The following is a 62,780-nucleotide window of genomic DNA, read 5'->3' as shown; positions in this document are numbered from 1 at the left end:
AGGCAGAGGCTGCACCAGCTCTGGGCCGAGCCTGGGTGTGATGGTGTGAGATCCAAAGCCCTGTCAGAAGGGGCTGACTACAGAGAAACCGTGAAGAACCATGTTCTTCATGGCTTTGCTTTTACTTCTCACACCTGTGCTCCTCACACCTGTACTCCTTTTGCCTTCTAAGCACAGCCCACACCCTCTCTCCTTTTCCAGTGCACCATATTCTTAGTGGCCTCTTTTTAAGAAAAGGGAAGACACCCCAAGTGCCACAGGGGATACAAAAGGGTTTTCATGAACCTCCAGCCCTTCACTGCCACAAAAAAAATGGTTTTTGTCAATAGTAGGAGAAAATAACCTGGTGGTAATAATTGCCCTCGTTTGTCAGTCTGGGCTGATGACTTTCCCGTTTCATTTCCTCCTGTGTAATGTTACAGGGGACATATATGAGATATTCAGCAAGGACTGAGGCAGGGAAGTCTGCAGGAGTGTTTAGTGGGAGGTCAGGAATTTTTAAGAGGTATTATTACAAGGCGGTGTGGTTTGGGTCATGTTTCTTGTAGACATCTTGTCAGGAAACTTTTTGAATAATAAATTATAATCTTTTTATATATTGTACAAGCTTATTAACCTTAATCTTCAAACATAAAACTGAATTTTGAAAATATAATCAGAAAAGCTCAGAAGCTAAACAAACAACATAGAAACACAAAAAAGAAGAGAAATAAAACATATGCTGGCCAGAGTTTTAGAGACAGTAGCCACAGCACAGCAGATATTAATTAGCAGCTACCTGCAGTGGCAGTGGCCTGGGATGAAATGTTTTGATGTGTGTAAATGTTTCTATAAAACAGTTGAAGCTTTCTTAGATCTTGTATCACTTTTTCCCTAAGCGTTGCGGTTTTCCAGCATGGACATTTCACAGACTGGGATCTCAGGAAGATCTAAAGTCTTTGCTTTCTGTTTTTGTTTCTCCAATCGTAAATTGAGGATACTTACATTTATTTACTATGAAAGCTCTTAGTGCTTCCAAAAACCCAGTACTTAATGATTGGGTAGGACCAGCAGTTGTGGTAGCAATAGTTGAAGGCACAATCCTGCTATAAATCCTGCTCACACTCAGACTTGGAAAGTAACTCCATACTAAGTGATACAGGATTCCTGTCTGAAATATTTCTGCAGTGCCATCTTTTGTTTAAAATATTCTTGAACTTAGCCAGCACAGACCTTTTCAGAAGTGTAAAGCAAGCAATTTCTGTTCATTCTCACAAATCCTCCTGCAAGTGGCAGGGCAGTGCTGAGTCTGACTCACCCAAGGCACTTCACAAACTGAATCCTTAAAGGTGGCTTGGTGACCAAAGCTCCAGCTGTGCAGGGATTTTCTCATGGCAGGAACTCATCTCTGGTGTACATGTGAGGAAATTTGCTTTATCATTGCCTCTTCCCTTCCAGATGGGTCAGGACTGTTCAAAATCATGGCAAAAAGCAGTGATGGAACCACTGACATCACTTTGTGTCCCAAAAAGACATAAGGATGATGAGGTGGGTCTTGAAGAGCTTTTGGAGAAGGAGGAGATGCCCAGCACCATGCTCATCCCTTGTTCATCCCAAGGGACTGGCTTCATGGCACAGAAAGAGGTGGAAAAGCAGGACCTATGCAGTCTGTGAGTCAGGACTTCATAGTAAGGGCTGATAATGTCTGATAAAGTCAGGAGAAACTCCACCTTTCTCCTGCCCAAGTCAGGCAGGTGGCTGCTGATTCTGCTTAAAGGAATGCTTGGAAATTACTGGGATACCCCTTAATTCATGTGCACTGTGGATCTGAGTGGGAGAGACAATCTATTTAAGTGTGGATATGTGCCCCACCTTCTGTGCCCATAGTGCTCATTTCTGGGCTCGTATTTCTGCCCTGAATTCCCTGGAGCCCAAAATGAAGGATCTTGTCTGGCAGTCCACATCTCCACCCACATCCCCAGGGAAGTCATCAGATGCAGAGGATGCACCATGTCCTGTCCTGATTTACAAGCTCCACAGTCCAGCCGTGCCCCCAGCTGGCACCTGGTGAGCAGGTAATATTTATAGAAATGCAAATCAGGGAACCCCTTTCCAATGTAAATAGTACCAGAAGGATTTGACCCTAGGTACTAATTTCCTGTCTTAATCCGTAGTCTAATAGAGAGTTCTTGTAAAATTCAACTTTTCTTCAAAGGTGCCTTTTTTCAAACTCTTGATGGAGGTCAGTGAAGTGATGGATTGTGAATCTCCAGCCTCAGAGTGAGAGTGAATATGATTCAGGTAATTATGTTCCAGTTACTGTCACATATTAGAGATAACTGTAGATTTGTCTTATCTGCTGTGTCACATATAATTGGTGGCTCTTGGTGTCGTGTCAGGACTGAAGACACATAAAGCTTTTTAATGGGAAATCTGATCTCACCTGGGGGCATCTTCTGTCTGCAGCCATTCTTCTCTATCCCAGGAAATACTTCTATTTATCAGCACCACAGCTGCTCTTGATGAAAAAAAACAATCTTCAAGTGGTCATGAGGAGGTGCTAGGAGGTCTAGGATGAATGGGCAGATGGACAAGACAGTATGGGGGATATCAAGAAACCAAGAGTTTATTGTCTTGCATTGCTAATTTACCTGTGTTTGAATTTCTGCCAATTTCTCCCTATATTTTTTTTAAGTTCTCCAAGATAAGAAGAATTAGCCTATATTGGTACAGAGATGACCATATTGGCTCTTGTCTCATTTTTTTTTTTTCCTATAACACAAATAATAACTATGGAATACTACCAGACACTGGGGATTCTTTAAAAATTTTATTTCAAAGTCAGATCCAGATCCAGGCTTAGAACAAGAATTTCTGGCATGGGCACAGAACAGGAAAGGGAATTGTAGATCCTTTAATTAACCATGGACCAGGCAAGATACGTTGGCAAATCCCACTGAGAAGCTGCTGATTCCAGCAACGGGCTGCAAGGGAACCTGGCATTCTCCTGGAGCAAACATCCTCACAGCTGAACCCCAGAGCTCATCAGCCCCACACAACTGGCTGGATTTATCCTCTGCAAGTTCTCATCCCCATGAACAGAGTCAGCCCAGTGTTGTTAAGCTTGTGAAACTTGATGGGCTCGCAGCACGAGGCAGTTTAGCTGCTGCTATGTGGGATACCTTTCTGTGTTCAGGTTTATTGAAAACCTCATGTCCCATCTGTTTCTGGATGCTCCTTTCATGTTCTTCATCTCCTTAGGCTGTCTTTTCCAAAGAGCTCTCTGGATCCATGTGGACTTAATAAGCGATTTTGGTGTGTGCATATGAGCACAAGGACCAAGATGTCTTATTTCATAAAAGTCTGTCACTGATTTATTCCTCCTTCTGCTGCCTTGCTTCCTGTTCATTTCTCCTCACACTTCCAGAGTGAGGAACACTGTTTACATTAAGGATGTTTCTTGTGTTTACAGATGGGGCAGCATTTGTAAATTATTCCAAAGAGTTGTTGTTTCCAAGGAGCCTCTTCAGGCTTTCAAGAAGGGCTCTCACCATGTCAGTGCCTGGGGCTTGTTGTTTGTTTTAAATTTGTTTTATATGTCCTAAAAACCTCCCATGGGACCAGCCAACTCCTGATGCTGTTATAGCCTCCCTCCCCACATATTCTGGTGGCTGGACAGCCAGGAATGCATGTGGACACTGCATCCAGCAGCATTTCTCTTCTCCTTGAGTGGAATTGAGTGTGACAGTCAGGGAAGTTTATTTCAGAAAGACACCATTCCACCTCCTCTCTGTCGCCCATATGTGTTGAGTGTCTACATCATAACTGGGAGCACTGGAGTTTTATAAAAGCACTGCTTTTTCTTTCAGGAAAAGGAGCAAAACCACACTAGGTTTGTGTTTCATTGCTTTGTGTTGTCATCTGAGTTCTGCTTGAAAGATCCATTTGTTGTTTTGGACATTTTCAAGTTAATTAAAAATATTGCCCAGGAATAGATCAGCCGGAGGCATGGCTCCTCCTGGAAGTCCTTCTGCCCCTCATGGTGGAGTTTGTCCTTCTCTTCACATCTGAACCATGGAGGAGCACTGGAAATAAGCACATTTATCAGCTAGATGTGCATGCACTTGTCATGGAAGAGTGGACAGGAATTTGAATCGACTGCCATCCTTTTCATCCTGGGATGCAGGAGGATATATTTTCCCTACCATTTTGACATAGTTTTGCATAGCCTAAAATAAAAAGCACATGTTTGCATGAAGGCAAAGTGCACGGATATCTAAACTGTCAAAGAGGAGCAGTGACCAAGCCAAATAGCTTTGGCTAAATGAGGCAAGAATTCAAAGCTGAGCACTGTTGATGAAGAAAATGCCAAATTCATTGCCATTGCTTGTAGTTTTTTATAAAAGAGAAGAGTTGTTGGCTGATCTCAGCAGGCAAATCTAACCTGGAGCATTGCTGAGCCAGTGGGACCTGCAAGTGCATGTGGCAGCTGAAGGCTTTTGGAAAACCTCCCCTGAGCAGGAGCATTTCTATGTCTTCTAAGTCAAGCATTCAGCTCCTACTTGTTGAACAACTTTATTTAAATTATACTAGACCCAGTTTCTTGGATGAGATGGAAAACTGAAGTCTTAATCTCCTGTTTTGCAGATATTTTTTTTTTTTAATCCAATTTTAAACTTCACAATGTCCCAGTGTTCTTATTAACTTGCTGACACTTATACGCAGTTAAATCCTGGGGGAAATTTTTTAACCATTTCTTCTCCACAGTAAATTCCCCTGGGTGGAATTGAACTGAGCAGAAATATTTGTCTTAACAAGCGCAGTGGGAGAAGTTTTAAAAGACACTGCACTTGCTGGAGCTTCTAATGCTTGTGAGAACTGTGGAAAGTAATTAAAGTCACTAAATAGATATTTAAAACCTCAGTTTTGGCAAAAAACATCTCCATCTGGAGATATGTACAGGGAAACCGTTGTGACCTGAAGCATGGAGAAGTTACAGAGTTTGTTTAGAGAAGAATTTTGAATTAAACACAGAAACCTGCCTATGTATGGGTTTAATACCCACAATTTCAGTTTTAAACATAACACATGAGCCAAGTTTTAGGTAGAGCTGCTGGTGCTGAAATGTTATCCAGGAAAAAGTCTGAAAGGAGCTGATACTTCTGTGATAATGCAGCTTTGGGTACTTGATTATTCTTTCCATTTCTGTTTTTACTATGCTCCATTACCAGTAAAATATGCAATGTCAGTCCAGCTCTACCAGTTTTGAAGTGCTCCTTGAGAATTGTAGGAATCTTTTGGCAGGAAAAATGTATCTACGAAATTCTATTACTATCAAGATAAGTTTTAAAAATATTTTCTTTCTCAAGGAACTGCAGATCAAGCACTGCTCTGCAAACTGACACTCTTGATGAAGCAATGAGCCTGAGCTGCCCGAAAGCAAAGTGAAGAGGCTACAAGTCCATAAATTTGCTGTTATCTGAGTGCCTTTCCAGAAGGTACTTGAATTGATTTGTGTTCTTGGAAATACCATTTTCTGTGTCAACACTGTGGGATGGTGCTGCCAAAAAGCCCCTCATCCTTCTGGGGAAAGTGGCAGTTCAGATGTGGATGTGCCTGACTGTCATGAGCTGTTATCCCCACTTTTGTCTGGCTGCAGCTCCCTAGAAGTAGCCAACCTTTGAGATTCAATTCCTGCTGTAATGGATTTGAGCAGGAGGTCCTTAGAGAGTCAGTTTTCAAGCCCTTTCACCTTCCATGCCTTGAGCTTTAATATTATTCCTATAAGCACCTCTGACATAAAGCACCTTTGATGTAAAGAGAAAGTTGGGTTCTCTCTCGGCCATTATGGGAAATATTATCTTTCAAAAGAAGGGCAGCATTTACATCTTTAAAAAAAATCAATTCAAGATCAGAAGCAATGACTTCCAATTCTATTTTTCTTTCAAGTTTTCAGTACCCTGAACCATCTGAGCTCACCCAATAATGGTCACCACTTCAGCTGATCAGCTCCTAGGCAGCCTCCACCAAGATGTATTTGGGTAAGTTACCATGCCATGCCAATATTGTTTTGGGTTGGACAATTTTCTGACACTTGATTGCCCTGGGTAAGACATTTTTGGTGAATCATTATACCAAAATGCAAAGAAGGTAACTTGAGAAAGATGCTTATGTTTCTGTAGCACTTTGCAGCAGATGTCTCCTATTTACTGCTTTATTTTATTGCTTAATGACTGGATCTCGAGTAATTGAGCGATTTGACAGATATTTATTTGTAAAATGTGATTCATTTAGTCAGACATTGTGAAACAGTTTCATGCCAGTTCTAGATATTTTGGTAGAACTTTCTAAAGATGCAAACATTCAAGTAAATTGCTCATGTCAGTAGCACATCCACTTTTTACTGTTCTTTACTGTGCACAAATATTTGAGTTGACAAAAAAGCGCTGGTGAACAGACTACAGGGACTTCTGAACTTTAATCAACCACAAGCACTGGCAGGGTTCAGAAGTAATTTCCTAACTATGAATCACCTGCAGACAATGAATCACATTCTGGAGAAGATTGCCAAATAAAACAAGCCATCATGTATAGCTCGCATTGACTGGACTATGGAAAGGCCTTTGATTCACCTAGCTGAAAGAGAAGATGTGATGAAAGCACTGAAATAAAGGCATAAAAGAATGTAGGAATCCCAAACCACATCTGCCAGCAGTGAATGGCGACATTTAAGTTCGACAAGGAAGATAAAAGAAAGCGAGACTAAGCAAAATAGCAGCCGAGGAGACACTATCTTACTGGAAAAGACTTGCCTGGAGAAGAACTTCACAAAGCATTTCTGGGAAGAAGACCTTAGCTTAACTTCAACCATATGTTCGAGCTCAGATTTCGGCTGTGATGGAGCAGTTGTCTTTGCTGAACTGGCCAATGATCTCCAGGCGATTTTTAGGGGAATGGAAGTGGAGGGAGAGCAGGGAAGACAAATAGCAGGGGAAGGCTGCGGGGACAAGGCGCTCTCCCTGTTGGCCTGGTGCTTGCTGAGGTGAACAGAAAGCTCCTCCAGGGATTCCACTGGCCAAACTCCTGCTGCTGGAGAAGACGTGTTAGGTTTCCACCTCAAACAGAAAGGGGCCAAGATTTTGGGTGCTAACAATACAAAAAAAGGACAGGATCTTGTATAATGTTTTTCAGAGACAGTGCTGAATAAAGGGATCGTGAAATAGGAGAAGAAACCAAAAACTTCCTGGAGACTGTAAAGAATCACACATAAGAGTAAGTCCTACCACAAGGAAAAGAAACAGAAGAGGGGATAAAATTGACTTTTTTTACTATTTTATTTCTTTTGAGAGGTCTTTGGCCATGCTCTCCCCAGCAGTGAGACAATAGCTGGTAAAGCAATGACAGCGGAAGCAATGAGAGCCCTGCAATTATCTCCACTTTGATGATTCCCCTCTGGTTGTGCCAGCATTCAATAAACCCTCAAATTGCATGCTGTAGCAGGAGAGTGAATTTACTGCAGCCAAAATCATATGAGTGCAATGAATCAAGACAGCCTTTCCGCACTGCTCAGGTCTGGCTGGTGCGTTCCGCTCCACAGACTAACATATATTAAAAACAAAATAAAAAAAAGGTACAGCTGAATTCCAAAATCCTCACAGTACCTACCAGCTAACTGCCAGCATAAAGAGGTCAAAATTGATACCTCTGCCTTGGTTTGTCTCCTTCTCAAAGGGGCAAAAATTAGGTAAAAAAAAAAAGAATTTGCTTCAGAGAAAGGAGCTGCGGCAGCCCGGCGCTGAGGTACTGGGCTGTAAAAAGTCCTCTTACAGGGGACTTTACAGACACCCAGCCTGATTTGCAGTGGGTGACGGCCCCTTCGCCTGGGTTCGTTTTGCCGGAGCGCGGTGCGAGCGCAGGGACCGTGAGCACTTCCCCGCGCAGCCACGAGAGAGCACCCGGCAATTAGGGCTGGAGGGACGCGGCAGCCGGGACAGCGCTGCGGGAAAAATCCCTGCTCGCACTTCCCTCCTCGCCTTGAGCTCCTCGGACAAAATCTGAGTCAAGCCGGGGTTGACTAAACCCGCGCTGCTTGTTTTGAGTGGCTGCGAGGTTTGGCCGTGGGTTGGTGGTGCAGGGATGGGGTGGAGGCTGTGGATGCTGCCCCTGATGGGGCAGGGGATGGGGAGTTGGTCCCCTGGCTCAGGATCTTCTTGTTCAAAGCCAAAGGCTGCCTGAAAGACTGCTGGCAGCTTCGGCTGCCCTTTCACGGCGGCAGCTCTGTACCTAAAAGTCTGAAAGTTAAGTTGTCCATTTTCCTGTGTGCTGGATAATAAACTCAGGCATTGGCTGATCAAAGCGCCCGCCCCGTGAGGCGCAGCTGAAATAAGTATTCCACACTTTATTTCTCAAATGTTAGATACAGTGATAGGGGCAAGAAATGTGTGCGGACAAGCAGGCACAGGGAGGGGGTCTGTGGGGGTCTCTTGCCTGCTGCTGTCCCTGCCAGGGCACATTCTATTGAATCATAGAATCATTTAGGTTGGAAAAGGCCTCAAATCCATCCATTCCTGATGCTCCTGTGAAGAACTGCTGCACTCCCAGAATATGGTAAATTCTTGGTTATAAACTCTTTTTTTTTTTTTTTTTTCAAAGAGCTTATGCCAGTTTTTACTGTGAGGTTTGGGGTGAGCTATCAAGGAAGGAAAACAAATATTATAAATAATAGAAAATTATTGATGTTCCCAGGCAATACTTACAAACACAGATAGTATTTTAAAAATGCAGAAATCCCCTGAAACCTCAGATCACACATGAATCATGTAGTTCACGAGGCACATGTTTACTTGTGTGGTTACTGGGGTACATATTTTCACAGGCATGTAACAGCGACTCCCGGGCACGATTCCGGGGCAGCGTGCCCAGCCCAGAGCTGGGATATCCAAGGCTCAATCCCACCCCACTGCCAGAGCCCTGCACACCTCCATGGCCTGGCTGTGCTTGAGCCAGGCTGGGGAGAGTGCCCTGCGTGGCACAGGGAAGAGCCTCAGCAAAGGGGCTGAAGGTTTTTGGGTTCAGATGTGGGGTGTCCTGAGCTGGGACTCCATCACCTGGGGAGATACTTTGCTTCCAGGACTTTCTCTTGGGAGAAGGAGGAAGAAGAGGAGGAGGAGGAGAGACAGTGGGCCTGAGGTTGAGGAATCTGCAAAGGGATTTTAGTGCTTTGACCCACATCCTCAAAAGCTCCCAGTGAGCAGCCTCTGTACCACCAGCCCACTCCCAGGTACTGTCAAGTTGAAAACTTACAACAGAAATAATAAAAAAAAAACCCTAACAATAAACAAAAAAGTCAAGTTAAAAAACAACAAAGTAATTAACCAGCAGTACAGCCCTGTGTGTTTTTTTCTTTTTGGCAGCCCCTTGCAGAGACGCTCTGGCTCCAGCCATTCAAGCAGTTTCCTATCACTTGACTTCAAAACCAAGCAGCACCAGCAAGAACCAGCAGCTCTCCCACCACTGACCTGCACACCAGCCCCGGGACAGAGCACACACAGCCCCCTGGGACAGGTGGGTGAACCCCCTCACCTTTCAGCCAGGGGGGGTTTGAAGTCACCTCCTCATTCACAGCTGTTGTGGCTGCTCTGTCCCTTAGGTGAGCACTTTCTCCAAATTCCATTAATATATGTGCAATTAAATGCAGTACTTACATGTAAGTACCTATTATTATATGCAATATATGAGTATTTAAAGTACATAAAATCAGGAAGGAGTGAAAAGCAGCAAAATGAGTTTGAAACCACTTTAACCCCAGGGATATTTCCAGCCCTGCCTTAGGGAGAGTCAGCCTAATTCAGCAGAGCCTTCATTCAAGTTACCCTGTTGTAGGAATACCACTAATTAAGTCTACACTTAAATATCAGAGAAATTGTAAGAAAACAAAATCCTGCTTGATACTTAATAAACACTTTATATTTAGAACTTAATAAAAAGGGTTGTCAATATGCTTAGCTGACAGAGATCAGATAGCTGGCTCAATAACCAGGTGCTATGAAAAGTAGTAGAAGGTGTTTTGAAGGACACCCAAAGTGTTTGGAAAAAAATCCTCCAAGTGAAATACATAATGTATCTATTCCTCTAAATAAATTCGGGGTTACTGACAGGCAATAGCAGGTGGTACCACAGGAAAAGCCGTGCCAAGCAGCCAGTGCTCAAGTTAAATTTTCACAAAGTTTTCTCAATTCCCTTCATTGAATCGTCCTAAAATATTTTCAGAAGTTGAAATTTTTCCTCCTGAGATATGTTGTAGCCAGTAAATGCTGTTTATATCGACCACAAACAAATCTTAACTGAATCTCTGCAACTGATGTCTAAGTTCAGTGAACAAAAATAATCATTCCAAAGAGTGTTTAAGGTGAAATCAAGCTGTGGTTGCAAAAGGCTGGTGGAAAACATATTGGATGGCATGGGCTGACAGTCAGGCTGCTAAAGACACCTTCTGGATCAGTTTTAGGAATTGCTTATTAACCACTTCAATAATAAACAGACAGACTAAGGGCATGCAATAAAAGAAAATCCAGTGGATATTTCACTCAATATCCTCAAGCATGACACATTTATTTCATTCAAAAATTCTTTGTTGTTGACTCTGTAATGTGATTCAGTGTTTACTTCAGCTAATGATTTTTAGGGATCTTTCATTGGCCTTTTGTGGCTATAAATGCAGTGAAGATCTACAAGACATGTAAGGGTTCAGTTTGGTTTTGAAATGTAAACCATATAAAAGGAATTTAAATTATGATTTAATCTTCACTAACAAGTTTCTGGAAGACCATACACCCTGAAAGCATTGCACAGTGACACAGTGATGAAACATAGCAATGGGCTCGATGCTGCAATGCAAAAGAAGGGTTTTATTCCCATATCTGTCTTCATTTGTGTGCTTTGGGGTCAGCAGGAATGGCCCCAAAGGTGGGTACTGCTCTTGGAATATGCTGAGCAATCAGTTACTTTCAGGGCTCTTCTGTAGTAGGCACTGACTCCTAAGGGGTTTCTAGTTCATCCCCTAATGTGTGGATTTAGAAATAAATATGCTTATTTCCAGATTCTTTCTGAGGGAAATACTATAGTGTATTTACAGTTCAATTGAACTGCATTTCTGAAAGTCACTTTACGCTAAGGATGGGCTGCTGGGGAAAGAGAGACCAAGAAATTGGTCCTTAAAGAGGTTCTCATTTCTGCTCTGAGCTCAAGTTTACTTCTCACGCCAGTTTGAAGCCAGTGAATAAAATGCAAGCGGAGTTAGTTCTTTTGTCATCCTTAAGAAAATAAGTTAGAGTGGGTCCTTGCAGTTTGCTGATCCAGGATTGTTTTAAGATACAATTGTTAGGCATGTTTTAAAAAGAAAAAAAGATCTTTCAAGAGCTCATTTCCCAGAACATTACCAGCCAACAGCTCTAATGGGCTCACGCCACACAACAATTGTTGACTAATACTATGTGCTTTGCAAAGAAAAAAAAAAAAAAGAAGAAACAAACTGTTATATGTTTTTTGTTGAGATATATTTAGAGAGCTTTCTTATTGTTAAGAGCTTTAGGAACAATAATCAGTGGTATGTCATTCTGGTATTGTTAGCAAAGTCCTTTCTATTGAATTTTCAAGATGTTGTAAAGTGAGATTATGTGAGTAGCACCTCTGGACACTTTTTCCCATCATTGTGTTGGTATCAATCGCTGACTTCCACTGTTTCTCCTGGTATTAAATGAAAATGTTGTTTCCCACTACGCTGATTGGAGGCTGTATAATGCATGACATAACTGATAACCCTACTGAGATTACACATTGTAAGATTCAAACTGCACGAGAAATTTGGACAACAAAGTAGGTGGCCACTTGGACTGGGATACAAAGTTTAAAAGAGAATGTACCAGGATCATTGTTTCAGCTGAAAAGAAGAAACATTACAAATGGATAATTTACGAGGCTGGTTCCTCAGGTTTTGGGAAAATGCTTCTTTTTTGTTTTTTTCCCTTGTTGTTCTGTGGGGACAGTAGGTAGAATTTATTTTCCAAGGGCAAAGTGTTGCCCTAAGGCTCCTCAGCCTCACTCACCCCTGGCAGAGCTGCATTAGAGCAGAAACCCACACCCTGCTGAGACTCCTGACATTTTCCAAAGAGGAAATATTAAAAATTCAGTGGCAGAGTGGAGGAGGAGTAAGTTATACTTTGGAATAGCAGTGAGCTGAGAAAGCCGGATTTTTCTACTCTGTAATAAAACCCCCTGAAAATAATGAAAGGTTTTGAGCTGACTTCTGTGTTACACCCCACCAGTATCTGGGCAGCATAAAGAGCAAATAGGGAGTTCCCTCATAGCAGGTTCTGGCTGCTGCCATTTCCCTCACATCATGTCAGGTTGTTTTGGTCTTGCACTTGTGCTTCAGAAGGATTTTTTTTGAGAGATGACTGAGCTGATCAATGCCTCTGTGCCATCCTGCTGATTACCCACACCTGCTTCTTTTCCTCCAGCACCACGACAATTTTAGGGTGGTTCAAGATTTTTGTTGGGGCTTTTTTTTGGGTGGGGTTTACCCCTGCTCTACTTTATTCTTCACACAGCGACCTTCTGCCCAACTTTGCTGTTTCCTAAGCTAACAGAAGGTGGCATGACCAGAGCTTGGCTTATGGATGGCACAAGGGGAAGGAGAGGTCACTGGCATCCCATTCCATGTCCATCCTCACAGGGAGCAGAGAAAAGCATGGGGAAAAGCTCAGCTACGAGCCATGCTCCTGCCCTTCAGCACCTCTCAGCCTGATCTCTGTGCTCAGCCAGGGCAGGGACAAATTCAGACCTGACCCTGGCACTCCTCAGCAGATGGGGTGTTCAGTCCAAAAAGCAGTTCTTGATCTCCCATTCAAACCTTTTATGGACGAGTGTAAAGCTGGAGCAAGTTGCTCCATGCAGTGGTTAAAGTTTTAATAGCTCTTAAGTAATAAAAACAGCAGAACTGCTTCCAGGGAGTACCAGGGAATCAAGTCTAAATGTAATAAAGGTCTCTCCTTCGTTATGGTGGATTGCAAAGGGTTTTGTGGCTTGTGGTTGCACAGAGCTGAGGGGCTGTGGATCCTTCTGAACCAAACTTTTACTACACCAGTGTGATTGCAGCTGACTGGAGCTCACACCTCTGGGAGTGCCTCCCGAGGAAGGGTAGACATGTCTGAGACTGGAAAGATTTTCCTCCCTTAAGACCCAAGCCCAAGGCTGGGTGCTAGAAAATATTCCTGGCCATACTCAGATGAGAGATGAATTCAAGAGAAGACTCACCAGACTGGTGCCCAGGGTACAGGGGACAGATTCCAATGGGGCTTGTTCAACTGGACAAGGACTGATGGTTTGTTTTAAGCTAAAAGAAGATCTATTTAGACTGGACATAATGAAGAATTCTTTACAATATGGGTGGTGAGGCCCTTGGTTGCCCAGAGCAGCTGTGGCTGCCCTGGCCCTGGAAGTGTCCAAGGCCAGGTTGTGGAAGGTGTCCCAGCCCATGGCAGAGGGGTTGGAATTGGATGGCCTTTAAAGGTCCCCTCTAGTCTATTGTATGACTCTACGAAACATTTGGGTACAGTAAAACATGTACTTCCTTAATTAGGAAGATCAAAATCCTTTAAATATTTGTAAGAATCAGTTTTAAATTAGACCATTAGGTTTTGTCCTCCAATGTTTTACTTTCATTTGGGTTATGGATGACCTGATATTGAGTCTGCTGGGATTTTCCCATAAATCCCTCTGGAATTCAGGAGAGGTTGAATGTTTAAATGAATTTTAACATAGCTCATGCCTGAATTTTAATTTTTTTTCCTACTGTATCAGCACTTCAGATGTCAAAAAACCCTTTGCTATTTTAGGAGCGGAGAAAGATGTGTGGATGAGACGGGAGAGGATCCTTGGAGGATGCTGAGGTCAGGTCTGCGGTCTGTGTGTGGAGAAGGCAGCTCACCACCTTCCTCTCTTTTGATGGCAGCTTTAAGGCAGGAGACCCCGCAGTGAGCTGCTGCTGAGCACCCTGAGCTCTCTTATCCGTGCTGAAATCTCTCCCTCCGCTTGTGAACTTTTCCAGGAGCTTTTCTAGCAGGAGTTCCTCCAGTGGCCACCCTGGGGAAGGCAGAGGGGCTGGTGTGGCTTGGACAGAGGGGCTGCTTTGCTGCAGTTACCCCCCTGCATACCTCCCCCCAATTAGCCTGGACCTTAATTGGGCCTGACACGCGCCTGTTGAAAGAGATTCCCCAGGAATTAAAGCGCTACTCCTCTGGTTTGGGTTGGCTGCTGATGTGAAACATGACATGATCTTGGAGAATTTTCTGAGCTTACCATGAAACAAGGCTGCCACAGGTATCAAGCGGGCTTTGTGCTGGGGCTGTAATCATATTACAAATTGAACGCTTCCACATGTGCGTGCTGGCACATCCACCCTCGCCTATCTCACATGTATCTGCCCCAAGGTACAGATGCTGAGGTCTTGACATAGCATAATATGGATCTAAATATATTTTCCAGATTGCCTTAGCACATGCTAATGAAAATGAGGAGTAAAAGGCCCGCAAGATGCAGCTGTTTAAAATTTTCTTCAATCCCCGAAAATCAACTTCTTAATTACTGATAATTTAAGCATCAAAATCACCACTAACCCTCTTCTCCCACTAGACCCTCCCGAGTTGGGAGGCCTGCTTGAAGACTCTTGGGCAAAACTTTTTCTTAGAAGTGTAGCTTTTCATCAAATTTCTTCAGCTTTTCTGGAATTAATTAGTATTAAAATAAAGCAGGGAAAAGGCGAGTGCCTGCTGGAGGTGCCTTCTCTCAGACCTCCTGCTTAGACTGCTAAAGCTCATTGTACCACAACACTTTCATATTTCCACAGCACCTTTCGTAACAAAAGGTTCCCCAAACTTCCCCAAGTGGATTTATAGATATAAATAGCTTCAATTGCCTTTAAAATGTGCACCCTCTTGGAGCAAAGAAAGCAGGCTTGGCTTCCATCATGCAAAAGGATCTGTGTTCAGTCTGGTTTGTGTGGATACCTAGTGGGGGCAACCAGTCCCAAGCAAAGTTTAGGCAGTGGTTTTGGGATAAAGGCTGGCAACATATTCCATGAGTTCCTGGATCACTGTGTGGCAGTGGGGCCTCTTTCCAGGGATTATCTAAATGTTAGTCTTGTTAAAATCTAAATTCTGGAATAATTTTGCTGAGAATTGTTTTCCTCTAGCAGCAAATAAGTCTGAACCAGAGGAAAAAAAATAATGGAAAAGAAGGTGTACGCAGTACTTATTTTTTACTTTTTATTTGATGCCCACCATCTCCCCAGACTTCCCTAAATGACTCTGAACTTGAGTTGAGCCTTTCCTAAAGCTGGCACCGTTTTCTGTACAGAAACAGAAGCTGAATTAATCTGTCTCTTGCCAGCCCCAGGCTAGGTGTGCTCCCAGACCCAGAGAGCCAGTCAATGGATGGGAGTAAAGCTGGTTTTGGCCAGGCTGCAGAAAACATTTTCCTGCTAACTGGAGTCCTGGCAAGGAGCACGGGCTTTGACATGGAAAAAGGGGTTTCTGTTTGCTGCTGGATACCTTTGTTTTGTTTAAATCATTACTGGAAGCATCTTTAAAACTGACTTTTCCACACCACTCTACGAGAGAGCAACAAAACCACAACTGGGACTAAATATAGCTGGAAGGCAGAGAGCACAGTGGAGCCATCCAGGAGCTCACAGTGAGTCTCTACATGGGAGAGACCTGACAGAAACTTTTAAAGTTCAAAACATGCATGGAGCAACAGGCCAAACTGAATAGCTGAGCAAAAGCAGCCCTGCAAATGCTTTTCTAATAACTTCCCCTCCCATTACTCCACAAATGTACCCATTGGAAACAGCAGCTGACACAGGAATGGTGACTGAGACCCACAGGGCTATTGAGGAGCTGGGCCAGGGTGAAATATTGATTAATCATCTTGTCATGCTGGGGCTTTGCTCGGTTCTGTAGATAGGAATTGAGAGGGCAATGTGCAGCTCCTCCATCTAGGAAGGCTGCTGCATCACATGGGAATGACTTGTTGACTTACAGAAAAGTACTACAGTGGGGTGAACAGTAGGATGATGCTGAAATAAGCTGAAGGGATTTTTGAAAAGTATTGGCTTTTTTTGTTTTTCCTTAGAAAAAATTAAATCACTGGAGTAGAAAGCCAGAAACATCAATCCTCACTCAGCATCTGTTTGTATCTGGACAATTGCACCTGTGTGGTCCATTGGGGAGGGTATGACACTAAGGCAAAAACCATCCAGTTTTCTTTGTTTATTGGAGGATGAGATGAGTAATCAAATCTGGGTTTGCTTTTCAGCTATTCCTCTGGGTGAACAACTCTGGTACTGAGACAAGGCAGTGAAAATCAAGGTCATGGTAAGGGATCTACATGGAGTTGAAGGATTTGTTGATATTACAGAAATGCTCTTTGTCCCCTCTGCCCATCAAACCCCGTGGCCAGTGCTGCTGGCTGGGACACTGTGACAAGAAAATACCAAGTTCCAGATAACCAATGGGAAAATCAGCCCAGGGATTGGTGGCATTTGCTCCCTAATGGTCACCAGAGCTGGTTATGGGCAGGTTGAACTAACCCTGAGCTCAGCTCAAGGAGCACTTTTCCTGACAGGTCTATGATACGTGTGCTGCTTAACCCAGAACATTAAACCCAGGGGACACGGTCCCACCCTTTCTCCACCTCCCAAACCCTCTTTCATCTAGGGCAGGTGAGGGCAGAGCCGATAAGAACTGTCATTGCATCAAATTAAAGGGGAAAACGATCTGGAAAGCTGTTTGCAGATAAAACTTGTCTTGATTAGTCTATTTGTTCTCTGTATTTGGCAGAAACCTAAAACCAAGTTTCACAGTGACTTTAACTGCCCTAAAAATAATGGCCTATTTATGCAATTATCTGCATGTACGTGGCCATTGCCTCAGGCCACTGCAGTACAAGAATATGCACACAGGATTTTTTTTCCATCTATTTACTATTTTTCCAAGTGGGGTTTAGGCTTCCTGCATGAAAACCATTCCAGTGTAGGTTCTCAGCTTGCCACCAACTCATGCAGAAGGCTCTCAAGCTGAAGGAGCAAACCAAACAAGCCCACACCTGGGCTGAAGACAAGAATGACACATATATTCTGAAATATAACCTTATATCTTATGAGCTACAAGAGGTCTTTGGGCACTGACACAGGCTGAGAGGAGCATCTCAGCCTTTCCATCTCTGCTGATGAGAAGATCAGCAAGATGGGCATTCCCTGGGAAAATGCTGGCTTTTCCTACGTCCCTCCTCCAAAGGTTGCTTAGAAGCAGGGATTCAGATCTGATTTCAATGGGAACACAAATTAAAATGCTCTTTTTTTTCCTTTTTAGACTCTAGAAGGCTCATTTTATGCAGTTGGAGGCTCATTTAGCTTCTCAGCCATGGATTTTGATCACTCTGGTGAGTGAATATTTCACTATGCACCAGCCAAGCCACTTCTTCCCAACAAGCAGCAGGCAGGCAAAACTCAAAGGCAGGGCTCCACAAGCGCCTTTGAAGGTGACACTGCACCAACCTCTTCTGTGAAATGACCTAAATATCCCTCTTTTCCAAGGTAGTGTTTTGAAACTTAAAGGACTTAACTAAACCCCTCCAACAGTCAGTCTATTGAGAGGCTCTGGCTCGGGTCCCACATTTCATGGCCAAGTCCAAGACACCTCCCAGTGCGCCATCCTCTGGTTGCCCTCATGACCCCACAGATCCATCTTTGCTGCAGAGGAAATGCTCCTTTTTTTTTTTGCCCCAACTCAGACAAAACCAAGACAAAAAGGAAATAGATCCCTTCAGTTTTGTAGTCCTTTATTATTTTTTTTAAGTTGATCCTCCCATAGTAATGTACTGAAATGCGTAACAGTTACATTGTACAAAGCATTTAAAGAAAGTACCTCAACTTGCCGATTATTTCAAAATGAGATTATAAACAAAAGGAAAAATAAATCTGGTCCCTCACTAAAGGCCAAAAAAACCCCCAAAAAATAACTGAATACCTTCCGTTATTTATTTATTTTTTTAAAACATAAATTTGGAACACTTCATCTTACAAATAGGATTAACATGAACATAACATCACACAAGCTCGCAGACAACCAGCATAAAATATTGGGTACAGTTTTTTTAATCAGAAGAATCATGCTTTCATGAAGAAATTATAACTGTTTATACAATCGAATCAATTTACTGTATTACAAAAAAAAAAAAACAGAACAAAACTAAGTCGCATCTATTAGTTATTTAGTTCATTAAAAGGCAAAAAAAAAATAAAAGAGGAATGTAAGAAAATTTCAAACACTGTTTTGCACTCCCATATACACAGATCAGTTCACCTCACTTTTTTTGGAAGTACATGGGTGCCTTACATCGTAACGCAGTGGGGGACTGGAGCAGTGCTGTTTGTTACAGGAACAGTGCTATTGTAATCAACAAACAATCGTTTGCCAACAAATAAATACACGGTACACACAACACAAAGGAGAAATTAAAGAGGGTAGGGGGAAAGGAAACAATACAACAAAATAGTGACATGATTGTCGAAAATTAAAAAATCTCCTTACAATGATTCGAACTAGCGGTGCTGTCGATGAATGCGGTGCTTTCACGGAATTATCTGGATGATTTAGCTTCTTGGAGTAGTGAACATTCATAGTTTACAATATACACAAGCCTCTTATGTATTGTTTCTCAGAGTTCTTTCTTTTTCTGCCTTTTTTTTTCTCCTCGTTTTTCCTTTTTTTTCAAACAATGCAGTTGAGAAGGTAAAAGAATTACGGAGAGAACAAAATATTCCCTGTTACTTCTTTCTACATTTACGATGGATAGTGCGCATTTGATAGAACTATTTTCTTTCTTTGAAGGGCTAAAATACATAAAGCTTTAATGAAGAGATTTGTACATAAAAGCAACTGTTCCCAATCCTGTGTCAAACTATCTTATACAAAAAGAAAATCAATTCAGTTCCTACTTTAAAGGAGTGCCCATGTGTGTATCAATGCAGTCTTAACCCGCCTGCCCCTGCCCCTCAAAGCCGGGTGAACTGGAAGACACTTTTTCCCGGCCCCGTTTACGTAATCCACTGAAACAATTTTTTTTTTTTTTTTTAAAGTCGCATTGATCCTCCAGAAGTCAGCAGCTGCCTTTGCTGTGCAAAACAAAGTATTGAGAATAAATAGTTTCTTTCTTTTTTTTTTTTTTTCTTTAAAATTATTCCGTTTAAGGTCACCGGACTTTAAATGAGTGACCCTGCAGATTTATAAGGCATTCTGCTCAGCAGTCTTTTAAATAGTCATATATGAAAGAGCCATGCTACTGGTTTGGACTTGGTCCCATCCTCGGAACGACCCCGCACTGTCATACGTGGCTGATGGACTGGATGGCGCTGGATTCCGCGGCGGCTCTCGCCATACTGTGCCACATGTTGGGAGAACTGTGGGATGCAGAATGAAGGGAGTCCTTCTCGGAGAGAGAGAGCATCATGGCATAGGCCTGGATGGGGACAGAAGAGGGACAAGGAGGTCACACTCCTGCAGCAGGGATCTGAGCTTGGACCCGCGCCACCCGTGTGCAGCCAGGGCAGCAGGCAGGCTACAGCCACTGGGCTCAGCTTAGTTAAAAAAAAAAAACCCAACTAAATGCTTTAGGTAAAACCACTGTCAACCCCTTCACTGACACTTTTGACTCACTAATAGTAATAATAATTTCTGCTTTCATCTGGTTTCACAAAGCTCAGAGAAACCTTTAATAGTTGACAAGGTCCCAAAGTCTCCTTTGCCTTCAGATTCTTGGCACAGGAGTCTCTTTTCAAGTGGCTGAGGAATCACATTATCCCTTGTCTCGTCCTGTATTTCACCAAATGTAACAGTCTCCTTTGCTGACCTTTCCTACATGCATATTCTGCAGTTTTTAAAACAGGAATCTTTCAAAGGAGCTAAAAAAACCCATTTTAATTAGTTAATGTTTAGAAAACAGTAAAAAATAGCATGAGGATACCATTTCAGTTATTGCTGTTTGTAAAACGTGCTGAGGACCCAGAGGTGGTACCATCCATCAGGCTATAAAAAAATACCAAAAAGCCAAGCTAGCCAGAAGATCAAGTCACATCCCTGTGAGGCTGCAGCAAAACTCTGCAGCATCAGTGTCAGCAGAATGGAACTAGTTCTTAACATTCATGGCATTTCTGGGGGCAGCAGGCAGAAAAAAAAAATAGTAAAAAAAGTAAGAAAAGAGTATGGAAGTCCTCTGTTCTCAGGGACCAGAGTGCCCTGCCATGTCTCTGGGGTGCAGTGGGATGTTGGGTGAGCCTGAGGTTTGTGGACATGGAGCACAGCCCTGTCTGACAAAGCTGGAACAACCCTGCCTGCCACACACTAACAGCTTAATCCTGCGGGTATTTGGTGACAGTAATATTTTAACTAAGTTAAGCTTTTACCTGGGATTTGGATTTCCTGTACAACGGTTGCTTGAGGTCCTCTGGCAGCTGGGAAGCATTGAAAGCTGCCAATTCAGCTTCACTGTATTGATTTTCTTCCATTTTCCTCATTTTGAGGCTATCTGTGAAGTGCCTTATGTGGTCCAAAGCTGAAAGTCCAGTCTTACTATACTCCTCTTCTTTATACCTACAAAAACACCGCGGAGGTTTTAAATGTCAATTAAATGATCCTTTCTGCGTGCCCTCATCTTCTCAGATTTACACATATGAGCAATTTCCCCCTTTTTCACATTCATAAACCACCTTGCCTCATGGAATGGCGATCCTGAAGTAAAAGGAATTCCCTTTTCTGCTCTAAAGAAAGGGCAGTTGAGTGGGGGAGGGAGAGTTTGTCTCTCTCGTGGTGTCTCCACAGCCTTTCACAAGGCCATTATGAGAGATCCAGGACGGCTCACGGAGCAGATAACGTCTCTCCCATGGAACTGTCTCACCCTGCTTCCTGTCTCACCCAGAACCTCACAATAGCTCCCCAAGCACAGTCAGTTTTCCTAACAAGGGCTCCAGACTGCACGAGGAGGCTGAAAGCAGGGCTGGTGTTGACCCAAACACGGACGCACGTTGCTATTGTGAGTGGGAAGCGGCCGCTCCGCAGCGGTTCCCACGGCAGCCGGTTTGGTGCTGGCACTCCTGTATGGTTTATTGTTCCCATTCCGCCCATCGGGCACACCAATACTCGGAAGGAACCAACCTGCCAGGGGAAGCTTTGCAGTTCATGTCCAAAGTACTCGTTTCCTCATAATCCTCCTCGGGAGTGCCCTCATGCATGTCACTCGTCGCGGGCTCTTTGACTGCCTTCCCTGCCATTTCGCTCTCCTCATCCTCTTCATCCATCATTACTTCATCTTCTGCCTCCTCGTCATCCAGCAGATCCGAATTCTGGCTGGCTACCATGGCTTTTTCATCCTTAAAGTGGCTGCCATTCATTCTGAAAGGACCAAAACAAATGCAAGCTATAAACACAGATCAGATATGAAAGCTCCTCATGGGCAGACTCTTGGAGGCAGATCTGAAAAGCATCTGTCCCAGCAGAATAAAGTGATTTCTGTATTTTACATCTTGCTTAGCTTCAGACATTCAGGCAGCATTGGAGAAAATTCCACTCAGAAATCAGTGGGACGTTACAGCACCATCAGCATGGGATTTTCCTGTTATCCTGCTAAAACTACTGTTCTAACAGAGGCGAGTTCAGATAACCATTCCAAATTTTCCCCTGCATTATTTCATCTCAAGTTTCCAATCATACATGTAGTCTGGGCAAAACAACTCACTGCCTTTGAACAGAAGCTGTAGGGGCCAAGAAATTTTGAAAATCGGATCTGGCATTTTTAAAAGAAAATGACATCCAATATTGGATTCAGAGTTTTAAAGTCAAAATTACATGCATAATTAATTTTTCCCACTATCACCCCTTTGGAAGCCATATTGCTTCATGAATGTATGGATTTCATACATGGGAACCTAAGGGGCTTCAGCTGGAGACCTGAAGAGTGGTCTGCAATATCACCTCTGTGCTGAACTAGGCTATTGACTCATTTGAAGGGTAAAAAGCAATGAAAAGAAAGGTCATATGGCAATTTAAGTGCATTTATTCTTATTAAATGAGTAATAACAGCAATACACACATGGAAAACGATTTGGTCTACAAACTGTTATTACGCTGCCCTTTGCTCTCAGACAATGACTTCTCTTAACTACTTCCTACGGGATTTTTATCAAGGACATAATACCCACGCTGAAGTAGGGGTTGTTTGGTTATGGTCTCAACCCTGTAGGATTCAGACTGCATTGTGTCCATCACATCAAATGAGAATTAAAGAAATTCACCACGGCCTCAATGAACACCCAACCAGAGGCCCAGGGATGTGAACGAGCTGCACCCAGTGGAGCCCCCCCAAAATTCGTGCTACCACCATATCTGCCCCCACCACGTCATGCAGCACAGAGGCCTTGATTCATCTATTGTTCTCATTGTGCAAAAGGTCCTTAACTCTTCCAGGAATACAGTTACAAAAATGGAAACCTTATTGTCCGCACGCAGTTTGCCTCAGACTCCGCGTGCATCAAACTGTGCGGGACAATATGGGAGAGACCCAACGTTGGAGCAAGATAAGATGAACCCTCACAGCCTTGCTGGTGTTTAACATCTGACTTTCTGAGGAGCAAAGCTGGTCTCTGCCACAATAATAGCACCATTTTCCTGAACATATTAGAGTTTCATCTATTTTCCAAGCAAATTCCAGCTGACTGCCATGAGTTTAGTATTGCATTGAAAAAAGCTCTAGGGAACAGTCTGTCTTTAGAAGAGTATCAAAAAAATCTGAGGTTGTGCAGAACAGGGAGAGCTGAAGCAGCCGCCTCCCTCTAAGATCATCAGAGAAATATCTCTTTATCATCTTTTATTTAAATAGGCAGAAATAAGAAATTGTTGAGCTCAGTTTGGGCTGCCAACTTGCTTGTTATGCTCAATTGAGGCTGCTAGAAATGAAAGGGAGATGGACTACAACCAAAGTAACAAAAGCCATGTGATTAAGAAAACAGATTCTCTAATTATGCTTTCAAATGCAGCAATTTGCCAGGGATAAAATATCCGTCAAGAGCAGTCTGAAGTGCCAAATTTAGAAAGGAAACACTGCACAACCCAGCAACCTTTCCACTTTGCTGACTTCCTGTCGGAGGACATGTTGAGACCAGATGTGCAAGGAAAAAAATCCCAAGCCCTCATTGCCAATCAAGATGGAATGAAATTTGAATATGCATGTAATCACTTAATCCAATACTATAGTGGAAATTGTGTTGTGTCCACCCTTTTTATTCCTTCACAAAGGCATCTAGAAATTGAGGAGACAGCAAAGTTTGCCACCAACAGTAAGAATTTTTTGATGTTGATAACATAATGCCGATTCAAAAGGGAAAATAAAGCATAATGCACCACCAATCCCAAAGAAATATGTGGGGGCTCTGTCCCACAGCCTTTTCTGCTTAGCTGTACTTTTATTAACTGAAAATATTTAGAAGTGGTCTCTCTTCTGTTAGTTCAGAAGAATTCAAACACCCATATACTTAATAAATCTTAGTAGGAAAAGCTCTTTCACATGCTGGAGCTCTGTGGACTCCCAGCGCCCACCCGCAGCCTCACGGGCTTTTGGCTACTCAGCATCTTTCTTGGGATTGAGTTACTTACGGGAAAGGACTTTCAGCTACAATCTTCCATTTGATCCAAGAATTTAGCTTGGTCTACTTTATTAATTACACATTTAAATTGCACTTAAATCCTAAGGCTCCATGCATTTAGCCACAGGATGTAGAATTCACCTGTTCTGCCATGAATGTAAAGAGAAGGAATTTTTCAGCAGACAAATCAATGGCAGGAGCCTGAAACTGAGAGCTCCAGATACAAGGAGAAATGTGTTCACAGATGGAACCTCTTGTCCAGCATCTGCCACTTGGAACTTCTTCATACCCAGTGGGGAGGGAATCAACACATTTTCTTTTCCTGAGACACCAAGGTGGCCACTGAATCAACCAGATTCTGAAATAACTCTGGCTCCAGACATCATCAAAAGTGAACAATTAGGTCTGCAGACCTGGAAAAGGAGCAGTGGGCACCTTCTGAAGGCAGATCAGACACAACTCACCTCTCCTCTGAGTTTCGGGGGGATTGATTGTTGTGGTTGCTGTTTCCAATAAAATTCCTAATTTCTGTGAAGTAAGAGTCCTCCTTGTCATCTAGGATTGCCCCTGTGCTTTCCAGTTCTGAGTGAGGTGAAGATGTTGCAGTACCTTAAAGCAAAATATACAATGTCTGTTTCTGCTCCTTTACATTTTCTATATTTAACCATTTAAATCAAAATGAAATTTAAACTCTGGTTGATACGGGTGAGAGCCAAAAGTTGGTCAGTGTGAACTATCAGCTTTTGGCCATAAAACCAGTAATTAGTGGGCAAAGGATATTTCCAGCCAAAATAACTTAGCTGCATGCTGGGTACCATTTCCATGATTTATCATCACTTTTGCCATGTCCCTATTTCAACATCTCCCTCCTGCTGCTGGTGATTCCAAGACTGTCCATTGATAACTGTCCTTCTTAGACCAATGGCTCAACTGAGCAAATGGAACTTCATTTTTATCTATCAATTATGCAGATTTGTTCAAAAAATGGAGCAGCCATTAACATATTCACTGAGCACTGAGAGCCCAGTGTCGGACGCCTTTCTCTGAGCACCGGGGAAGGGACAGCTCTGCATTCACTGCTTGCCCCTGGTTGTCTCCATTGAGGCAAAATGCAGACTGAAAGGACTGCAGAGAGAGTTTTCATTAAACCCTGCAGACACCCAAACCAGCCCAATGACATCCCCTCCTGCCACTGCCTGTGCTGCTGCTGTGCAGTGACCAATTTGCTTTGGGGCTTGAGAGACACCATTAGCTCCGTAATAGCCAGGGCTTTTCAGCTCCTGACAGTGGGAATATTTCAGAAGGTGCCAGGAAAATCTTTTAGAGTGCCCCCTGAGACTCTAAATCTAGGACTCCTATTGAGAGCCAAGTGATTGCAGAGATGGGATTAAACCAATTTTCCCAGTCTGTTCTCAAAACGCTATGGGTTGGCTTAATTAAAACCAAAAGAAAAGACATCATCCAGTGGTCTTAAGTTATACAAGGGGAGAGTTTATGCTGGGATTTTCAAAGCACTTTAAATGTCAGCAGAGCTTAGGCACTTACATATTTTGCTACCCCCCACCCGTTGGAGCAGCGTGTGCCTGCGGTGGTGCTGACAGGGAAGGGGCAGTCCCTGCACACGGGACAGGGAGCAGGCTGGGGAGGGAAGAGGCAGGAGGGAAAAGACAGAACATACCAGACATGTTCCCGTTCTCGTGCTTTTTTAGATGTCTGTCAAGATTGGTTTGTTGACCAAAACACCTGTCACACAAGTGACACTTGAATGGCTTCTCTTTATTGTGGATGTTACGCACATGTCTCTGCAGGTTAGATGATATGCTGAAGGATCTGTCACAGTATTTGCATCTAAAAAAAACAACAAAACAAGTGGGCAGGAAAGAGTTTGTTAGTAGCTGGAAACGTAAGATTTGTCCTAAGATACATGAAGAGCCTCCTGGGCTCAGTCTCAGCACCCAACCACAGTTCCTTGTTCCCTACTGAGGCTCAATCCTCCCTGACATAAAGACTAATTTTGGCTAACTAGAGAGCTGTGCTCTTGGAATGGAGACATAACTTCTATGGTGGGGTTTTCAGCTTTAATTCATATTAGACTTTATATTTTAAGTACTGCCTCTAGGAATGAGCATAATATTTCTGAGCTAATGACATCAAATTAGCTATGGTAATTGAGTCCCATGTTTTTAAAACTGTTGCACGCAAAGTTGGGAAGTTTGAAAACAGTAGAGCAATAACTCTATTGTTTCATGTGCTGCCAATACAATACAATTAAACACTTTTGGAAAAAACATGAAACAGATCTCTTCTAATGCTCAAATAAGGTAAAAAGGGCTATTTCTTTTCCTATTCTAAATTATACTGTGTGATTAAATCTTTTCTTGAGGAATTAGCTTGCTTGATTGCTAATCCCAGAGGAAATTCGGTTATCTTGCAAAAACCAGCAATAAACAATCCCAACCTTTAATACTGTGCCAATGTGAGTAGTTTAGTCTATCACTCTGGTACCAGAGGCATCAATTTTCATACTCTGTAGCGATTTGGAGTCCCTAAAGCCTTTACTGTATTGCTCTTTAAGCCATTACTAAGTCATACTATAACTATTCCAAATTCTCTGGCTGGCAACCAGCCAAGAGTCTTCAGCACTTTAGTTTTTCAATCTTTTACTTCTCCCGTGCCTCTCTTACACTTGTCAAGGATGTAAAATTTTTTTTAGTGCTGAAATCACCCATTATGCCACTAATTGCTTGTGGCTTTTATGCAGTGGACGGGTATAACATGCATCAAGACCTTCCTTCAATAAAATTAGATGTGAATCTCATTTCCCAAAGAGACTAGATGCAAAAAAACATTGTTTCCTCACAAACAATGAGCTTACTCTGCTCTTTACAGCTCATAAAATGCAGAAATCTGTGCATTTGTTTTACTGGAACATGAACTGGCCTCTTTCCAGTTTAAATTAGCCTTTCGTTTTCAATAATGTGAAGCTTTATACACATTTCTGCATGTGACCATCCTGGATTCAGTATCACACACATATTCTTATCAACAGGAGAGTACACCCACATGGGTTTTGGTTAAGCAGACCTCAGAAAGGATCCAGATTAGGCAGGAAACAAATAAATACAGTAATGCCTTTGCAACCAGGACCTTTCAGAAATCAGATGACTGACAAATCACCCAAATTTAGGCTGCAAATAACACCGCAGAACGCCAGTAAAAAACGTTTTTGCAAGGGAAAATAGGCCCATGAGCCCTACTGAACATCACTTCAATCACACTGGTTCAGCAGTGCCAGCCACCCTGCCAGCAAAGGCAGGACTTGGGGGTTGTGTTGGGAAGCTGCCCCAGCCAAAAGAACTTCCCTAAGATCAAAACTCTACCCCCTTCTGCAGCTCCAACACCGAGGATCAGCACAAAACTCTGACACAAAAATGCAACGGTGGGTCCAAAGGTAAGGAGGAAGGGCTGGAGCTGGTCCAGCAAGGAGGTTGGATTCCCTGGCTTTATTCAGAGAAAATGTCTGCATTGGAAGGGACCCCAAAGCTTGGCCACAGCACAGACAGGGGTGAGGGGTGTGGTACCTGTAGGGCTGCTCTCCAGTGTGCGTCCTCAGGTGACGGGTCAGGTTTGCAGATCTCGGGAAAATCTTGCCACAGTATCTGTGATAAGAAAATGCTTGATAAGACAATACAACCTTCAATGGCTTCGTCCCAGTTTGAGCTGCACTGGATGCACAGCCCAAATGGAATCTTCACAGTACGGTCCCACTGCTTTGGTGCAACAACATCTCAGTAAAGGCATTCTGCAAATGTAAGGGATCCACACACACACAAGAGTGGGGCTGGAACTGCTGGCACCAACCAGCTTCACTTGTGCAGAGGCAAGGGTTGTATGAAAAACCTGTTTTAAAGATCACTCCAAGGTTCTAAGCCCACTCTATGATTATCAGCCTCATTCAGATTTGGAATCAAGAGAATCTGTTATTAAAGCCTTGGATTTCTGCCTCTATGTAAGCAAATTTCAAACCTTTCAACCAATTCTACGTGTCAGCAAACGTGACACCGTTCTGTGCATTGAATAGGATCAGAGCAGACAAGACTCAAAGACCTAATCCATCAAGGTATGTTTCTATAACAACATGTCTTGAAAGAAGGTGACATGTTTTCAAAAAGATCAGATAAACCGATACGCCAGTGTCAAACGCCTGCGCATTCTGGAGATGATATAGAGACCTAAGCAGTGCAATTTAAAAACCATTCTCCAAACTCGATAATATGTCACAGGAAAAATAATGGCAAAAAAAAATAAAATTATCGTGAGTTCTCCCCCTTCATTGAAGTAGCATATTAATATTCAGTTTATAATTGGCCCATTCTGTTGAGGACATTTTTGCATGGGGGCAGAGCACACACAGCACTCTCTTAAGTGAATGAGGGTGGTGGCTGCTCCATGCAATGACTTTGAAGATTGCATCCCTTCACTTTTAACATCCCATTTATTTTTTCACAACGTGATGTATAAGCCTTCAAAATACCCACACAGCTAATTCCACTCTCCTGGACAAAGCTCCCATTCATTTTGGGTGCACATTCAATGACTATCTTCATTGTGGATTTTTTTTTTAAGTCTGTACACACAAGTCTTAATAAGTCATGTATTTTATCACTGATCCTTTGGATATTAAAACCAGAAGCCAGAGAGAAAACACATCTGTAGTTTACGATCAAAAAAATCAATTATGAAAGCACACTTTTATATATGAAAGTGATGAGAAAATTTGGAAAAAAAAGAATTGTTTATATAACGGTTTCCACCTCATTTATCAAACCGCTGTGATACAGGGTGATGCCAGGATTTAGCTTTTATATTTTTCAAATCCTGTACTGCTTTAGTGTATAACTCTAAAACTCCATATACAGTGTCAGTTTCTGTCTTCTCCTGACAAAACAATTCCTCTCTGGGCCTGAAACTCAAGAAGGGATGTAAACAACAGTGAATTGGTAGGGGCAAAGTTGGAGTAAATGACTTCACAACCTGAAACTCTAATTGGAGGATTTACCTCCAATTACAATTTCAGGTAAAGAAACAGGTAACCTCCGATATGTAAATGGCCCAAACTTAGAATTGTCTGAAAAACTCGTGACCGTTGTCCATCTTGGGTGTAGCCTCTGGGAGGCTTCTGACAGCCCAAGGTGTATCTACTGAAGGCCTGTAATAAATACCTGCTTTTATTCTTTTAATCTTATCCAGCCTCTGTTCTAGGCAGCCACTCCAAGGCATCAGGGGAGAGCTCTTTGTTTCGTAACACCAATAATTTAATAAACAGATTCACAGAATCACTGGGTTGGAAGAGACCTTCAAGATCATCAAGTCCAACCCAGCCCCAACACCTCAATTAAACCCTGGCACCCAGTGCCACATCCAGGCTTGTATTAAACACATTCAGGGATGGTGACTCCATCACCTCCCTGGGCAAACAATTCCAGTACTTTATCGCTCTTTCAGTAAAAAACTTTTTCCTAATATCCAAACTATATTTCCCTTGGTGCAGCTTGAGACTGTGTCCTCTCATTCTGTGTGTGATTTTCATCTAGGATTGCCCCTGTGCTTTCCAGTTTCTGGAGAAAGAGACCAACCCCACCAGACCACAGCCACCTTTCAGGAGTTGTAGAGAGTCATAAGGTCACCTCTTAGTCTCCTGTTCTGCAAGCTGAGTATCCCCAGCTCTCTCAGTGGTTCCTCACAGAGTTTGTGTTTCCCAGCCCCTCACCAGCCTCATTGCCCCATCTGGATGTGCTCAAGCACCTCAAAGTCCTTCCCAAACTGAGGGGCCAGAACTGAACACGGCACTCCAGGTGTGCCCTCACCAGTGCCCAGTACCAGGACAGAACAACCTCCCCGCTCCAGCTGGCCACACCATTCCTGATCCAGGCCAGGAACCCCAGAGGGAAACGCTCTCCATGCTGGGCACGGAGAGGCCTGAGAGCCTCCCTGTTGGATTTCAGAGCAGGGGGGCTTGGGGAGGGCAGCGGTACCTGCAGGTGTAGCGCTCCTTGCCCTTGCGCAGCAGCGTCTCGGGGAGCGCGCTGGGCGGCGCGCGGAAGTTGAACATGGACGGCACCGACTGGATCAGCTCGCTGGCCTCGGGCTTCAGGGCACTGAAGCTCTCCAGCTTCTCGGCCATGTTTTCTATAGCTGACACCTGCAGCAGGAGAAGAGCACAGAGCCCACCACGGTAAGTAATCCCCTCGGATTTATGCCCCCACCGGGAACCCGAAATGCAGAGGACATCAACGGACAAGTGAAAGAAGAAACAAGGGAAAAAACTCAGTGTAGAGTTGCAGTCTTGAAAATTATGGGTCATGAGGGTAATAATCAGTAAGTGTTCATGTCTTCTTATTTTTAAGCCCCAGCTCCTACAAAATTCCAGGTTTTGCAGTCATGCTCTATGGTTGTCCGCCTACAAGTCTATGCATCCTATCTACAGAAATCATTGAACATTTATTACCAAATGAACAGAAATAATAACTGAGCTTCTAATTTTATTTTTTTAAGGACTTGCAGAGGACACATATTGCAGAGGAAACCTTATGAACACTCTAGGTCAATGAAGAGCTGCAACAATCCAGATCCAAAGAGGCTCCATCAATGTCCCAGTCACATCCAACCATCCGCTCCAGTGTTCTAGCCCATCATAGCAAAGACCATTAGATAAACACAGAAGAAATGAAGCTTTGGCGGTTTTGGTGCTCTGTACTCACATTCCCTGCTAGATGCCTATGCTATTTTTCCACCTCTTAATATTCTTGCTCTACCTCTAGTTCTTGTAACTCCTTTGGGATGGCTCCACTCCTGATTAGCTGTCTGTAATTTGCAGGGAGTGGGGATTAAAAAATTTCTGGAGAACAGTTTCCTTTAAGCTGGAACTGACCATGAAAAGCTCCTCCAAAACCTCAAACATTGCCACTTGAAGAGTTCAAGAATGCTGCTGAGCCTACTGACAGGTGAGAATAACCATCCACCTCTCCATAACACCACAAACAAATGAAAAAAAAAAAAAAAAAGAAAGCCAAGCTCTCACCTACAGAGCACAAAACCCACAGCATGAGCCCTGTGCAAGATCTTGCTTGTAACAAAGAAGGAAATTATATGAAAGACAAGATGTTGAACCCTTCTCAGCTGGAACACCTCCACAGACTGTTCTTCAAAATCCATAAAAGGCTCCTCTGATTGTTGGAAAACTGAAATTTTAATTGGAAGAACTGGGAATTTTTGCAGGTTTATTTAATTTTATTTTCATTGGCCGAATTACACGGTTGTCTCCTGGCATGACTATTTCCATTATGGTTAGCTCTGCCTTTGGGCTGGGTTGTTTTTTTCCCTTTAGCCTGTAGCCTGCCCTCTCATTTCATGCTCAGATTCCTAATGCTGAGTACAAATTGCAATGTACAGGGTACCACTGCCAATTTGCCAAATGTCTTTCATCAAACACAGTGGAAAAAAATAAAAAATCTCAGAGGGAAGTCAAGATACATTTACTTGTCAGGCAACAAATGTGAAAGCATTGCGAGGCAGTAAGGGCTGTAAGCTCTGGGGTTTGATTCATAATCACTCAGCTGCTAAAACATTCTCCACAGATGCAAGTGGACAGCACATTTGTCAATATGAAGGATTTTGACATGTACTGATCACAGGCATGAGATATGTAATGATGATGCTGCTGGGAGAGGAGGTAATTCTATCTCGGCACCGAGATGCCATTATCAACCCATACACCTCAACATTACCATATATTTCTTTTTATATGACTTCATATTCTCCTTTAGTTGGAATTGATTCTTAAAGCTTTTAAAATAGTCATTCCACTGCCTTTAATTCCTTCTAATTGTTCCCCACAAAAATTCACTCATCTATTTTACAACTGCTGAAAATAAATGGTTTGAAAGAAAAATGCCCTTTGGCCTTCGGGCTGATTAGCAATGACAAGACAGTGCATGGGTTATGATATCACATATTTATGGTGAAGAATAATAAGGGTACTGAGAAGTATAATAAATGTTTTATTTATGTATATTTAATATTCAAGTCCATTTCATTATCTAGTGGGTTTAAATCATTTTTGGATCACAATTTCTCATGCACATGGTGCCTGCCAGTAATATATTAAAGCAACTATTCTCCCCTTTACATTTAAAATGGCTTAGTCATGCTGATTTTTGTTTTAGTTCTTATTTCCAGGATTTTGCAGAGTAGAAACTGAGACAGACTCTTGTTTCATGCACAGCAACACAGACCAGCTCTACCTCCAACACTGCCTCCAGGATTACATCAGTCCCAAAATAGGTATGAAATCAGCACCTAATCTTAAATCCCTCATCCAGAGGAAACACGAGCACTTCCAATTATTTTAAAGTATTACTCGCTTTCTAAAAATATGTTTCTCACCATAGGAATGACTATTGTGCTTGCTATTTTGCTGTTTAGTTTTTTCTTTTTTTTGTTTAAAGCCTGACTTATGTGGTGACCTGGTATGATTTATGTTTTTCAAGAACTGCAGCAGCACCAATGGGAAGTGTTTGGCCCCACAGCTTTGCTGATCCAAGGCACTGTCACTCCACTGCTATCAGGATAATTATAGCTGGTACTATCTGCTGGAGTTAGGGCTCCCAAGAACCAAAATTGGGGCATTTTCGTAAGAACTCTTGCAGTGTGTTGGTGCTCAGAGCCTTCAAGATGCAAATCCCTATCATGAGATGGGTCCCTGGGCTGTGAGGGCATTTTACAGCTCATGAAATCCGGCAGCCCTGATCCCCAAAATGCTGTCCATCACCTTCAGTGCAGGCAGACAGACCCTGCTCACCAGTCTACTTGCAAAACACCAGCTGAGCAGTAAGAAATCCAGGGGGAAGTTGCACTGAGGACTCATTCAGACACCAAAACCAAGCAGGAATTCTAAACCTGCCACGTGGGCTTTTGGAAGGTGGCACTTGGTGCCAAGCAGTGGCTCCAGGGGACATGCAGGAGGGTGGGCAAGGGACAGATCTCCCCACTGCCCCACACCAGCACAGGGAGGTGCAGGAGCATTAATTGGAGGCTTCATCCCTGTTACAACATTGAACAGCCATCGGCCGCTGCTCCCATTCACTTGGCTAAACCTTTTCAAACCCATTTATGTTTCTGTCAAGGAGAGTTCACCAATTTAATTAGGTGCATATGAAAAGATACTGGTTTTTGTTCCTGCTGAGCCTTTTGCCTGATTTTTTTCTGGGGTTTTTTTTGGTATTGTTATCCCTAATGAATAACCATTCCTCATTCAGGCTCTGCTCACCATTCATGGGCTCACGGAGCTGGGGCACAGCTCCCTCAGGCATTTTTTCCCCAGATGAAAAAATCAAAATCTACTTAGCCTCTTTTTGAATGGAAGCTGTTCCCTACCTGATCATCATTGTTGCACTTTTCTATGTCTTTTCTAATCCTGCTATGGCCTTTTTGAGAGGAACATTGGCTGTATTCAAGACCTGAAGCCACTATAACATAATGATGTTTTCAACTCCTTTCTGCTAAGCACTCAGGTGATATTTTCATAAGACTACCAACTTCAAGATGTTTTTCCTGAATGACAGGAGTAAAAGTCACACTTTCCCCATGGTATTAATGGGTGTTTACTGACACTGACTTTTATGGCTGTTTTAATCCTGGTGACTCAGCTTTCTCTGAATCTCTGCAGAATCTTCATAGTCAGTTCTGGATTTGGGTACTCACAGCGAACAGACACAAATTCTCTGCCTGCTCACCCTTCTTCCTGTGGCATTTACAGACATATGCCACAGTTCAGCCCAGTGACACCTCAAGGTGGACCCACTGGTAATCTTCAATGATTGTAAAAATCACTATTTTATTCTTCCCCCTTTCCCCTCCCCCTCTTTTTTTAATGACTAAATGTTAACCCAGGAGATGACCTTCCTTCTTCCACAATGAACCTCCCTCTTCTAAAACACAACTGAAGTAGCTGCTCTTGCTTCCAAACACTTTTACTACTGATGGCAAAGCAAGACCTGCCTCCATGGGAGTTGTGTTGGCCATAGGGATGTTACCCAATCCACCAACTCCTGGAGAGAGGTGTTGGTGAAAGTGCCTGTCCTGGGCGTTGGGTGGGTGCTCATGGTCACCTCCCCTCTCCTGGGATGGTCCCTGGGACCACCAGGGAGGCAGGTGTGTGGCTAAAGCCACCAGCTGTGCTCTCAGAGGGCTCTGCACCCCAACCCAACACCCAAGGGCTGTGGTGATCCCTGAATGGGGCACGAGGAGGGGAAGCACTGCTTGACCCCAAGGATTGGATTAGTGGGATTGCCATGCCCATGGAGAAAGCTCTCTGAGGAGGCAGGAGAGGGAGAAGATCCTGTTACATATTTTACATACAGCTATTGCCTTACGGACAGGTCACGTGCACTCCTAATCTGCCATCAGTGAATGACAGTGTTTTATATAGAACAGTAACTTTTGATTTACATATATAAGAGTTGTTGATTCTATCTGTGTCCAGATGTCTGGAAAAGGAAGCAGCTTTCCCCCACCTCCCTGAGAGGCTATTAACCTCCGACTGACGCAAACTAATGTGCAGTCACAATTCCCCAGCTCCGACTCAAAAATGCAGACATTACCATAATCGGCTAAAACAAGTATTTATAAACATTTCAGCGGGCAAGATATCATCAGCAGGGGCCTTGAACATTTGTCTTAAAATTTATTAACCAACCCAAGAAAAAGTGGCATAAATAAAGTGAAGGTTTGCTGTTGCTGCTCTTTAAGAATAACCTGATGATATGAAATAATCTCGCAGACAATGTCATGAATTACATGACCTCCTGTTTGACAAACGTGACTGCTTCATTGCTACTATCACAAAAACAACTGACTTTATGGCCAGACCTCATGGGAAAAAAAAAAAACTGTTCAAGTGTTTGCTTTCTATTTTTACTACTGTTATTTGGGGAACTCTTCAAAATCCAACTGCTAAAGCTCAGCATTTCTCCCTCCCCCAGCTGAAGTTATAATGTTGCCTCTAAAATCTGCAATTTGTGAATCGTGTTGTCTTAAGTGTATTTGGACAGCCAGCCCTGGAACTTGGCTGAGTTATATTCACGTTCAAGAGACCTATCACATGTGGCTGAACTTTATGAAGCAGTAGCAAGAAACTCCTTCTGAGCTGCAGTATGGTTCCAGAATAACCAGATTTGCATGAATCCAGTTGGTGGGGATTAAGCTCAGTTAACAGAATGGATCATGCCCTAAAACTAAGCCCAGTAAAACAAAAGCCTTGTTAAGGCACTCACTAAATTCCTTTCCATTTATTTGTAAAATTGTTTTAATTATTTACAATGGTTCTTCCTAAAGCAAATATTGCCTGCCTAAAATTACAGAACCTCCTTAGCAACCTTCTCCTGATGGGACCAAAATGGCATAAATAGATCAAATTAATCTTGATCCACTCAAAACAGATGTCCATTGATTTGCACCATAGGGCTCCTGCCAAACAATGAAAAACCAATCTCAAATAATCTTGAAATATGTGGCACATGCAACTGGGAATTGAGATGGAAAGGTTTGTGTGACATAACCAAATCTCTCAAGATGAAGATTCATCCATGAATCGGCATCCTGCTCAGTCACTTCATGTTTTGAACACCTATTTCTGCTGGAGCTGCCCAAAGTGTGAGCACAGCCAGGAGACATACACTCACAAAAGGAGCAGAACGATGGAAATTTGAGGACTAAGCCAAAGTCAAGGAAATCAGACAGAAGAAACAGACTGCACTGGGTTTTTCCACTTCCCAAACCTGCTGAAGCAGAGCCACTTTTCTCAGAGCAGAGGACTAAGGGTGCCTGGGCCAAATCACAAATCCTACTATGGCCCCTTCTTGTCCTACAAGAAATTTCCCAAGGAAAATATTTGGGAACAACCTCCTGTGCTCTCCAAGTCTGGCATCTAACACCACCTCCTGCTTGCTGAGCTCCTGCAGCACCTCTGGGTGCTCTCAGGAGTCCTTTGGTGCCTGCTCAGCTCCTTTCAGAGCATCTGCATAAGGCAGCTCTTCCCAGAAGAAAGTGAGATTAAACTCACACACAGCAAAGGTCCAGCCCTGCTCTCGAGGTGTGCCAGGGAGGGCAGGGAGCAGAGGGCAGGGCTCAGAGCCAGGGGCAGCACCTCCTGCAGCAGGGACACACGGGAGCAGAGCAGCACGAGAGGATCTCGGCAGAGCTCTGGCTGCGCCTGGTGAAACGAGTCCAGGTGGCAGCGAGAGCCAGGAGCAGCAGTGAGTGAGTCAGGACCCCAGCCCTGCCTCCTGGCCCCAGCTCTCCCCTCCGAAGCCCAGAGGCTGGGAAAACCTGGGACGAGCATTTACGGGTTGGGCGCTGCAGCTGAGGAGCCAGCAGCGCGAGATCAGAACACGGCATTTTTGGAGCTGCATCTGCAAAAGCGGTTGCTGTGTTGGTTTTTTTAAAATTTTTTCCTTCTCATGAACTATTTAGATGTATTAAAAACAAGGTTTTATAAAAATAGAAGAGAAAGCCCAAATTTATCCCAGAGTGCATTTAAAGCACAAGTCCTGTTCGTGTAAGGAGGATGACGTAAGTGTACACAGAGGACAAACTTGACCTAAACACAGCAAATAAATGGGTGTTTTATTTCTGCTTTAAGCACTGCAATGAGCAATTAGGCTCAAAATTTCAAAGCTATTAAAGTGACTCTTAAAGTGACTAACTCCTGCCTAAGTCAAGTAAGAGAAAAACATAAAATCCTCTGAGACTAGGTATTTTAATGCAGATTAAATATTTATTAACTATTGCTATCTAACAAGATTTCAGCCTGAAAATCTCACTGCAATCTCTGAAGGAAAATAGCTTGGAACAATTTCAGTCACATATAAACAAAAGACTGCATTCTGCAACCCTCACTCAGGTAAAGCTCCCATTGCCTTCACCAAACAAAACCAGCAGGATCAGGTACATAAAAATAAAGCTAATTTTTCATAAGACCATATTTATCTGCTCAGCTGTAAGACCCTGTAGGAAAGAGTGGCATGCTCCATAAATGAGAGGTAAGTTATCTTTGATATTATATTTTTCTTATGCAATTTATTTCAGAGTAATTAAATTAAAAATATAAGCAATGAACTTACCCAAATTCTTTGATCAGGCAATTGGAACTGGGAGCAAAATTGAAACAAAAACAAAACATTATTCCTGCATTGGAATCCTTATTGCAATCAATGTACTTATTAAGATTTTATTTAAAGATACTAATTAAAATGTTTTTATGAATGATTTATTGGACAGGGGTGTTCTCTTCCTAAAAATTACAATCCTTGTGATGGCAAATTATTGTGGAATTCCATTAAATAATCTAATTTTCATAGCTTTTGGGCACAGGGAGGAATTTTGCCCAGCCAGGGACAGGATACAGACCTCAGGGTTTATGTCTGTAAGTTCTATTTCAGAAACCTATTTGAAAGATCCATCTGTTTGCTGTCATATTACCCATTTAAGAAACAATAAATTTTTGGTCCCTGAGATGGCAATTTTCTGGAATAAATTCAACAACAAAACCACAAGCTTTTAGGACATGAACAATAAGTTTGTAAATATTTTAAATCCTGCCAGCAGAAAATGAAAACTCGTGGAGCACTCCCCACCTGTACTTTTACAGGGGTGAACAGGACTATAAAGGAAAAACAGCTTTTCTGGAAGCCGCTCCCCAGCCCTCCATAAATACCAAGCCAGATTCTGCCTATACAAACAGAAGGCTCCTTTCTGTTCTATTAAAAGTTTGCAAGAAAGCATTTTGACATTCACTTTTTTGACAGGACATGTGCTGGTGGTTTGGTTTTCTTTTACAACGTTCCTTAGTGCCTGTTACACTCCTGACCTCTGCATCGACCCAGCTCACACCAAGTCACAGACAGCATCCCTCTCACTCAGGTAAGTGGTAAAACCAAAGCCAGGCTTTGCCATGGGCTGTTTGTTCTGCTGCACAGTGAGAAATGTGGGTTCTGCAGAGCCAGCCCTCCCTCCTGCCCCTGGGGCTGGCTCTGCCCCACCTGGGCTGGCCCTGCCCCACCTGGGCTGGCCCTGCCATGGGGAGGTGGCACCTGACACCTCCTCCTCACACTGACAGCCTTGGTGACAGCACTGGGACCTTCCTTGGGCACCAGCAAGAGATTCAACAACTCCCTGGGACAAAACAGGGAGGGTGGAATCATTCCCATTAGCAGGGAAATGCCCCATGTCTCCATTTCACCCACACATCCTCGCCTGACTCCCCGTTCCCCAGGTAACTCAGTCACACAAAAGAATACCCAACTACGTAATATAATAAATACATAACATAAAATAATGCAGAAAAGAATATCCAATTCCATAAAAGAATACATAAAAGAACATCCAGCTCCTTTCCTGCCCACCACAGCCTAACTCCAAACAGTGAATTTTACCCCAGCAGCCCCTTTCCCACCCACTGACCACCCCACCTACCACTGGTATCAGTCCAACCTGCAGCAACACCTTCAGAACCCCCAAATCCAACATCACTGAACCACTCTAAGTTACAGCTTCTGAACAGCTAGAGAGCACTAAGCAAAATAATCCTGCTTTATCTGTCAATGAAGTATCTAAAATGCCTTCATTTAAATAATTTTCTCATCATTTACAGCTGCTTAGCTGCTCTAACAGAATCACTGACTTGATGGGGAGGAACCAGTCTGTTTCACAGCAGGGACAAAAAGCAGATTGAGGTCCTTTGTGTACTTGTGCATTAGCACTATCTGCTACTAAAGGGGAATTTTCACTTGTGTTGCCAATTGGGCAGATTTACCTTATTTAAGGTAACTCAGCAGGAGGTGTTAAGCTGCTATTAAACCTTGCACATAAATTCTCAGTGATTTTAATACATCTTAAATTCTTATTTAATGCTTATAAATACTTACATAATGCCATAAGTACTCATGACATGTAAATACTACTAAATACTTTCATACACAATCCAACACTTTGTTCAGACATTGAAATTGGAAAGGGGTGTTGTGCATCTGCAATCATACATGCTATCAGCTGCTCTTCCCAGTTCTGAAGAAGTGGCATGTTTCAGAACATATTCCATGCAAGTTAGGACAAAATAACATAGGACTTCATTAGGAAAAAAAACAAGTGGTAATTGGGCTGTTTTGCCCAGGAATTCAGAGGAACCTGAACCAGAGACAGCAGCTCATGGTTGTGTGCCTAAAATACAGGATGTGTAGAAGGTGTCATTACTAAGATGAAACAGCCTACAGTCAGCAAGGAGTTCAACTCTCTAAATACGACAGAGGATTTTATTTCAGGTGTAAGATTTAACTGAGATTTTTAGCAAAATTTCCTTGAGCAAGGAGGAGGAAGACAAAATGTGGGTGCAGTGCTGGTGAAGAAAAGCAACGTACAGTTTGCACACAGATTCTCCTCCTATGTCATATACACATCACAGTTGTTAAACTGTTTTAGGACACCCTCCTAAATGGTTTTCATCCAGGATTGTGGTCTGTGAGCAAGCGAGGAGCCCTCATAGAGTCTCTCTTCAGGACTGGAGGAGCACGGATCCTACACACACTGCAGACATTGCAGCTCACACCAGCTACCAAGAAACCATGGAGCATTTGCACTATGAGCCTTGGAAACAACAGGTGGAAACTTTTCTCTCTTTTATAAGAGTCCTTAAACACAATAAAATCCCTTTTAAAGTGGGATGCTCAGCTTTTCTGGCCTTACTGTGAATTTGCATCGACTGCTCGTAGTCAGTACTGACTCTCCTTGCTCAGAGCAGGAGAGTGCTGAAGACACAAGTGGCTGCAAATGTTGGTAGCTACATTATGGTTTTGGAGGAAAATGGTTCTAAAAGACACACTCAGTTCGAATCTGGCTTCCTCTATAATCAAAACATGTTGTTTCATCTGCAAAACATCAAGAAGCTCAGAACAATGCTTACGCTTTTCCACCACAATGGTCCAGCAAAAACTGTGTGTTTTAGGAAATCCAAAAATGACTAAGGCTGCATTCATTTCTCTGCACCTGCTTTGAAGCATCAACAGGCTTGTTTACAACATCAAAATTCCCAAAATACTTACTTGTGGATGAAACAAGAATCCCGGGGAAGGTCTCAAGTATTTCTCTTTTAAAGCTTCCAGTGGGTCAGTTAGTTTTCTTTTTTCTACTCTGTAAATGTTAAAATTAGATTTGCTTGAGATGAATCAGTCACAGATATTAATAATCATACAGCTACTCAGGTTTAAAACAGGCAATTACATATCAAGCAATTTGTTTCTGGGAGATAACAGTAAAAGATAAGGGAGGAGCACAGGCCTTGATTCCCACACACAGCTCATTACTGCCAGGGTGGGGCTGGGAATCACCTTTAAAGTAGATTATACCATTTAATTAGGGAATAATCCCATTTCAAGATTATAATGGGAACCATTATAACGACTATAATGGGAACCAATGACTAACTACCAAGCACTTTTATACAGAAATTAGGCAACTGAACAGGCTCAGCACTAGGAGGAGAGGAATTCAGGGTCCCTTGAGCAACGAGTCCCTTGCCATCTGTCCAGACGTGACATCACAGCTACCACCCTGCAAACCTCCCCTGTGCACAGCCAAGGTCAAGCAGGACTTGTAGGGACACCCTGAATCTGGGGTGCCAGCAGCAAATCCTGCAATTCACTCGTGGCTGCAAAACCCAGCGTGGGCAATTGAGAAACAGCATGGAAATTTGGGGATTTTGCTTCTTCTGTTACTGATATACATGTTTTCATGGATGAATCGTGTTGTCCATGTGTAGAGGTAACTCATGGCAAAGGAAGGCTCAGTAATAACTGCCAGAATTTGTACAGATTTCATTAAAATCATGGAAATGTAGGCTCACAGAATGGCATGGGTTGGAAGGGACCATAAAGATCATCTTGCTCCAACCCCTCTGCCCTGGGCAGGGGAGTTTGCAATGCAATTTAATTAGTTGGTAATGTAGGGCCATAAACCACAGGTCATTATTTCCGCTGCTTCAGGCATTTTAAGTGAATATGACGCAAAGAAAACTTATGGTCTAACACAGATATCAATCTGGCATGAATAAAACCATCTCACTAAATAGCATCATATCCTGTTTCTTCATAATGCAGACTTCTTGTCTTATGCACCAGCACTCTCCAAAAACTTTGCCCACAGCATTTCTTTTTCAAATAAAGTAATAAATTAGCATAATTTACATGGCATTATCCTTTTTTTATAACAAGAGGCTGTAAAATCAGTCATTTATATTACAGACGAATATTTTTATGGCTAATATTTCTCTAAACTAATTTAGGTGCATGACTTTGACTTGTTAGAGATAAAAGTGGAAAAAGGGCAAAGGGGGGCTGACACACACAGGATGCAGGTGAAATTCACATCCCAGTGAGATCCATCTCAGTTCTGCTGGGAAACCCCAGAAGGTCTGGATTTTACCACTGGTTTTTAAAATCTCAGCTCACTGACAGAGTGCACCTTTCAAAGCCAACAATGCTCCCACTGATTTCACAAGGTAGACCATGGATGGGGACCTGCACAGCCTGGTGGAGTGGAAGGTGTCCCTGCCCATGGCAGGAGGTTGGGATGAGAGGAGCTTTAAGGCCCCTTCCAACCCAAGCTTTTCTGTGATGATTCTATGTCTAAAGAGCCCACTGGTGAGGCTTTGTACACACAAGGATGCTGTGCCTTCATTTCTATGAACAAAATGCCTGAAGAAAACAACCCAGTGCTCAAATAATGGCAAAAAAGGGCAGAAATAATTCTCAGTTTCCTGACTTTTAACACATCTTAGGGCCGATGTGTTTCTTTGTTGTACTTGTGAGAAACTCCTCTTGAACTCAAGAGGAGCTGCTGAAGTGGAGTACAAGGGGTACTGTCATCCCCAGGGGAAGCCAGAGAAGGCAGAGTTTTGGAAGAAAATGAACTTCAGGCAAACCAGTGACATCAAATACAGATCAAATAAACAAACACCCAAAACTGATGCCAACTCAGAGAATATATTCAACCTTTGCATGAAAAGCCATGCAGGTTAAATTAATGACTCATGGCAATGAGGGCTTGCTAACTGCAGCACTGCCAGCCCCATGGCTCACTTGGAGCAGCTGGGATGTGAGGAGGGATGTACAGGTCAGCATGTGGCCTGGGCCCCCCATGCCCTGGCAGTGCAATGGCACCTCCAGGCACACTGGGAGGGGCACAGGGTGGCAGCCCTGGCAGACCCCCCTGCCTGCCCCAAAGGATGCTGAAAGGCAGCAGAGAGTCCTTTACCTGTATATGGGATCCATAAAGAACGGGGTGGGCCTGGCGTGCTGCAGAGAGGACTCTGAAGCTTTCCTCTGCTCGAGGTCTCCTCCTTTCTTCTCTCCAAAGACGTGGTTTTTCCGAGGCTCAGCCTGCCTTGTGCTGCTGGCTCGGCTTCGGCTGCCCATGCTGAGATCCAGAGGCTGGTCCTGGCTGGAGGCAGAGGGGGCTGCTGGCTTTGAGGGGATGGGAGTGAGTGGCTTCTCCTCCTTACGTTTTATGGTGAGGTCAAAGGGAGACTCAGAGCTTCCCTTTGGGATCTTCTTAATTTCACTGGGTGATTGGGGCTCCACTTTCAGGGGTAACGGTCTCAAGTCTCTATCAGGAAATGGATACATTGACTGAGAGAATGCTGGAAAAAACGGGAGGGGAAACATGGAAGGGTAAGGTAAGGCTCCGACTTTTTTGTCTTGCAGCCCCACAAGTCCTGTTGAACCAAAGTACTTTTCAGCAATAGAAGCAATAGCCTTTATAGAATCATTCACCGCTCCTGACACCGCAGTCTGCTCCTCTAAGGATGGTGAGAAAATGGAATGATTGCTGTGGTCTTTCTTATTATTTATTGACGCCAGGCTCTGCAGAGAGCTTACTTTGTCTTTGAACATTTTACCATTTTCTTTAAATTTCTCTTTCTCACTTTCAATGTCACTTTCCAGATCAGAGCCCGAGGTGGTTTCCAGGTCACTGCCACTGGGGGTACTGACATCGTCAAGGTCAAGGTCACTACTCTCTGACTGGTCACTGAGTTTCTCATGTGGCCTCTCTTCAGAGGACCCTTCTGGTTGAAGCTCCACTGGCTTATTCTCCCCTACTGATGGTTGTTTATTTAGTGCCTTCAAAATATCCTGGGTGGCTGGCAGTATCTGAGGATTTGTCATGAGGGGACTTTGGCTTTTGTTTGTCTGATCTGCGCTCGGAAGTCCTTTAACAGGAGAACTAGTAGGTAGCAAAGGTGGCCTGTGGTACAAGCCTGAAGGAAACAGACCAGGGAAGCTAAAAGAAAATCCAGGAGCTGTTGGAAAGGTAAGACCAGCAGGATGCCTATTGGCTCCAAAATAGTCAGCAAGGCCCGGATTTGCATGATTCATATTAACCATGGACGTTTTATCCATAGCTGGGGTTCCAGGAAGAGAAATGCCTTGGCCAAAAAATCCTCCTGCTGCAAAATGGTTCTTGCCCTCACAAAATCTCCTGTGTTTATTTAAGGAAGACGTAGTGCTGAACATTTGTCCACAGTCTTTGCACTTGATTTGGGTTCTGCAATCAGCATGCATGCGCTTATGACGACAAAGGTTTGAAAACTGAGTATAGGATTTATGGCAGACCTCACCTGTATGTAAACAACAACAACAACACAGCTCAGGCTTTGTGGTAATTGCCCCCACCCTCAAAGTTGTGCAAATAATACCATTTTTTTTCCCATCAAATGTCAAAGAGGAAGCCACAGGGAGAGGTCTAGGTGCACAAATGTATAAAAGCAACTGTACTGTCCAAAGTAAGGCATCCGAGCAGAAAAATGTCAGAAGACAGAGCCAAAACCCACTCCAACCAAGCAGAAAAGGTCTGGAATCACTAAAAGACACACTCTCCTCGTTTGCTCTTTGCAATGCACAGTGCTGCACGTTCAGTACCATTATTCCATGTTGCATTAGCCCCCAGAGCCCCCCACAAGCCACAACCTTGTGTGTGACCCCACATGAACCCACAGTGCTTCATGTGCTGTGACCCCACATGAACCCACAGTGCTCCTGTGTGAGAGCACAGGTGTCTTCAAATGCCATCCATTTATGTCACTATTCCCATGTGAAAATGAATCATTAAAATAAATATTTGCAGGACCAGACAGAGATGAAGCTGCCTCGCAGAGCTTTCACTCTGCAAGAATAGGAAAGAGGTGAAGGAGGAGACAACCAGGTATTTCCTATTTTCAAGAACAAATGTAACAAACATTTTTTTTCTACTTACGATGAAAAATTTAATCTCATGGAAGTCCAGGCTGGAACCTGGAAAACCTCAGTACTCTCATATGTCCAATGCATTTCTATTCATGCAATGCATTTCTATTCATGCAATGTATACAGTGCTCACAGGTGCCAGTAACGCAAAATTCCACATCGTAATTTTCCTAGTCTTAATATTGCTTATTTGCTTCTTGCACATGACAAGATAGACCATATTTCAGCAACAATTTCCTTTAAGAATGAAACTCTCTTTATTTGCACATCTGATGCTCAGTAAGAGACTGATGAACTTCCTTTCAAACACCTCTGGGATGAGAATTTCAGTCTCACAAATGCAGCATTTGGAAGAAAGCCTGGGAACACACAGGGGAGCAGATCTGCCTTGAGGTCAGGGCCTGATCTAGCCTGTGACACTCTGCATGCTGGAGCTCAGCTTCCAGCAACCTTCCACAGTGGCAGGAGGCTGGAAGTGGTGCCAGTGGCGCAGAGTGAGACACTACAGAGTCAATCACATCACTGAGGCAAACAGGATTTTGCAGGCTCTTGGTTTTCTGGCTGCTACAAACCTTAGGGAGCAAACTGGGGCGGCAACCAAGTTAAGAGTCTGTAAGTAGAAGTGGGGTTTGGAAGAGGGCAGTGCTTAGTTCCCCAGTGACTGTTTATGTCCCTTCTTGGCATCTTTGGGATGAGCAGGAGCACCAGGCTGTGCTGTGCCTTGTGCTTTTCATTATGCCAAAATTTGTCTGTACCTCTGCACTACCTTGCTTCTCAGAGTACCACCTCCAGACTTGTTTGAAAGCAAGGCAGCACCACTATCAGCAAGCACTGTTAGCCCTCTGCAATAAATCCTTTTTTTTTCTGTTCTTTTTTTTTTTTTTTTTGTCCCAGCCAGGAAAAAGCATGTGGCCGCTTTATTTTTTTATTTAATTTCTGTGGTATCATAAACTCTCATCTTTCACACATCAAAGCCGCACAACAATGCGCATTGTGTATTCCGAGGCCTTTTTAACAATCATTTTCATGACTCGAGACAGTCTGACATAATTTACAATGGCTCTATTTTAAGCCTGCAGAGGAAACTGAATTGAATGTATCCCATCCTGCACTCTTGGTTCCCATGAACTGCAATCACGTCCTCTAACTTCCACTCGCACCGGGGCCCGCGCTAACCTTCCTGCTCCTCCAAATCCCTGCCCTTGAGAAACTCCACCACTTGTTGTCATCTCCTGACTGTTTACCTCTTCAGCAGCCTGCTCCCTATCTCACCAACAATGCTGCTATTGTTCCCGGGCCCGATCCTGCCCCATCCACCCGTTTTTCCCCTGTTCTCATCCCACTCTGACATTTCGTGGGGTAAACGGTGCAGGATCGGGCCCAAACACAGGAAATTCGCAGTGTGGTAATTCAGGAAGGAGGTTTGTTTCTGTGTATCAGTTACTGTTCCTGCTGGAAATCTTCATTCACAAGGAAAGCCAAGAAAGAAGAGAGAGAAAATCAAAAATCGAGTGAAAAATAGACAGGGAAAAAGAATGGAAGAGAAAGAAGTAAGTGACACAAGAAGGATAAGAAGAGATTATTCTAGTTTCTTGAAAATTCTTGGTTTTCTCTTGTTAAGTAGTTTTTGTCACTTTAAAAATAATTTATTTGCCTATTTAACATAGATATACTTTTACATAATATAGAATTATTTAACATTAATTTTTGCTCTGATTTTTCTGCAATTTTCTCCTATTTTTAGCTTAATTGCAGGCATAAGATTTCTGTTCCACACTCCAGCATACAGAATCAGGCCCCTTACCTTCACTGTTGAGGCTTTACACAGTAATTTCCCCCAGCTCCCACCATGTTGATCACAGAAACCAAAATTAAACTGACCCAAATGGTGACTCGAGTGTTGCATCCATAGGTTCACACAAGCTGGATATTATGAATTTACTCCTCTCCCATGTCTAAAGCAGGATAGACCATATGCATTTTTCCAGAAAAAAGAAATATCTCAAATGCATGCATTTCTAATGATAGGCTATTGTAGAATTAAAAAGAAATCATGTTTTATGAACTTTTGATCTTCTACCAGGTTGCACTGAGGTCCTGCTTCTTATTCACATGGCTTTATTAAAGATAAGGCTTTGATCAGGTTGGCTGGAGTGGCAAAGGACTGAAAAGGGGAGTATTGGCACAGATTAGGTCTTCCTAAAATCTGGAAAGTTCTCCCTTAAAGAACAGTGGTACATTATTAAACTATTATTCCCCAATAATATGGAGAATAAAGTCAATAGACTCAAGAAATATTCTACTCTGGAGAAAAGCAAAAATATGCACTTAAAATTTTAAGATATCCTTACAGGCTATTAAGAGAGATGCAAATTAATAATTTGACTAAATGCATTTTATCTCAGTTTTAAAACTAAATGCAATTGATAATGGCAATACCATTAACATAAGTAAATATTTATTATTATAATCTCAGCAAACAATTAACAGGTGAACCAACAATTTACCTTTTCAAGCACTGAAGTTAAAAAGTTAAAACTATTTAATGAGGTGCTGCTTGCTCAAGGTGCCTCTTGCATTCAACAAGCATTCTATTTAATTTTTAGGGCTGGCAAAGGAGTGTTGTGCCCAGGTGGCAGTCCTTGCTCCCTGGAGTACTGTTCCTCTTGGGGACTCTCACCTGAAGCCCAGGTGTGTCACAGCATCAGTGACAGGCACACCCAATGCCACAGTGACTCTGGAGGAGACTCTGTCTAATCTGACTGTGACACCTCCATGGATATTCCCAAGGACTCCTCAGATAAATTTGTGTTATAGGATCTACCTCCTTTTCATCACATGCCTTAAACTTTTGTACATGGGGGGTGGTTATCAACTTTAATTGTTTCCATGTACGAAAGCAACAGAAGCTGGGTTTGATTTCTGCTGTTGCACCTTATTACACCCTTTAAATCTCACTACCATACTTTTTAAGCAACTAACTTGTAAGAGAAGCTCCCCTCCTTGCAGCTTTTACTGCTCTGCAGACCTCAGGTTTAACACAAACCCCCAAGAATTGCAAAAAATTAATTTTGTGCCTATGCACTCTGCACGGTGATTGTCTCTGAACCCCAAATTAGCCAGCAGTTAAGTTTGCATATTTTCTGCTTATTAAAAAAATTACTGTAAGTACTATTTAGAACATGTTCAGCCCATTGTGGCATGTGGTTTCTATTTGGGGAGGCTGGAGATTCTGTGAAGGCAGTGAGTAATTACCTTAGTGTTGGTGAGTTTTCACTCAGGCTTGGGCGGCACACTGTAATGAGAGACAGTTGCCATAAACAGACTGGTACGAGTAAATCACGGTGTGTGGCCTTCTGGTGGAAAGCAGATATCTGCTCTAGGTGACCCTACCTCACTCTCACAGCTCAGCAAAGCCAACCAAACATGTGGTCTCCAAACCTTTTTGTTCTGCAATTACACGGCTGTTATCCATAGGTTGCTCCATGGGGTTTCATCCCTCACACCACATGTGAAGAATACCAGTTGTTGTTTTGATTTATCAGAAAAAAAAAAGCAACAAAAAAGCATTTGAGAGATTATTTCATTCATGAGGGGTTCCACTTAGAGACTTCTATGTAGGATGTTGCAAAAGGCCTACCTGAGGAGTCCCTATCTAACCAGAAGTTAGTTTACTAATTAAGTGCAATCATTTAATCTGCAATCAGCTTTAAAAATTATTAGTGATACTTAACATTGGATCTATTATACATTTTCTCATTGAAGGAGTCCAAACCAAAAGTATTACTAATCCAATGGCAGGTTACACATTTTGCACAAATGAGTTGTTTAATACTCCTCCTCTTGAGGAAATATATTAGCTTGTGGCCAATGCTTTTCCCAGGTGTGGTGCAGATATTTCAGTAAATTATTGTTGGAAGCAGCAAAAGATTGAAAGGTTTAGCAGACAAGTAGGAGAGATGGTCAAGGTACCTTTCAAGTCACAGCAGGTGCCTGAAAAGGCTGTGGTGGAGAGTAGAACTACCAACAATATTTTAAAATATTTTCTCCCTCTGCTTCCCTGGTAAAAAGGAGGGAAAAGAACCTGCAACCTTCCCAAGCGGGGTCTGACTCAGCAGCAAATGCAACCTGTGAGGTGCTGAGGGTCCAACTTAAGCCCGGTACAGAGCCAGGCTCACATCCAAGGCCAGCTTTATTGCTGGAGAAGCTGTCAGTGAAGATCTAACAGTTCAACTCAGTCCTTAAACTTGGGGCATGCTCGAGGAAGATGGCAAGATGAATCTCATTGCCTCTGAGATTTGTTTTCCAAATCCAGCAAAAGTCATGGCATCTGCTGTGGAGACTCTACAGCCCAAAATCTGCTCCTAAAGCAGAAGGAGAGCAATGAGGGTGCAGCCACCAAACCTGGCATGGCTAAATCTCACTCCTCTCTTTGCATCTGCGCCTTGAAAAACATCCCCGGGACAACAGGTACATTTATACAGCACACAGTCTGTCTGAAAAGGAAAATCACATGAAAACAACTCCTTGCATTGGACCACAGATTTCCCAGAACTCATTCAGTAACTCCCAGCCCTTGTGACACGGGTGGGGAACTCAAAGGGAGCAGAACACAACCTCCAGCTCCCAGACTGCGCTGCTTTACGGCAATGAAACAACACTTAATCAAAGACGTTTAGTTGGAGACTTACATATAAAAGGTTTGACACTGCTGTGGATGTGTTTGTGCTGTTTGAGGCCTGAAGAAGTGGCAAAGGTTTTGCCACACTCTGGACAAGCGTGAGCACGGGCCCCCACATGCTGGGAACGAATGTGCCTCTGAAGGTTGCTGGGGTCCGTGAAAACCTGCTAGGAAATGAGTACTGATTAACCAAGAAACTTGACTGTGGAAGAAGCCAGTTATTACAAGAGCCCTTTAAAATTCAAACCTTGGAGCTATTTTTGGGAGTATTCTAAGGTGAAAACCCTTGCTAATGGCCAGCAATGGGAGCTGCTCCTGCAGGAAGGGGCCTCATTTTCCCAGGATCACCCAAGTATTGCGTGGGTCTGTGCACCCCTTTGCAGCAGAAACATTTGACTTTGCTGTTAGAAATTGCACATTTGAGGTCACAGATTTCATGAGAAATGAGTGAAAATGTTGCTGCTTGAAACCTCTAAGTGTTACTTCAATAGAAATACTTTATACTGATACCTGAGTGTGTGACAACAAGTAACCCTGTACACAACTCAGAGCTAGAAACCAGGGCTTGGTTACATCTTGTAAGTGTCAGCTGAATATGAAATTCCCATTATTGCAGCAAATCTACCTAAAACCAATTAAGTCCTCATGCAAAAGGGCCAAGCTTTGGAAATCTGATAAAAAGCAAATGCAGAATACCACATACTATACAGATAATCCCCACAGCAAGCCCAGTGCTGGGAAGTGATGGAGATGCTTTAGAGATGAGAGTTGTACTCAGTGCAGCTGTGGGGCAATGCTATTGCTTATTTTTGATTTATATTGCAGTAGTGTCCTGAAGTTTCTGGTCCCAGCAGCTGGCACACAGCCTAGGGAATCCTCTGCCCTGTGTTTCCCTGGGGATTCTTGCCCCTCATTGACCCTCCTACACCCCACCAAACTTTTCAAGGACCAAACCCTGAGCTCAAGAATGGTCAGCATCCTGCATTGGTGCCCATTTCAGACTCCACAGCCATTTCCAAATCAAAAGGGAAAGAAAAAGAACATATTTTCAAAGTAGAAGTGAAAACCCTTGAGAAACCACCTGGAGCAGGGCAGAAGCCCTATGCCCTCCTGCATCCCAGCCTGGGGCACCTCCACTTCCAGGCTCCCCTGCATCCAGCAGCACAAGAAGTGCCAGGCAGCCTAAAAATTCACTGTACCTTGGCACAGTTCTCACACTCGTAGTGCTTCCCACTGTCGTGCGACATTTGGTGACGTATCAAGTTGGACTTCCAGTTGAAAGCTTTGGGGCACTGGTCACACTTGTACTCCCTCTCCTCACTGTGTGACAGCATGTGCTTCTCCAGGCTGTGGAAACAGGAGCAGGGCTCAGTGAGATGGGGGTTTACAGGAGGAGGAGAGAGCAGAGCACATAGTTACAGCCAAAAGAAAGAAAATTAAAAAGCCCCAAAGGCCCAGTCCTGACAGAAATAAGTCCTGTGAGTTCCAGGCTCACCCCAGCCAGGAGGCAGAACCTCCTTCTCCCCACCAGAATAACACATCCTCTCATGTTTTGCCAGGCCACTTGCAAATGCTCCAGGAGATGCTGCTGCCATCGCTCCCCAAGGAGATTATTTCATACACCTCTCACTATTTCACTCTGGTAATTCTTCCCTGCAGTCTGAATTATTTCTGCCTTATGACTTTCCCTCTAAACACACCTTGGATGCCACCACCTGCTATAAATCCACTCCTTTGATGGGAGTCAATTTTTCTTACAGCAGTAATAGATAAGGAATAACTCCTCTGGAGTAGGACAGGATGAGTTTAAGAAGCCTCTAGATAAGGTACACTGCAACTGAAGCTATTATTGATGATTATTATTAACTGTGTGCAATTGTGTGGTTGTTTAGTCATTCATTTCTTAGTGGTTTATTCAGTCTATTACTAGGATATTCAGTGTCCACCTAAATTCTGTTGCACATCTTTAAATTAAATTTTGTCTCTGAATTTTTAGCATTCATTTGTAGCAAATATGTATTTTTAAACAGCTGTATTGCTTGCTCACATACAGAGTCATAACTCACACCACTGCTTGAGGGAAGGTCACTACATAATGCAAGAGTGGATTCACAGAAAACCCACTGGAAAGTGGGAATTTTAGCCTGGGATGCCCAAACTGTTTTCACATGAACTTCCCACTGATCTCTGCTGAATCAGTGACCAAACCTGCTGGGGTTACAGCCTTGTCTGGGTTGTGCAGCCCAAAGAGCAACCTCCATTCTCAGCCATGGGAAATGGAAATGATTTCACTCTGCAGATGCTCTTACTTCTACCCCTCTTCTTCTTTTGAAGGCAGGGGGGGGGAATAATTCTGGCTTCTCCTCCTAATACTTTTATAACACTTGACTTTCCATCATGTAAATAAATTTGCCATAAGACCCAGAGAGATTCTTGTCCCTGGCTGTGGCACCTGGACTCTGTGACTGGCCATCAGCACTGGGCACTCCTGGACCCAGCACCCCCATCTTCCTGCCCAGCTATTTCTCCATCTAATTACTCACACCCTCAAGCACAGCTCATTTGGGCCCTTGGTTTTATGTAATCTGGATATAGCACACTTTGGCCCGTTTTTGCAGTGAACTGTCTGCGTGGTGTATGAGCCTTTCAATAATTCAGCAGTTCAGAGAACGGCTGCATTCACTCTCATTTTTCACTCTTTCTCACAGTACTGCCCATCTATTTATGATGACTCCTTCTTTGTTTTCTGCCTTTTCTCTTCAATATTTAATATTTTAAGCTAAATTTACATTTCCTCAGTGATCCCCATATGTTAGATACCATCCTCTCACTCGCAGGGAGAGAAGAACTTTAACACTGAATAACTCCCAACATGCAAAAACCTCCCAGACCAGAGTCCTGCCTCACCCACGCCATTCTTCTGACTTGATCTGCCTCCATCAGCCCCTTGGAATGAACCCCTCAGACTGAAAATCAGACACATGGAACACACACTGCCCAACACCACCCAATGAACAAGAATCTGCCCCATTCAATCACGTTTTGAGCACCTTCTCCTACCTTTGTAAGTCTGGGAAGACTTGGTCACACTCTTTGCACTCCTGGATCTCATGCACATCCTGCAGGTCATTCTCATTCTCAAGCTTCTTCTGGAAGTCCTCCTCCACCATGGAGAAGGCGGAGTGAGGGGTGCTGCAGGGGAACTTCTGGTGGTCCAGCAGCTCAGCCTTGGACTCGAAGAGCTGGTCACAGTCCTCGCAGCGGTACTGGCGCTCCTCTGCAACACACAGGGGTGGGGACAGGGACACCACCTCAGCTTCCACCCATCCTTAACCACCACCCCACCAGAAGCACCAGGATGATGGTGTGGTTAACGGATGGCTCCTCAATAAAAAGAAAAAAAAAGGAGAAGAACCTCAAAAGAAAGAAGGATTTCTGAGAATGCTTTATAATGTTAAAACTGCCTGGGTGACATCCAACAGGAATCCCTAACCCTGGCTTAGGACAAAAGTTAAAATACCAAGGACAAGTGTTTAAATACCATCCTAAATGGAATTATACAGGGTCTAACATGGACATCCAGCAGAGGCTGCCAGTGTCTCCATTTCTCAATGAAAGGGACTGACTCAGACACAAACACCAGCATCTAAAATAGCCAAAAGGGTGTTTAGAGCTTTTAAAAGCCTCTTCACTTTCATCACAGTCCTCCTGCAGCACCCAGCCCTGTTCAAAGTAAGCCAGAGATGCACAAAGTTAAATTCTTTGCTTTAAATTCCAAAAATTTGGTCATAATTTCTTGCTGGAAAGTGTAGAATATCAGCAAAGTGTTACTTTGGAGTGAGTACTACATTGCTTTAACTAGTAATTCCTGCAAAAGAATAGATTAGCTGAAGAAAATCCCAAAAAAAGCAAACTTGGAGAAGAGCATCCCACAATGGCTTTTTTTTCTGCTGTATTTTCTAGTGTTGGTCCATACAAGGAGCCAGACACCCTGGTTTGGTTCCAGATATAAATGCCCTGAGGCTCTGAGTCAAAAAGGCACTGGCTGGGATCCCCAGTGAATGTTCTTGGTTGCTACTTGACAGTTGAGCTGATCCAGAGAAAGTGTCATGGGGCTCTGTTCTTGGCTGTCCACGAGCAACACTTTGGCTCAGTCTGCTTCTAAATTAGCCCTGTGGGACATGATCCTGCATGTGACTGCAGAGATCTCCTCTGGTGTCATTTATACAATAGCTACTTGACCATGGGGACTAGGCAGGGGGAAGAGAGTGCTGGAGAGCGGGACACCTTCAGCAATAACCAAGCAAAGTTAACACTGGGGGAAAAAATCCAAACACAAAACCAAATGGGAATGAATGTACAACCCCTACTTTTTTCTTAAGAGAACAAGACTGTACAAGCAGTTACAAGAAAGTGGAGACCTTTATAATTCCTGCCCTGTGCATTTTCCCTGAATCCCTGAAAATTTGTAAAATGTCCCTCTGGGCATAAACTGCAACATGCTGGGCATTAAGCAGCATCCCACACCCAGGTCCCATTGTGGCTGATAACCCACTGGTATCACAGCTAAAGGAGATTTTGGAGATTGGGGGACAAATCTGAGCAACAACTCAGGAGTTTCAAAGAATGTGTGTGGGATGAGTAAAGGACAAGTGTGAGGAGTAAGAATGGCTGAGATGTCCTCACAAGTGACAGCAACATTGACAACCTCAGATTTCCTCTTTTCAAGGTCACAGTTGTTTGACTAAATGAAAAAAAAATAATCTATAACCAGGGTCCTGCTCCTGCAGGAGCAGCACAGATAAGGACATGGTGATCTTCAGATAAGGACATGGACTGCTGTTCTTCTTTTGCAACCCCACAAAAAAATCAAGTTTCAATCAGGAACAAAAGGGCAGAAGATGGACAAATGCAACCACAGTCCAGCTCTCCTCTCTGGCTGCAGTGAAGCCATCCCAGATTCCAACAGAAGAAAAAGTCTTCCCAAATTCTGGGTTAATTTCAGTGATACTTTCTGTCAGATGAAACAGTAAGAAGAGGCTAACCGTGGATGTCCGGAGCCATTGTTTCATGTGAATAATCTTCACTCTTCATGAACAGTAAGAGCTCCTCTCCTGGTTCAATATCTGCTACCACTCTGTAGAATATCTGGGGAGAAAAAAAAATAGAAAGAAAAAGCAAGGTAAGCACCACAACAGGCAAAGAAGCACCACAAACCTGCTGGTGAGTGTGGCAGACCTCGTGGCCAGAGCCTGCCCACTCATGATGTACTGATGGAGAGGGGCTGATTGACCATGGCAAGTCTGCTCCTTCCAGCCCCAAAGTCGTTGTGTTTTGGGCTCTGTGAGGATAAAAAAGACTGCTTTCAACAGCCTCTGCTGCAAAATGAGCTGTGCAGTGACTGCAGATATCACCAGCAACCTGTCTGCTGAGTTATACCAAAGAGCAGTCATAAAACACATCCCTGAGTGATCCTGGTAAGGGAAGGAACTCCTGTTGCACTGGGGAAAAGTACTAAAGTAACTTTAATGCTTTTACTCAATTATCTCAGACATCTTTTCCAACCTTGATGTTTTTATAATTCTAAGGCAGACACGAGGAGATGCTGCTGGTTAAGCCACAGCCATCCAGCCCTCCATTCCAACCATCTACACAGTCCAAAAATCTGTGAGGAGAGAAGCTTGTAAGAACCAGTGCACCTGGCTATTCCTCAGCTTCAAATGGAAACCAAGGGAAAAATCAGTCCTGGATGAAGAAACACCATGAGCAGTCAAAGCTGCTGGTGGTGGCCCTGGCTGGTGACACCACGTCCCCTTACACAGGTGATGCTGGGCTGTGGGAAGGAGCCCTTTGGGGTGGCAGGAGGCTGTGGGGGAGGGCAAAGGGGACACCCTCCCTTGGGTCCCTGCACCAGAGGAAGCACAAGCCAGCACCACCAGACTCTGCCGAAAGGAAATTCCCAAAATCCATCTGGCTGCTTTCTGTCTCAGCAGGAAATGTGAAGAGCACTAAAAAGCTCCATGAAGCAGCTCAAATAAATATTAGTAACTTCCTCGGGCCTTGTTAAACAAAACCACATGACAGCTATGTTTCCTACGCTAAAAAAATGATGCCTTTGCTTTTTCTCAGCATTTTTAAAAGGTTTGCTCCCAAACTCTTAACTCTCAATGCTCATTGCAGTGCACGGGGAGAGAGGTGATCAAAGTCACACAGGTGAGTTTGTCACAGGCAGGGACAGGTGTCTGGAGGTGGTGGGTGCCTCCCCTGCCGGGTCACACGAGGACTGTCACCCAGGGCGGTGCTCCCCCTGCCCAGGCACAGCGCAGCATCATCGCCCACCGGCAGCCAGCACATACCGGTGTCCTCCAGGAGGTGGCCGTACAGCCTAATCCTTTCTGCCTGCACAAGCCGTGCCCACTAAACGGGCTAAACACTTAAAAATATCCAATTTGGATGTATTTCCTCAGATTTGGTTTTTTTTTTTTTTCCTGCAGCTTGTCCCAAAAGCCGCTCCGGAGAACAGTGCAGGGAGTGGCAGTGGAAGATGCTCATCCCACACCCCAGGGCTCACCCCTCACCAGGTGACACAAGTGCTGGCAAAACACATCAGGCACAAGGTACCAGTGCCACAACCCCCTGCTTGTGGCCAATTTTCCCCATAAAAACCAGGAGAAGGAGTTTTTGTGCAGTGTGATCCACTCTCCCTCCTAACCCACACCATCCTCATCGAACCAACAGCCTGGGCTGCTTGGGTTTCCCATTTGTATCTCTGGTCAAAGGGATTTCAAACTCCACAGAGTGTTTTGGTGGCCGAGAGAGCCTGGCAGTGTCCTGTGGACATCCCTTCATGCAGCCAAGCAAGTATCTGGTACCACAACCCCCTGTGGATCCAATGCTGCTGTCAGTGCCAAAGGACACAGAGCTTCAGCGTGCTGGGGCTGCACTGAGGCAACACAGCTCATCCCATCAAAGGCCAAAACACATTTAAATGGAGCCAGCTTCTACCTCCTGCAAATAAACCTGATGGCAGTGCCACATCCAGTGAATATCTGCTGCAAGCAATGCTTGGTTTTCAATTTGTTACGATGGACGTATTGAAAAGTGGATTTTCAATCCCAGAAGTGTAATGGCCTCTGCACATCTGACAGGTAAGCTGCAGTTGGATCTGTGGAAGATAGGCCCAGTTGCTGGCTGGTCTGGGGTGAAAATAATGTGTGGAATAATGATATGTGCACACTGACAGAAGAGATTTCTGGGGACCTCCATCTTGGGGTGGAAGCAGAAGGATAAGACAGAGAAGGAGCATCACACAGCCAGGACACAGAAGGACTTCCACCATCCCAGAGGGACTGTGCCAAAGCTTCTGCTCTGCCCAGGACTTGCTTCTTCTCCCAGGTTTTGTTTCCCAGTCAGGTAAACACTGCTGTTCTTCCTGGGTTGGTTTTGCACCCACACCAAGGAGCGAACAAAAACCACAGCAGAGCCTTCTCCCATATGTTCCCTGTCCCACCAAAGGTTTCTGGAGAGACCTTTTCACCTCTCACCACAGAGGGAGGACACATGGACTGGGGCATAAAGAGGGTCTTGTTCACAGGCTCTGTGCTGGGGAGCATCGCTGCTCTTGGGGCAGCCCAGGGCGATGCAGCATCGTCCCTGCAGCTGTGGGACACAGCCCCGAGCAGGAGCAAATCCAAATTAGAAATCCAAAAATGACCCAGCTACCTATCAGAAACTGCCTGGCCAGCCTCTCTGTTCCTCAGCAGGGAAACAAGATGAGTGTTCCAAAAACCTCAATTTTTTAAGTTGAGTAATGTTTCTTTATTTTGCATCTCAGACCCTAACATTCTCCAAAAAAAAAAAGGCTGAGTGACAGATTTCCAGCTCTGACATTTTCACATTATTGGAGTATTAACTTTAATTATTATTAAAAATAATTTTTAAAATTTCTGTATATACAGAAAAAATTCACCCGCACTAACCCTTTATACATCAATTTACATTGCAGTGAGAATCTAAAATAAAACATATTGAAGTTTAAACCAAAACAGTCACGCAGGTAAATTTATTCTGATTTTAAAAGCTGTCCTTATTACTTCACATGAATAGCTTTTTTTTCTCACTCTTCCCACCTAAAAACTCCTGGGGTTACCCTATCTAGGAAAAAGTGAGAAGCCAACTGTTGAAATGAACCACATTGCCTGAATTTTGAGGCAGCAGCAGATGACCCAGAGGAGGCAGGGAGGGGGGAAATCCTGCAGCCCCCAGATGGGAAACCTCACAAATACTCCCCCAGCCCCACAGGTACCCTTGGGCTGTCTGTGTGTTGCAAGAGCAGCACCTCTACCACGGGCAGTATTTTTTGTATTAGGAAATGCTATCATAAAATAAGTGGATTTTTCAATTGCAAAGCTTGAAGATTTCTGGCACACAGTCCTGAGTTTACTATAATTAATGAAAGGTTTCAATTTTCTGGCTATCATTTCTCCAGCTGACTGATGCTGCTGCATTCGCCAACTTTTTTGGGTTAACCTGCACTGGGGTCTGCTTGAGAACAAGTATAGGAAGAGCTTCTGCACAGGAGAGGAACAACCAGAGGAAGGGGAGAAAAAAAAAAATAAAAGCAAAGTCCAGATGCTCATTTCACATGCCCTGGGATCAACGGTGTGTGACTATAGTTTATGTAGGAAGAGCAAAATCGGATTCAGGTCTGGAAACACTTTCAAAGTTCAGGGGGTCTGAGGTGGGGAGAAGTTGGGGGAGGCCTGGCTCATCAGTGCTCTGTGCCTGCCCACACCCACACTGCAGGTCAGAGATCTGTGCTACCGAGCAGAAATAAAAGCTTCCAAACTGCAAAGCCATAAAGGGAAAGAGGAGGGGGGATAAAAAAAAAAAAAAGGAACACACACAATTCACTTTTAAATGGATGAATAAGGCCTCATTGTTATGAATCCCAGTTTACTTTTCCTGGTCAGGCACTTGAAATTTTATTTATGCTTAATAGACTGCATTTGGCATGTGTAAAGATGACAGAAGCGTGAATTATGAACGACCTTCGACCTATTCAGGAAGTTGTAATAATTGAAATAATAGCGAAACGCGCTCCCCGCGAGCTCGGCTGGGGCCACGCTCCGCCACTGAGCCCCCGTGCTTTGAAGCACCCCAGCCATCCCCCTGCCCCTGCCAGCCCTGCCTGGACCCCCCTCTGCTCCCATCAGCATCCCCCAGAACCAGGAGGGGTTAACTGAAGGTAAAGTTTTGGGGGGAAAAGCAGCAACTCAGTCACTGAGTGCAGGCGGAGGCAGGAAGTGCCATGCACACATCTGTGATGCCCCAAAGAGGAGCTGTGTTCTGGTGCATCCAAATAAACCCTTTATTCCTGCCTACAGCTTTGGGGAACATTGCACGTGCTCCAGAGCTGCCAGGGAAATTCAGATTTTAGGGCAGGCTAGAGATGCCTCTCCAAGTGGATGCAGTTTGTCCTTTAACCCCCAGGCCACGTGCTGAACTCACAGCTCCCACCACAGGGGAGGCACCCAGGGATCCTGTCCTGCACTGGTGCAAACAGGAGGACCCAGCTTGGGATGGTGGGATGGAACAGAAGACCCCGAAAGTGGATTGCTCCCTGGTGAGCCCCACCAGCGCTCACTGGACCACATCCCATGGGTACACCCACCCCAAGCAAGGCAGCCCCATCTCCCAGCTCCTCTGGGGAATGTCCCCAAGAGGCAGAGTGGATGCTGCCAACTGGCATCCACCTCCACACTGCTTCAGAGCAAGAGGGGAATTTGCTTGAAAAGTAAAACAAATTAAATGTCCGAAACTACTAATGAGCATTACGTCCAAGGAGCTCCATCAAAATCAGGAATTACACCCACCAGATAAATGAGAAGGACAAACAGACACACAGCTCCACAACAAGCTGTAATTAAGAGTTTGAAGGGAAAAAACAAGAAAGAAAAAGGTCTAAATAGAACAGCTTCAATTTTAGCTCCTGTGATGAACAACTTGTGCAGCTGGAGAGCTGTGTGATGAAACCCGAGCCAGGTTCTTTTTGCTATACTCAGGCAAATGATAAATTGAAACAAACTGGAGTTTTTTCAAGGGCCAAGGTAAAGGAGTCCTGTCTGAGAGCTGTACTGGGCCCAAAGAAAACTTCAGCAAAAACCCAGAGACAAAAGTCAGCAAGTCTCTGCATGCAAGGGGCTGAGGGGGCACAAGTGGGAGCCCGGTGGGGAGAAAGGACCCTCCCAGGACCCTCCCCTTCCCCCTGCAGACAGGGCAGAGGAGCACCACAGTGCCTCAGCACCAGGGCTGTGAATCCTTTCCTTCTTCATTTCCAAAATGCCCCAAAATCTCTATGCAGGAAGGACTGGAAGAAGGATGCTCCAGGAATCCCCACTCTTCCACCTTGTAAGGGAGCCTCCTGCTCCCCAAAACAAGAAGGGAACTGCAGGATACCTCCCTTTAGGGCACCCTTTTTGGCATCTTGGGGAGCTGCAGGCCACCTTCCTCCTCAGTACCACTCAGGTCTTCCTCCACTGTCAGTGAATTTTAGCTTCTGTGAAAGCCTTGGTTCCTCCAAGCTGCTCTGGTCCTGCACAACCTCTTCCTTAGGGATCACTAACCACTGACACCAGACCCCCATTTCTGTCACCCAGCTGTTCTCCTGAGCTGATTTAACCAATCTGTTGCCCTCTAACACCCATGAACCTGCATTATGAACCACACCAATATCAAGCAAGATGCAGTCTTGTCCTGGCTCTGTGGTTGCCCATAATTCTCTATGTTTTAACAAGCAGACAAGTAGGATTTGACAGCCCTCATCATAGAAAAGCCCTTATCACTTTTATGAAACATGAATCAGCGAGAAAAACCTCATCACTTTGCAGAAATGGCAACAACAAGTTGCTAGGTTTGGTTCTAAAGAGTTTACTTTAGGTCACATCAGGACAGTCCAATGCTGAGAGCAGTAACACCACCAGTGCATCAAATTCCAGATAACACAGGCAGTCATAAAGCCCAGGCAGGAATTTCACCCACAGCCTCAGCTCTAACTGCAGCAAGTGGAAAATCACCACTGAGCAGCTCTTCATTCCACCAGCTCCAAGCTAAAACATCCCTGCTCCACTGGAGACAGATTTTTAGTGGGAGCTGGATTAAGCTTTATTTGCTTAATAACAAGCAATTCACAGGAAGAATCATGGCAGAACAGAGCCCTGTATGAGCTCAGTGTGTGCGTGCCCTCCTGACCCACAACAGCCAAAACCTTAATTTCACTCTCTGACAACAAAGCCTCAAAACTATTCCTTAAATACACAACTTTTGCAGGTGGCTGTGCAAGGAGCCCCTGCCCGCCACGGACAGGGGGCCGCGGCCGTAAAACCTGAAACATGAAGCTGTGCCTGCAGATTAAAAAAGTTTGTAAAACGTGTAAGGTGGGATCAGATCTGATGGAACCTACAGCAGTAGGTTCACTCCTGTAAGTTTATATTACTGACATCGGGCATGTTGTTAAGAGTGTGATACTACTGGTTTTGCTCCCTTTGCAGTGGCACGTACTTGAGTATAAGGCAAGGAAACAAAACACACACACAAAAACCCAATAAAAACCTATTTGAGCACGCACAGCAATCTAAAACCTCAGTAAAGTGATCTTGAGTCACTCTGAGTTTTCCGTGGATAAACCAAAGGGACTCTTCAGGAGCTGCTTTGTTGGGGGGAAAGGGATCTGGAAGTCCAGGTCGGTTTCACAGGACTTTGTGTCTGGATCACTGTCAGAATTCTGCAAGCAATAAGCAAGATAAAAACAATATTCTGGGGTTTTAACTTCAACAGCTACCAACAATCTTTCTAAAAATAAAAAAGTAAAAAAAAAAAAAAATTTTGTAGTTTGAAGGTGACCGTGATCTCAGCCTGGAATGTGTGACGGACGCTGCCATGCCACTGCTTGATTTGCAACTGCACTTCCATTAACATATATCTTTAAAAATAATGCTTTTGCTGGGCTGACAGCGCTGCCAGAAAGCCTAATAGACCCAATCATTCTGAAGTAATTAAAAAGTTGAACTAATAGATATTTAACGATAACAGAGAGGAGTCGTCCAAGTTAGCAGAAACTGCTCTAGAATCCTAAACTGACTCTGAGCTGAAAAAGCACATTCCAGGGCAAGAACAGTGACAAGGCTCTCTGCAGCTCTGCACACACTGTAGTCTCCTTGGGGAAAAGAAAAAATCTGAGTGCCCAGTTTGTGGAATTTCGTTATTGATATACACCTAAAATTACATATGTTCAGGTTAGATTGGATGTGACAGGAGATAATAGTAAGACAGCAAAAAGAAATCCTAGATCGACCTCATTCGAGATTTAGAAAAAAAATAAGTACAAAAATGCAGCTTTTAAGCCCTACTCCAGCTGCAATCAAATGAAACATGAGTTGCATCCAGCGTGCATGTTTTGACTGCATCCCACCATTATCGAGCTGTTCATCTCAGCAAAGCTCATTTATACAGTCATAAGAAAGAGCCCAGGCCTTTTGTAAAGTTGATCCTAAGTGATGAAACCTAACCCCAGCCGTGAGTCAGGGGGTGGGGTGGTATGTCTCTGAAAAAACTCTAAGAGAGAAAATGACAAAAAAATGTTTTTCTTTCCCTCTTTTTGTTAAATACAGCAGGTAGAACACAGCAGAGAGACCAGATTACACACCACCCTGAGTTCATCTCAACCCTGCCTCGAGCAGTCTGGGAACCATACCTATCAGTCAAGCTCAAATTTAGTAGTATAAACTTGTGGGCAGCATGAGGCTGGGAGCACTGGAAGGATCTTTCACCTTCTCAGGTACAGCCCAATGTTTGCTTGTGAATTTTACAGATGAGTTGAAGCAATTAGAGGTGAACAATTACTGCTGATCGAGTGTCAGTGGCTCGGGAGCGAGCGCAGACTGGGGATGCTCCCTGTGCAGCCAGGGCTGCTGAGCTGCTTTGTGTCCCTGGGGGAGGCAGGAAGAACTGGGGTGTCCCCCCACGCCTGCACCCAGCACTGGCTGTGGCTCCAGCTGAGCTGGGCTCCTCCGTACCAGCTGGGCTGCATCATCCCTGCCCTCCAGCTCCAGCCACAACCACTGACACACATCCCCAGCTTCACCTTATTTTTATTTCTCCTTTTTGTTCCCTTCTTTTTCTTTTTTTTCCCCCTTTTTATTTTCCAGGAGCTACCAAGGCTGAGGGACCCCAGGCAGCCCCACACAGTCTATGTGCACACTCAGCCCTGACTTGCATTTGTCACTCCTTGTACACGCACACGTTTGGCCATGTAACGTCCATTTCCCAGTTTGCCTCCCCATTATATTTTATATTACCTCTGGTGAGCTTGTGCCAGAAGAAAGCAGAAGGAGGAGCTGTTAGAAAGAGTTTCTTGCTTTAAGATTCGAGAGCACATTTTTAGCATTAACTTTTTAGGCTCTGGTCATAAAACGTTGGAGTACGCGGACGATTTTGTGGGTAAGTGTGCAGCGTTTCCAGAGGGCCAAATGAACAACAATCTCCTGCTGACAGCACCCAGATCACAACAAGCTACTTGAAAGACAACCAAATCTTAATTTGCAAATCTCAGCAACAAAATGCTATAAAAATATGGAATTATGAACAGCACGATACTGTGCAAAATAAATAACAAGTCTCCAGTGAATGAAGGGAATTATTGGCAGCAGTACAGCCACCATTACCAAATGTCAGAAATGTAAACACTAAAAAAAAGAGAAAGTTAAAAGCGCCATAACTTTCCTTCCAAAAACGTCAAAGCGCGGGTGTGCGCTCAGAGGGAGATGCTGATGGCTCAGCCTCGCCTGCACTTTCAGCTGCAGATCCCCAGCACCGACCCAAAGACAGTGAGTTGCTTGACCAGTGCATGTGATTTCTTCTGATCTTTCCTACCTACACCAGTTCCTGCTCAATGTAAAATACTTGAATTCTCTGTTTCAATTAATCCACATAGTTTCCCCTTCCTATCACTGTTCCATAA

General features: G+C 43.8%; 1 protein-coding gene across 2 annotated transcripts; it reads right to left on the bottom strand.

Moving 5' to 3' along the window:
- Window positions 1–18,297: 18,297 nt before the first annotated feature.
- MECOM (MDS1 and EVI1 complex locus) lies at window positions 18,298–53,891 on the bottom strand. 2 transcript variants are annotated; one of them, XM_066556842.1, is made up of 14 exons: window positions 53,809–53,891; window positions 51,824–52,040; window positions 49,963–50,110; window positions 48,774–48,927; window positions 42,095–43,457; window positions 39,886–39,973; window positions 36,913–36,939; window positions 29,767–29,933; window positions 27,313–27,390; window positions 25,410–25,579; window positions 24,196–24,340; window positions 21,249–21,485; window positions 20,501–20,687; window positions 18,298–19,557 (listed from the first exon to the last, which is right to left on the bottom strand). In XM_066556842.1, the coding sequence occupies exons 1-14, from the start codon at window positions 53,855–53,857 to the stop codon at window positions 19,423–19,425; spliced, it is 3,165 nt and encodes a 1,054-aa protein (XP_066412939.1). In that variant the 5' UTR covers window positions 53,858–53,891; the 3' UTR covers window positions 18,298–19,422. The 2 variants fall into 2 exon arrangements, with proteins under 2 accessions (XP_066412939.1, XP_066412940.1); XM_066556843.1 differs by lacking the exon at window positions 36,913–36,939.
- Between the last annotated feature and the right edge of the window lie 8,889 nt (window positions 53,892–62,780).

This window comes from Molothrus aeneus, chromosome 10, assembly GCF_037042795.1.
Source record: "Molothrus aeneus isolate 106 chromosome 10, BPBGC_Maene_1.0, whole genome shotgun sequence".
Classification (NCBI taxonomy): Eukaryota; Metazoa; Chordata; class Aves; order Passeriformes; family Icteridae; genus Molothrus; species Molothrus aeneus.
Note: the sequence above shows the minus strand (reverse complement) of the source record. Positions and strands in the feature narration are given on the sequence as shown.

Bases quoted from the DNA above. Each gene is read 5' to 3' on its own strand.
- MECOM (XM_066556842.1), bottom strand. From the start codon at position 53,857: ATGAAGAGTGAAGATTATTCACATGAAACAATGGCTCCGGACATCCAC. The intron at 52,041-53,808 runs GTTAGCCTCTTC...TGTGTGTTGCAG, and splicing joins AATGGCTCCGGACATCCACG to AGGAGCGCCAGTACCGCTGC. The intron at 48,928-49,962 runs GTACAGTGAATT...ATTTCCTAGCAG, and splicing joins AGTGTGAGAACTGTGCCAAG to GTTTTCACGGACCCCAGCAA.